Here is a 72,089-nt window from a genome sequence, read left to right as displayed (position 1 = left end):
AATTCATACACTATTGTTAACCCGTCATACATAGGTAGATTTCTCACCTCGGTTGTCACGTAGTGCAGTGATCTTACAATCATGTTGCAATTGGGCATGGTTACCTCATGTAATTGATTCTGCCATCGTTCTATTTCTTCATCTGAATCCAAAGTGCAGGAGCTTTCGCGCTCCCATGAAATCCTACCATCTGTTGTTGGATTCACCCAATCCTACTCTTGAGTGGTTATCCTGTAGATACAGTCGAGATCGTCATCACTATCATCGTCGTGCATCGGTTCTATGTAGTGTGCTCCTTCCACAGGGTCTAAAGGTACCTAATCCAAAAATGGATCTTGTATAAACGTCTAGGTCTAAAAGACTTCATGCAAGAGCTAAAAGGTGCCAAATGGCACAAATCCTTTGTAAATCAGAGGAAAATTAAAATCGCAGGCTGCTCTCAGAAATAGTTTCATTGCAGATATATTCTCATTCTGAATCCAATGCAACTTGAATGGGTGAAAACGGACTTAAGATGGGAAAACTATCATAAAATGAAGTTGCCCTTTTTCAGAGGAAAAAGAAGCAAAATCCCTTGAATAATGGGTCTAAAAACCCTCTAAGTCCTCCTAATCTCCCAAAAGGGAAAGACCACCAAAAAAGGAGAAGTTATGGACAAATCGGATTACACTATCGGGCCATAAAAACCTGAAGAAAACCTTTAAAATGAGGCAATCAGAGGCTTTAATAATGGTTGCATAGGGGCTGTCAGATCTGGTTGATCAACAGTCCAGATCCGATCGGCATATCACATCGGCGGTGATAGGTGGATCGACGATCGCAATCGGCAAAGGCAGTTGGGGGACAGTCGGAGGCATAGGGCGATGGACTGGGGTGATGCAATACCGCGATCACTGATATCGACGAACACCGTGGAGTGGGATCGATACGTTATGTATTATATATGCGATGCAATATTACGGACCCGAAAGGGTTCTGAAATGCCTCTATATAGTATTTCAAGTCCGACAAGAGGGTTTTTTTTCATGTTTTATATGTTTGAATATTTTAATGTATTGCGAAATACAAAGGGTCAAGCCAATTGCGATATGCAATAGCGATTCCAAGGTGGACCCAATAGGAATATAAAGCAGGTTTATAAAACTTTGAAGTCTGGAACTATGTGTTATGCTGATTTTTCCATGTTTTGTAGTGTTCTCTATGTAAAAGATAGAATGACTGTTTTTAAGGGATTTCAAGCGCCAATTCCCTCATCCATTATAGAACAGGTTGCCACCTACCCAAAGGGTGCTACGCAATGATTATTGAACACTCAGAAGAGGGATTCGAGCGGACCCAAAGCCGGAAGACAGAGAGCTCGAAAGGGAAAACCAACAGACAGTGTGTTTTGGCTTTTAAGAAATGAATGCCAAAGAAAGAGGGATACTGAGTTGTTGAATGGTGGCCAAGTTGTTGTTGAGTTGTTGAATGGTGGCCAAGTTACTATTGGGTTGTTGAACGGTGGCCAAGTTGTTGCTGAGTTGTTGAACGGTGTCCAAGTTTCTACTGAGTTATTGTTGGTGGCCAAGTTATTTTTTGTTGATGAATGTTGAAAGTAATAGCAGTAGAGAAGAAAAAAGCAACTGAGGGAGCCTTTGGGGTCACTTAAAGTTCAAGTGAAAAGCCAGAGAGCGTGAAGGTTGTAGAAGGCAGAAAGAAGCCAGAGCAGGAGAGCCAAAGAGCCAAGAGCCTGAGCCAAAGAGCTAAGAGTCAGACCCAAGAGCCAGAACTAGAGCATCAAGAGCTAGAGTGAGAGCCAAGAGCTAGAATCAAGAGTGAAAGAGCCAGAGCTAAGATCCAAGAGCCAAAAGCAAGAGCTTCAAGATCCAAATGGGATAAAATGGTATCTAAACCCACTGTTTTTTTACAAAACAGTAGGATTTGAGTCAAAGACTTGTAAAAGACTTACACCATAATCCTAGAGAGCCAAGTCAAATTGACAAGAGCTCACGGAGATGTAGCCTAAGAGTTGTGGGTGAACTATAAATTAATTTGTTGTCTTATGTGTCTGTTGTTAATGCTACTTTATTTACTATTATATGCATTTATATATTAGTTTAAGCACATTCACATATCAGTACAAACATCAGATTTTAAATCAAATAATCAGTTGACAACAAACACAATCATACACCCATATTTTCAAGCAGTTCTCAATTCCGCATTGGTTAATCATAAAAGACTTGGGAAAATGCACGCTTTGGAAGTGGGATAGGTTCTTGTAAGCTAGACAAGAAGCCTAAGAGCCCCTTCAAAGAAGGATTATATCAGAATGCTTGATTGACAGAGCAAAGACTGCTTGTCTGAAAGGTGTTTGAACAACAAGAGGCTGATTGTATGCTTGTTTGTACACTGACTATTTTCTGAGTTTGCAGAAGGAAGAAGAGCTGAAGGCATTCTTCTATCCCAAGGACCTCAAGGCAATCCAAAGCAAAAGAGGTTTGTTGCAAGAGGTTGCTTAAATAATCTCTTTATTTATCTTGTTGAAGTTTTTTTGTTCATTGGCATAATGACAACTTCTACAAGTGGGTCCTCAAATTATGCATTCTTCACAAGATTCCTTAATGAAGACATGAAGCAATAATTCTCCACCATGATGGATATGGTGTGAGAAATGTATGAGGATGGAAGGAAGAGCAGTATGCTTAGAAAGCAGCTGAATTCCATGAAGGAATAGAAGCAGTTGCTTGCTGACAAATTGCAGGAAATGGAGAGGCAACTTCATATTGCAAATATGAACTTGAAAAGGATGCATGAGTTGGAAACACAGCTCTTTGTTTCCCAAGAAGCCTTAGTCAAGTACCAGCTTGAAGAAGAGGTAAGCCATTATTGTTTGTCTTCAAATTCCTCTGAGAATGCTCATATTGGTTCTTTTGAAAAGCATACTAAAGGCATAGGTTCCAAGCTAATGTCCAAGATGGGCTATGAAGGAAAGGGCTTAGGAAAGCATGCATAGCGTATTGTTGAACCAATAATGGTTGAGGAAAGGCCTAAATATTTTGGTCTTGGCTATGGACAGTATTATGGAGAGAATTCCAAAGCTACCATGAAAGCCATTGAAACAGTCCCAAGAAGGAGTTTCATTTCTTGTCCTCTCCCTCAGAAGTGTGAAGGTTGTATCCAAGAGGAATACAATAGCTTGAAACATCAATTGTAAGATGCAGGTGTTCAGAAGCACACACTTGAACCAGAGAGTTGGAGAGACTCTAACGGCCTTGAAGAGTTTGATGGTGTTCCAAAGGGAGCCACTTCTTCATTTGCTTCACCTCCTCGTGAAGGCAATAAAGGTGAAAGAGGCAGGTATAAATCTGGTTCTAAACACATTCCTTTTGATTTTGTAAAGCGTGATGAATTTCCACATATGTATGGGATAAGATTTTCATGTTCCTTTTGTGGTTTGGATAACCATGATGTTTCTAGATGTTGGAAGAAAATGGCTGCATATAGGAAGCAGAAGAAGGAAAAGAAGCAAGAAGACAAAGGTCCATTGGGCAAGGCAAATCATGCTATCAAGAGGAAGCACATGTAGCGCACTTACTGCCATAAGCAAGGACATCTTGCTGCAAAGTGTTGGACACTAAATCCAACAATTCTTCCACCAAAGCTGAAGAAAGTGGAAAGAGAAGATGGCAGAAATGGAAGTGAAGATTCCATGAATGATGTGTCTCCAAATGATTCACATGATGATGCTGATGTGCAGGCAAAGGTAGTACCTTTGAAAGGGATTGGTAAGGAATAGTTAGAGTTCTTGTCCAATTAAGATTGCATGTCTATTGATGCATCTACATTATATTTCATTTCAGCTTCGAAATTACAATGTGCTTAAGTGAAAGTTGAGGGATGAAATGCATGCATTGCATGTGATGCCATGTTGACTTGGAAGAAGCTAACTTGGTCTCCAAATGGAGATAATGATGAAATGTTTCATCTTTTGAAAAAGAGTCATGATGGTCTTTTTCTACATGATTGACTTGAAGGGTCCTTTTTTAAAAGGCATGTTTTGTGGGCTTGTATCTAGTTCATCATTTGCATGAAAATGTAAGACATGGAGGTTTTCACAAGATGTGAAAATATGTTTCTTTTGTTGAAGCAGGAGTTAGCCCATCTAGTTGTTGTCTGTATGCCTATTTTTGTTAATAGTTGTTGTTGGCAGCTTGTCAAACAGGTACAAATGAAAGTTTTGTGTAGCGGATGCACTTCACATTTGTTGAGCCACCTTGGATCAATGATCAAGGCAAAGAAGCTCAAACTACCTTCTATGACCATTTCAGTAGAAGTTCTATAGGAAGACAAGGAGGAATATAGTTCTTCTCAAGAAGACCAGCCCATCCAAAGGAGGGAATTGGTCAGAAACTTTGGTTCAGAGGCACTACGAAAAGGAAAGTGTAGGAAGGCTAAAAGAAGGGGCCGGGTCACTCTCATTTACTGTTCAGATTAGTATATCAGTATTTTGGAGATCAAAAGTTATTTTAGTGGGAAGGTGTGATCCAAAAATGGATCCTGGATAAACCTCTAAGTCTAAAAGACTTCATGCAAGAGGTAAAAGGTGCCAAATGGCACAAATCCTTTCTAAATCAGAAGAAAATGAAAATCACAGGCTGCTCTCAGAAATAGTCTCACTACAAAGATCTTCTCATTCTGAATCCAACACAACATGAATGGGTGAAAATGGAGTTAAGATGGGAAAATGGACTTAAGCTGCCCTTTTTCAAAGGAAGAAGAGGCAAAATCCCTTGAAGAATTTGTCTAAAAACCCTCTAAGTCCTCCAAATCTCCCAAAAGGGAAAGACCAACAAGAAAGGAGAAGTTATGGACAAATTAGTTCCTTAAAAACCTGAAGAAAACCTTTAAAATGAGGCAATTGAAGGCTTTAACAATGGTTGCACAGGGGTTGTCGGATCTGGCCAATCAACAGTTCATATCCAATTGGCATATCGCATCGGTGATGACAGGTGGATCAGCGATCGCAATCGGTGAAGGCAGTCGGGGGACAGTCAGAGGCATAGTGTGGTGGATCAGACTGATGCGATACCACGATCACTGATATTAGCAAATCGTGATCGGCGAACACAGTGGGGCGGGGCTGATATGTTATTTATTATATAGGCAATGCGATTATGGGCCCGAAAGGGTTCCAAAATACATCTATATAATATTTCAAGTCTGACAAGCGGGTTTTTCTTCATGTTTTATATGTATTTTCGCATATTTTAATGTATTACAAAATACAAAGGAGCAGGCCAATTGCGATATGTGATAACGATTCCCAAGTGAACTCGATAGGGATATAAAGCGGGATTATAAAACTTTGAAGTCTAGAACTGTGTGTTCTGCACATTTTTCCATGTTTTGTAGTGTTCTCTATGTAAAACATAGAACGACTATTTTTAAGGGATTTCAAGTGCCAATGCCCTCCTCCATTACGGAACAGGTGGCCACCTACCCAAAGGGCGTTATGCAATGATTATTGAATGCTTAGAAGAGGGGTTCGAGTGGACCTAAAGTTGGAAGATAGAGAGCCCGAAAGGGAAAACCAACAGGCAGCACGTTTTGGCTTTTAAGCCATGAATACCAAAGAAAGAGGCCTGCTAAGTTGTTGAACAATGGCCAAGTTGTTGCTGAGTTGTTGAATGGTGGTTAAGTTGCTGCTGGGTTGTTGAACAATGGCCAAGTTGCTACTGAGTTGTTGAATGGTGGCCAAGTTTCTGCTGAGTTATTTTTGGTGGCCAAGTTGTTGTTTGTTGTTGAATGCTAAAAGTAATAGCAGCAGAGAAGTGAAAAGTAGCTGAGGGAGCCTTTGGGGTCACTTGAAGTTCAAGTGAAAATCCAGAGAGCATGAAGGTTGCAGAAGGCAGAAATAGGCTAGAGCAAGAGAGCCAAAGAGCGAAGAGCCCAAGCCAAAGATCTAAGAGTTAGTGCCAAGAGCCAGAACCAGAGCCAAAGAGCTAGAGTCAGAGCTAAGAGCCAGAACCAAGAGCCAAAGAGCCAAAGCCAAGAGCCAAGAGCCAAAAGCAAGAGCTTCAAGAGCCAGAAGGGATAAAATGGTATTTGAACCCATTATTTTTGTATAGAATAGCAGGAGTTGAGTCAAAGACTTGTAAAAGACTTACACCATAATCCCAGAGAGCCAATTCAAATTGACAAGAGCTCACAAAGACGTAGCCCAAGAGTTGTGGGTGAACTTCAAATTAATTTGTTGTCTTATGTGTCTTTTTTTACTGCTACTTTATTTACTGTTATATGCATTTATATATCAGTTTAAGCACATTCACATATTAGTACAAAAAATAGATTTTAAAGAAAATAATCAGTTGACAACAAAGACAAGCATACACCATACATTTCTTAATTCTACATCGATTAATCATAAAAGACTTGGGAAAATGCAAGCTTTGGAAGTGGGAAAGGTTCTTGTAAGCTTGACAAGAAGCCTAAGAGCCCCATTTTCAGATCAGTACCACTATGCAGAGTGACTTTTTCTCAAAAATAATTTTGTGTTTCTTTAGATTTATTACTTCATTCATATCAGTGGCCCAATCTATTCCCAGTAGCGTGGGATAGGGATTTCTGCCATCGACAATCTTTATTACTTCGAAATATGCTAGTGCACTTGCACCTTTGATGTCTATTGTTATCCCCTGCAATCTTCCCATCATTAGGATCTTCTGTTGCTTTGCCATTCACAATCGAATAGGATACCATTGTAATGCGGGTCTTCCCATGTGTTCCCATGTTTGCTTTGGCAGTACATTCGCATCTGATCCAAGATCCATAATTACTTGATCCATTTCATACTCTTTGATTTGTGCAGTCAATCTAATTTCCTTCCTATTCGCAATTCATTCTTTCTACGTTTCCAGACTACGCGCGGTTCTCCTAACCTAGCACACCTAGCGATAAGTTCCTGCAATCCTTTTATAGCCTTACTGTCATGAAATAGTTTCATGCATGTCTCTAGAAAGGTAGTGAGCATTGAAGAATCCATCCCTGGTTCTAGTTGATCCTTACTACCTAAAGTGGAGGCCTCTGTGAAGCTCTTCTTAGCTTCCATGAATGTCTCCTTCGCACGCCCCAAATCAAATTCAGGTTCCTTTGTAGGAGTCTTGCAAACCCACACACTTTGTTCTGGCTGCTTACCTTTATCATCTCCTGTTGTGCTACCACTTTGAAGAACGATGTTTACATTTGGGTCCTCTTCGCGCAGCTCAGACCTCATCATTTGTAGGTTCTGAGTCAGGGGAGGCTAGAGTACTCCTTTATCATGCAACCTTGCTATCAATGTAGAGCAGTCCTCCATCTTATGATCAAATTAGGTACAATATAAACATGATGCTCTCATTAGATTTGTACAATCATGGGCATAATGCCCTAGCCCTCCGCAATTGTAACAAATCAGTTGTTTGCTACCCCTTCCTGGTCCCATTCCACCTCGACCTCGTCCACGCCCTGAAATCCAACGCGCTCCATCCCTACATTTGGATCGAGGGCTCGTGTTTTAGTATATACTCTATAGGCAGGAGTCCAATCTATCATGAACTCGTAACTTCTGTAGGTGCACTCATCATGGCCTACCAAGGATGTTAGTGTATATTTCTGAATAGGTGATAGTTATCTATAGTGTGTTTTCCTCCTATCTAACAAATCACACACCATAATGCAGGTGTCGCGCTCACTCCTACTTATGCCTTTGGTCTTAATGGTATCAGCCCTCCTGCTGCCAAGTAGTTCGTGAAGACTAGACAATGGTCTTTGTCATGCCCCTGGCCTTTGCATTTTATGCACCATACCTCCTCATGCACCTCTGGCCGAGTTATCTTGTCCTGTTTTAAACTCTGCATTTCCAGACACAAATTTTGCAGTTGCATGTAGATTTTTAGACTCCCAGACCAGGATCTTATATTTGGGTCTCGTGCAATCTCATTGCAATCTCTAAAGCTTCGGCCTGGGTGGATCGCTTTTGTTGTGACAACGTTGTCCTTAAATGCGGTGTTAGTGACGCTACAAACCATGTGTGATGTTTTCCATTCGTTAAGGTCATGTTGGCTTCATGAATCATACTCTTCAGTCTCTAGTCCAGATCCCATGGGGTCTTGCCTGGAAGCATCGCGATTTCCTTAAACCCGATAACCAATTATGTCTCTGATTTTGGCCTACTAAATTCCCTGTTCAGCGAGGCCTAGATATTAGCGATCCCTACGGTTGGATGGTCATTAGAATTCTTAATGTACCATGTTAGTGTGCGATCCTACAACGCGCTTACTAGCGTTGCCTTCTTTATATTGTCATCCACGACTCCTTGTGCTTCCCATACAACCTTTACTACGAACCAAAATTGGTCCGAGTCTTCGTTTCCTACTCCTTTGAATACCGATAATTTTATCGCGCTTGCCATATTGAACTATGGTGGTGGTGGAGGTGGTGTGGGCAGAGATGGGGGTGATGATGGTGAAACCAGTGGTGGTGTAGGTTAGGGTGGTATGCGCGGAATTCGCTACCTTATCAGACTAATCTCACTTCTCAGAGAAACTTTCGCGAGCTCTTCCTCACTTTCCCACCGCGACGAAATCAAGGGACTATTTTCTACCTCTGCGCTACGTTTGTTCTATAGGTCCTCCCACTTCGCATAGTCCAAAACATCAATTTATTCACATAACCCGCCTTTCACACAATAGCATTTTAATCCAAGTGTTCAACGATTTAATGTACTTACCTCGTGGTCATTTGAGGAAGCATCGTTCCACGTCGTTGTAGCTGATGGTCGTATCTACCGTGAACTCGGTGATAAACCCTCCTATAATTCGATCGAGCCAATGGTCCACAACGCGCGTGATCTTATCTTCCGATGCTTCTAGTCTGTGCACCAATTCTGGAGTCCACACAATCGGTTTGTCGAGCCTACACCTTCCCTGACTGTCTGCTAGCTTTGTGATCCACTCGTACAACTCAGAGGGGAAGGATGCAAAGAAAATTTCATGGATTTCCGTATATAAGTAGCGCTCCAACCACTGTTCCTTTGATACTTGTGGATTCCTGTTTTCCTGTGCCACGAACTTGTGAATCTTTCTGTCCAACCACCCTTCAATTTCTTTCTTTGTTGGATTCCAGTGACATGACATCAAACATCCCTTATGCAGATCCCAGTCCCAGCAACAGAACCATTTGTTGGCTTGTTGGGCCCTGACCCAGGTTCAGAGGTGATTTAGCCAAAAAAATCCTGGTGCTACTGGACCTTTCAGAAATAGTCCACGGAGCGTGGACTAAGGTCTCACCTGAAGTAGTACGGGAGGGTGCTAGAACCAAGATTCAGCACCCTAGAGATGTTTGATGGTTTCAAGTGGTCTGCGGTTTGACCCTGCACGTATGTCGCTATGCGCACTTACCTATACCTCGCAGCCTGAAATGCTGCCTTTGCACAGCCCTACTCGGGGATCGAACAATGTTATTAACCAAGTCCTTACTAGTAGCCCGATATTAGTTGATTATCTTAGCTTATTTGTACACTTTTAGTTATACTTAACAATATTCATAATTCATACAAGTGCGTGCAATAAATAAACAATATAATTGCAATTGTTAGGTCCCTATACTACTACTGTAAACCCTTCTTGTTATTAGTTCAACCCCTTATTATATTTTTGTTCCCATGTAGTCCGCATATTGTTATTATTATATGCCCCATAGAAGCCCACTATTGTTATTATTGTGCAGTTACATTATTATTGTTATGTTGGCTATGATTGTATTATGACCCCTTAGACTCCTATATATAGAAAGGAGGTCTTTTCATTTGTATCATCCAAGAATTGTTCATTTCTGTAACGTAAAGGAGGTTTCCCCCTAAAAGAGGCTAAATTCTAAGGCGTTGATCTATCTTTTCTATCTTTTTGTGAGCTAGTTTCATAACATTTGGTATAAGAGCTTTGGATTCTAGGGTTTCGCTACTCCAAACAGGTCATCCTGGTATTTTCGCCAAAACTTTTTCTTTGTGACGTATCAAAAGCAAACAAAAAAACCCATTTGAGATGAAATCACGATAAACCATGGGTCCAAATTTCAAATATTGTCTCACTATATTTTCAGAGATATGATCTGAGGACGTTAGCATTTTTGCAAGCTCCAGAATTTCATCTAAAATAGGTCATCGTGGAATTTTTGCTATAAAGTTTTCACTACGAAGTTTCAGAAGTTAAAACAAAAACCTATTTGAGAGGAAATTCGTTTGAACCTTGGATCCTAATTTCAGATCTTATCTAGCTATATTTTTGGAGATATGATCTGAGGAATATAGGGTTTTTGCAAACTCCCGAATTAAAGCCTAAATAGATGACCTTGGGAAAATCATCATAACTTTCTCTCTGAGCATCAAATTGAAATTTCATAAGAAGTTATAGAAAAAGGATGGACTCTATTTTGTTTGCATATGAATTTTAGAACCTAAGGTTGAAACAGTAACACGTGGCGCATCGTACAAATTCACTCTACTAAACTAGTCTATAATTAGCTCATCGCGGGAGATTGGGAATAAATATTTCTTCAGGAATCCAATTGTGATCAGACTTGCAGAGTTAGAAAGAGGACCCAGAGAGCTATTACATACTAAAATTTTAGAACTTAAAGATCCGAAAGTACAGAGTTACATTCATTTCAAGATCAAGCTCCTAAAATCAAGAAAAAGCGAGATGAGGAAGTTTGATGGCAAGGATCCAGTAAATTGGATACTACAGATGGAGAAATATTTTGATCCACATGGTGTACCACTGTTACAAAAGTTACATATTAAATCTAATTATTTATAATTGAATAAATTTTTATGGTATAAAGGGCTTTGTTCTCGTAAACAACTTGTCACATGGTCAATTTTCACGGAGGAAATGATAGCTCATTATGAGGATACAAAGAGAAAGACCTTCTTTAGCCAGTTGATAAATCTCAAACAAAAGGGTTCAATGGCAGAGCACAATGAGGACTTCCAAAAATTGAATATAAGGGTAAATGATATTCCAGAGAAGAAAATGGTTGATGTCTTCATAGGGACTTTAAAGGATAACATTCAACACGAGGTTCATCTTTGGGAACCTGATTCATTGGAGAAGGCATTCAGGTTGGCAAGAAAAGTTGAAAGTGAAATTATGGAAACAAGGAATCCCACCACTCATGACTATAATTATGGAAGTGTTTTTTCTCCTAGCCTTCCACAACCTACAAGGTTTACACCACAACAATTGGAAGAAAAAAGAGAAAAAGCACTTTGTTACAATTGTGATAACAAATACATTAAAGGTCATAAGTGTGCTTAGAATAAATTATTTTACATTGATTGTGAAGAGGAGGAAGAAAAGGATCAAGAAACATCAAAAGAAGAGGATATGCACTATGAACCAACCCTAGAGAAAGAAAAAGTGAATCCGACCATATCTTGTAAAGAATTGGCAAGAATTACCACTCCTCAAACTCTCAAGATAGAAGGACATATCATGAAGAAAAAGGTTCAACAAATGAAAGATCACATCAAGAAAGAAGAAATGAATCCACCCATATCTTGTAATGCATTGGCCGGAGTTACTACTCCTCAAACTATCAAGATAGAAGGAAATATCAAGAAGAAAAATGTTCAAGAAGTGAAAGATCACATTGAGCATCAAGAAATGAATCCGACCATATCTTGTAATGCATTGGAAGAAATTACCACTCCTTAAACTCTCAAGATAGAAGGACATATCAAGAAGAAAAAGATTGAAGTAGAGAAATATCACATCGAGCATCAACAACAAGTTCTCCAACTTTCAAAGGATAACGCCACTTTGTTGTAGAATCGAATGAAACAACAGGCAGATCAACATCGCAATGAAAGAAGTTTTTATGTAGGCGATTGGGTCTTTTTACGGCTATATCTCAAGAAATCTATTTATGAGAAGGAAATGTTGGCAATACTACATGAAATTAAGAAATGGCAACCTTACCTAATGGGAAGACACTTCAAGGTAAAAATGGATCATGATATTCTTAAATACTTTTTAGAACAAAGATTATCTTTAAAAGAACAAAAAAATGGTCACAAATATGTTGGGTTATGACTTTGAAATCATCAACAAAAAGGGGAAGCATGATGTTGTTGCAAATCCACTCTCAAGAAAGGATGAGGATGTGGAAGAATTATTTTGTGTTATTTCTATTATGCAACCAAATTCGATAAACAAAGCAAGTGATGAATGGAAGAATGTCGAAGCAGGGTGGGAACTCTTTCAAAAGTTGCAGAAGATCCCAATTCAGACAATATTGCCAGAACTTGACGAGGAAGTAAAATTCATATTGGAACCTGGAGTAGTCACAGAAACAAGAACCCAACCACTACGAAATCAATCAATTTCAGAGTATCTCAGAAAGTGGAAGAACTTACCCGCTGAAGATTCCACATGGGAGTACAAGAATTTTGTTCAGAAGCATCTAGAACTACTCAAGCGTTGAGGATAACACTTTTTGAAGCAGAGGGTCATGTTAGGTCCCTATACTACTAGTGTAAACCCTTATTGTTATTAGTGCAACCCCTTATTATAATGTTATTCCCATGTAGTCCCCATATTTTTATTATTATGCCCCACAGAAACCCACTATTGTTTTTATTGTGCAGTTACATTATTATTGTTATGTTGGCTCTAATTGTATTATGACCCCTTAGACTCCTATATATAGAAAGGAGGTCTTTTCATTTGTATCATCCAAGAATTGTTCATTGTGTAATGTAAAGGAGGTTGCCCACTCGAAGAGGCTGAATTCTAAGGTGTTGATCTATCTCTTCTATCTTTTTGTGAGTTGGTTTCATAACAATATTTGAGATCAAACATGTAATAACTCAGAACATATGCACAGAATTTGTAACAAAACCTTTCTTTATTAATCTTTTCTCCAGTTACAGACTCAACTCTACCCTACACACTTAGCTGCTGGGGTCCACGCACTCAGCTACAGAGTCTACTAGGCCTCTGCGCACTCAGCTGCAGAGCCTGTTCCTACTACTATGACCCAAGACACACTTAGACTCTTCTTCTATGCTTCACTATCTTATTCTATCCATTCTATTATATCATGGTATGTTCTCTTTACAACTTAGAGCCTCACTCTTATTTATACAATCCCATGGTCCGCGGACCATGGTTAGGCCAACACTACATTCAAACTTAAGGCAGATAGCCCTATGACTCTAACATAAATTCCGCGCTTGCAATTCGCAGAGCTTTACAATAATATCACTCAAAACTTGGGCTTTGAGCCCCAAAACATGTTTTGGGGGGATTCCATGCCGAACATAGACAAGTTGAGCACTAGTTGGCTCTGACATCTGCTGATATGGTTGGGTGAATGCACAAGATGTGCTTTGTCTAGAATAAATGTTGCTGACCGGAGGGGCGTAAGATTTAGAGGAAGTGGTGCCCCCCTACAGATAGCCATAACTCTGCTGAGTATATGGTGAAGGATGTGAAATATCTCCAATCATACCATCGGTGGTGTGAGATGCCCCCAGTGCATTAGCACTGCCAGGATGGGGGAGGTTTGGTATAATGGTTAGACATAACTGGATTGAGCATAAATCAAGTCATATCTTAGAGCAATAAGGATAGCCTCTTCCTTTGTCTAAGGAAAATGAGATGAAACTTCTTTGGCACTATGCACTAAAAGAGTCCTAAGAAACCAATCGAGTTATGTTGGCTTAGGGGGTCCTAACCCAGGTTCAAAGTTAGTTGCACCAACCGAAAAAACCCTACATTGCTGGCCCTTTCGGTAACAACCTGCGTAGCACTGGCTGCAGTCTCACCCAAAATAGTATTGGGGGATGCAAGAACCACGTTTCCACATTCAGAGATTAGTGTGATGTCTTCCAGTGCCTTAGAGTTACCTTCATGTAGATCGATAAACTTTCTAGGGCACATTACTATCACTAATTTAAAACTACCTTCAAACCTTCATGACGGCCCACGATCAGTCCTTGCGGACCTTAAGCAATCGATTTACCTACTTTCGCACATCAACATCCAACCTTATATTGGATTTCACGTAGATATACTTAATCTATTAGAAAACATAATAGAAATGGCCTATAACTTCATGGAAGTGGCTAAGCATTCATTTCATACATTATTAAGACAGATTTAGTAAATTCACGTAGCATTCAATCATTATTTCATAAAACACATGATTAACCAGCGGAATATAACATAAACATATTTCATTGGAATACACAGTAATTCTTCAAAAATTCTTCTTTATTGATCTTCAGTTCACTGCTTATAGACTCTTCTACCTTGCACACATAGTTGTAGGGGACCGCGCACTCAGCTATAGAGCCTTCCCTTCCCTACCTAAGTGCAGGAAGAAAAGCCTTCCTGCCTTAGCCCTTTCCCAAGACAATAAACCTCTTTAATGTACCCAATCTTCTATCAAAACTTACCTCTAAGACTTGGTAAGACTCAACCACTTATAGACTTTTCAATACAATTCCATGGTCTGCGAACCATGGGTGAGTCTCAAAACTGACTCAAAACTTTATACAAAATAGGGGGCTAAGCCCCTTTGACTCTTATTCATCTACACCCTCTGCATCCACATATTGTGAAGACTTTAAATATTTTACAAAATTATTTACAAAAATGACTAAGTTTAATTCATTTCTATCCCTAAGGGCCCCATCCCAATAGGCCCCAAACACAGAGATCGTGACTTGCACTCGAGTCACTGAGTTGGCTGTTCCACTTTCTGGTGGAGTTCTTTCAATGCCTTTCTCAGTGCCTAAAGCTCCATGGTACTATGTTCTGCTGCTTGTTATACCTCCTAGATCAGTTTCTCTGTGGTTGGCCCCTCGACTACAAGTTGCGTAGTCCTCTCTGTCAGTTGCATTGCCTTCATTTTTTCATGAATTCTCTATGAAAACTGGTAGGCTTCCTCTATCCAAGACTCAAGCCAGTATTTGTGCAAGGACTTCTCTTTCTGCTACTCTTGGATCTGCATCAATTTTTTCTTGCCTTCCTGCAAGTGCATGAAGCGTTGGACTGGCACCAATGTCCACGCGGTCGTGTTGATCTCATCATAATCCAGTTGTGCTTCCCTGATTTCTATGTTCAGCTACTACAACATAGGATCCTCCTACAATGTATCCTAGAGGTCCATTGCCTAAATGAAGAGATGGTCATAACCTTGAACTGTGACCTCTAACTGAGCCATGGATTCTTTTATCGTCGTACCTCTTTTTTCCCAAACCTCTAGTGGTGTGGTCGAATGCAAATTCAACTGCAACTCAGCTATTTGAATCCAAAGATCAAAAGTAAATTTATCAACCTTTTTGTTTGACGTGCAGACTACAACAGCTAATTTTGTCACTTTAGCTGAAGCCTTTGCATCGTCGGGTATATTTAGCTCAAGTACAGACTTCTAGGCCTACTCAATACTGTGACGCGGTTCTGGCATTGTGTCCACAACTCCTCCTATTCATTCAATGCCTAAGTTTTATCTATGAAAATTTGTTCATTGTGGACTAAAAAGTCATTGACGACAGTGAGCGCGCGCTACTCTCTAATTTTCAACTCATTAGAGACTCCATGGTGCATCTCATGAAGGGTCTGAAGCGGAAGTGTAGCAAGGTTCAACCCCATATCCTTCATTGTGCTAATCACAGTGCGATCCTCATCTGATTCAACACAGACTGACCCCTCTCGCAAAGGAAGGACTCAAAGATCCAAATTTTTTTCAATCTCTGTGACTGCGTTACATCCCTGCGTCATGCTCGCTTGCACACCGCTCTCCTTTTTGAAATCCACCTAAATCCTTTTCGCCCAGATCTTCAACTCATACAGAACCTTCTGGATGCTTCCTAGCATCTGCATGTATTGTTGCTCAAATCATTGGAGCACCTCTATTGTTGTGTGTCGTATCTTCTAGCCGATCACATCAAGATTGCCTTCTGTCAACACCATGGGATCTAGATGTGTCTTCCTATTAGACTTATCTTTCTTTCATTGGCCACCTGTCTGTTCCTGTCTACATTTCTTCATAATGAACAGAGTACTCTTCTCCTCACCGCCTCCTCCTCCCTACTCTGAAAGTTCTTTTTTGTCAGTGCAGTGCGTAGTAGACTTCTTGCTCTCCTGAGCATCCTTCTCTTCTCTCTTTGCCTGCTCTTTAGAAGTTTTCTCCTCCTCTAGACAAACCTTCTTTGTAGCTCCCTTAGCATCTTCCTTCTTCTTCCTTTTTTCTGTTAGTGCGCGTGCAGCCTTTTGAGCGGCATCCTTCCTTTTTTGCGCAAAAAATATTTCTATGCCTATGCTTGTTCCTACATCTAATTTCATAGGCACACACCATTCAAGAGGCAAAAGCCCCACAACTTCCTGTATATCTATGTCCATCACCATATAAGACAATTGGTGGAATTTCTTCTCAGGGTCTTTACACACTTTGATCGAGACCCTATGGAAATTGGATTTAAATTCCGCATAGGCCGATAATTATGCAAACAAGGTTGGAGACAATCATGGCTCCTGTAACCACCATCTGAAGGTACATATCCATCAAAACCCAAAAGATATTTGTTTCCTTAATACGCTCTAGATATTTTGTGTCCCACAACGAGGCAAATCGCTTTGCCTCAGGCAATTCTTCTTTGTGTGGAGGAAATTGGCTGTCCTCCGACAAATTCCAAGCAACCAGAATGATCGATAACATCATCCAAGCATAATGAAATGGCCTACTCTCCTCCTAGGCCTCTCAGCAGTTCGCAAGAAAATCCTCATAGAGATACTTGGCCCAGTTGTATTGTACACCCTTCACACACTGAGCTAGAACTTCATCTGTGCAACATTTTCTCATTAACTTGCTAGCTAGAATCTAAGCATCCAATTGTACTGTCAAGTGTGAGATGGATGTGATAGAGTATCCTCGTGACTTTTTGATCAAACCAAATTCTTTCTTCATCCTATTTACCAACTCTTTTTCTCTGGTTTTTTCTCCAAACTCTTTGGCAGGGTTTGCCCATTTGTACAACAACCTTGTTATCTAGTGGATCAAGATGTCTGTGATGGGGATAGGCTCACCTATCCATAGGCACCCATTATGAACTAGCTTGAGGAGCTGGCACACACATATCATGTTGATGCTGGAGTGGTGATAATGCGACACTAATAGTAGATTGAGCAACCCTGACTATGAACCCACTTCATGTGCTCCAACATTGTAACCCCCATGTCATCATAGTAAATAGTTTGCATATACTTGTGAGGTGCCAAGTGCGGAAACTTTGCATGGTCCGTGAGGTCCCAATCCTCCATATTAAGCAATGGAATGCACCCTAGCCGAGGACCTTCTAATGCGACCTGCTCAAGGAGCAAAGCTGTCTAAATAAAAAATTTCTTTCAAACAGGATCCTTCGTTACTTTAGTTTTTCCCTTCTATGGAGGGATACACTCAAGCAGCCTCGTCATAGGCTCCACCCCCTTGGCATTGACATCCTCGATACCCTGGAATTCTTCCTCTTCTAGAGCCACTAATTGCTTCGGTTATTTATCCTTTTTCTGCTTCAGCTGTGGCTCTATATGCTTCCTCGGTGATATTCACACCCACATTGGCTTCTTTTGTTTTTCTTCTGTGGCTAGTTGCTTTTCTTTCATAATGGGATGCTTTTCTTTTTTCACCATTTGTTTCGGCCTAGGTGACCTCGATGCCATGGGCACAGTAGGCATCGTCTCCATACTAGATTCTTTGGGACTTGGCATGTCAGATACAACTTCTTTTGAACTGAGGGCTTTGGCAGTGTTAGTGGCAGTCATCCTCTCAATAAATAACTCTTGGGATACTGCAGAAAAGTTTGCAAAGGAGGGGCGTCACAAAATTTTTCCTAGAATGCTCGACTCATATGCGTCCAACAAAAAAATGCTCTAGAAAGTCTTAGAGTGCAAAGTGTTCTCTACTGGACCAACATGTCTAATTTATAGGAGGATTTGAATTCAAATCCGACCGTTCCCCCCAAATTCTGATAATAAATGTTTCTTTGGCGGCAGATATTTAAATATTTTTTCCTTAATTGCCTCCTCCCTGCTCCTCTTAACTAGTTTCTGGTTATCCCATCATGAATAGTAACTCCAATGGTCATTTTCCTATTAGGCTACGTGGTACCTTTCCCTCTTGTGCAATATCCTAAGTGCAACTTCATCTAGTGCATCCTCGTCAATCTTCACGGAGTCTGCTCACTACCTTGTCCTTCAAACTGTGCAGTGTGGTTTATAGTCCCACGCTCCCTTGCAACTACCTGGAGCACTAAGATTGTCCTTGTTCCATATAGTTATTGCGCAGGATCCCTCGTATATAGCTTCAACCTACTTCCATTCTCTTTTTCTGGGAAGGGCTCCCCATTCATCTTCACAAGCTGAACTGCGTCACCATTCGTAATTTCCTTGACAATATATGGTCCTCACCAATGCATCTCAAATTTACCAAGAAATTTAGTGAACTTACTATCATATAACAACACAAGATCATTTACCTTGAATGTATGAAGCTTCATATGATGATCGTGCAAGGATTTTTCGCATTTCTTCTGTACTTTTTGGTGGAATCCTACCAAAAATCGATCCTCCTCTAGCTCTATGAGCTGCACAAGGGGTTGTTCTAGGGCCTCATGATTTTCCATATCTGTTAAAGCTGCTATGCATAGACTAGGCACAATGTATTCCATAGGCATTACTACTTTGACCCCGTAGACTAATCTGAATGGCGTTTTCCCTGTCAACCTTTTATAGGTTTTCCTATAGGCCCATAGCACCGCAAGTATGCGCACATCCAAATCATTATGCTGCACATTACAGATATTTTTCAGTGCACTCTCCAAAAAAAAAAAAAAAATTTCGACCATCCCATTTGCCTGTGGGTAATATAGTGTACTCTTTTGATGGCAGACCTGGAATTCTTTTGTCATCGTGCTAATCGTTTCATTCAAAAAGTGCGTACCCCTGTCACTCATCAAAACCTTTGAGCATCCAAACCTCATTAAGACATGTTCAAACATGAATTTTTCTTCCATATCCCCTGTACACTCCTTTATTGGATGTGCTTCAACCCATCTGGTCAAATATTCTGTCACAGTGATAATGTAGCTCGTGCCCATTTTCTTCCGCGGTGGCTGAATTGGTCCAATAAATCAATTTCCCACTTCTCAAATTCTTGGAAAGATACCTGAGGATGTAGTGGTAGCTCATCCCTTCGTGATGGTTTTCCAATCCTTTGACATGCATCGCACACCTTATAGTATGCTTTGGAATCCTTGTGCAATGTTGGGCACCATAAACCTACGCGCAAAGTCTTCTGTGCGATTTCTTTTTCTGCATAATGGCCTTCGATAGCTCCCCCATGAGCTTCAGTGAGAATACTATCACGCTCAAAGTCTGACACATATCTTTGTAATATTTCATCTGTATGCATTTTGTACAAATGTCCCACAATGATCAAAAAATCAGTTGCACACACTACTAATTCTTTCATTTGTTGATTTGTATATCCTTTCGGCGCCATCCCTGTAGTTAAGAAGTGAATAGTATCAACAAAATGGTTATCAGCTACATGTACCGCAAAGAGTTATACATTGAGCATCCCTTCCTCCAAATTACTGGGTTCGTCACCTATTTCAATTCATGACAGATGGTTAGATCTAGCATTCAACCTCCCTGGCTTCATAATGACTTCAATGTCATACTCCTAAAATAGTAACAACCATGTGTAAATATTTCCCCCCAGCACACACTTTTAAACCAGGGATTTTAAGGAAAAATGATCTGTATACATCTTGAAGTGTCCTCCTAACAAATAATTCCTAAATTTGTGTAGCGCGTAGACCATGGCCAACCCTTCACGCTCAGTGGTTGAATAATTTTTCTCAGCCTATGATAACTTCCTACTCGCAAAGGCTATGTGATGGTCTAGTTTGCCTTCACCTGCCTGTGTGATTACTACACCCATCACAATGCAAGAAGCATCCACATGTACATGAAACTCCTTTTTCCAATCAGGAAATACCAAGATCAGTGCACTTACCCTATTTTCTTTCAACACATCTAAGTTGCACTGACATTCATCATCCAAACAGAATTTCACATCCTTCTTTAGCATTTTCTCCAAGGGCACAGTAATTTGAGCATAAGATTTGTTGAATTTTCTATAGTATCCCTTGTGTCCCAGCATCATGTGTAGCTGCTTGACATTCCTAGGGGCCTCCAAGTTTACAATCACCACAATCTTTGCAGGGTCAACCATCAATCCTTGTTTGCACACAACATGACCGAGCAAGATCCCAAAAGGAACACAAAAGATACATTATTTCAAATTTAGTGCTATTTGGCATCTTCGACATGTATCCAACATAAGGTGTACACTTGCTACATGGTGCTTCACCAAGCCAAACACCATCCAGTCATTAAAGTACACTTCCAGGAACTTATGCGTGAAATCTTTGAACGTTGCTATGACTACGTGGGAAAATATTGCAGGTGCATTCTTCAATCCAAATGGCATAATGATGTACTAAAAGCAACCCCACTCTGTCGCGAAGGTGGTTTTGCTTCTATCCTCTCGGGCAATTAATTTGATGATACCCAAAAAACCTATCAGTAAAGGAATAGGCCTCCTTCCCTCTGACATTGTCTAACACTTCATCTGTAAATGATTTCGGAAATGGATCGTGAACACAGCCATCATTAAGTTTCCGTAAATCTACACAAATCCTTATTTCAACCTTTTTCTTCTTCTCTTGGACCACCATCGGTCTCACCCAATCAGACTCTTCAACAGGTTTTATAATACCTACCTCCAACATTTTATCCAGCTCTTAGCGAACCTTTTCCTTATGCTTAGGGTTAAGGCGATAAGGCCTTTTTTTGACAGGCTTTTCTTCTAGCTTTAGTGTGATCTTCATAACACCCAAATCACCAAGTATTCTCTTTAAATCCAAGAACTTAGTGGGGAATAGATCCTAGTATTCGTGAATTAATTCAACAACTTTTTCTACTATAGCATCATCCCAATAGTCTCCAATATTTAGGATCTTTGGTTCTTCTTCAGTGCCAATGTTTACTTGCTTTGTTTTCAAAGGTGCAGAGATGTCTGGGTTCTCTATTTGTGGACCTTATACTTCGCGATGCCCTTCTATCTTCAAAATATGGATATTCCTCGGGTCTTCTTGCTCTTCTTCAGTGCTCACATTATAACATTCCAATGCGTGGCACAACTGGGTGCCCTAATCTAGTTGGGTCCAGTCCATAGATTCCTTTAGTTTTCTAAAGATAACTGCTTTAATCTCTTGAAGTGCTTCATTTATGCTTGCAAAGCCATCTTCAAAGCTAAAATTCAATAAGAAACCTTCCTTCAATACGTCCCATTCTGCAGTGCCATGGCAGAGCTCTGTTTCAAGGTACCAGTTCATGGGGATTGTATCCAAGGTATAACAAAATATATGTACCCACTCTAGCTGTGGTTATTTCTCGCATACCTTAGTCCATTTTTCTAGGTGATCATGCAGATCATCCTTCCCATTATACTTCTTAGTCATTTTGATATTAGCATGCCCAAACCGTAGCTTCATTATTTGCCTGTAATCTCGCCATCTAGCAAAAGTATCCTTATGCATACCCAACCATCATGTAGGCGTATCATAGCACCAACGCCAATGCTTGAAAGCAGTGGTCCTCATAGAATTCATGCTCAAATTCATCTAAAACCATATCTATGTCATTCAACCCATCATAATAAGGTAACTTTCTTACCTCCAATGAAACACAATGCAGTGACTTCATCATTATATTGCAGCGCAATGTAGAAACTTCATGTAAGTGATTCTGCCAATGCTCTAATTCCTCATTTGAATCAAAAGTGCATGAACTCTCTTGGTCCCATGAAATCCATCCATCTGCCAATGGATTGATCCAATCCTAATCTCACGTTGTTATCTTGTAGATTTGATCCAGCTCATCGTCACTTTCCACATAATCAAGTATAGTGCACCCCTTCTGCAGGATCTAGTGGCACTATAACGCTAAGTGAATTTATTTCAAACAACATTATCCTCTTCTTTAGATTAATGACCCCATTCATATCAATAGCCCAGTCGATTCCCAGGAGCGCAGAGTAGGGATTACTGTCATCCATAAGTTCTATAACTTCAAAGTCCTCTACTCCACTCACACCATCAACATTAACCATTACTCCATATAAGTGTCCCATGGGGATGATTTTCTACTAATTCACCATCCTGAGCTGAATCAGAGACCACTGCAATGCAGGTCTTCCCATCCTTTCCCATGTTTGTTTTGGTAGAACATTCACATCAGACCACATATCCAAAATGACATGGTCCATTTCATAATCACCTATCTGTGCTATTAACCGCATCTCTCGCCCTGTGCATGACTTATGCATACCAATGTTTCTAACCGCACACTGCTCCGATGTTAGGTCCCTATAATACTAGCAATTCCCCCATTACTATTGTCGTTCTATCCCTTATTATTATTGTTGTTCCCCATAGAATCCCTCTATTGTTATTTTTGTGCCTTTATATTATTATTGTTAGGTCAGCTTGGTTATATTGTGACCCCTTAGACTCCTATATATATAAAGGAGGTTTTGTCATTTGAATCATCTAAGAATTGTTGATTTTTGTAATGTAAAGGAGGTTTCCCCCTCAAAGAGGCTTATTTCTAAGGCATTGATCTATCTTTTCTATCTTTTTGTGAGCTGGTTTCATAACATTTGGTATCAGAGCTTTGGATTCTAGGGTTTTGCTGCTCTAAACAGGTCATCGTGGCATTTTCACTATAACTTGTTTTCTGTCACATTTCAAAAGCTACAAAAAAAATAATTTGATTTGAAATCATTCTAAACTTCGGGTCTAAATTTTAGAGCTTGTCTCACTATATTTGCGGAGATATGATATGAGGAAGTTAGGGTTTTGGGAGACTCCCGAATTACGTTCCAAATAGGTGACCTGGGGAAAATAGTCATAACTTTTGTTTTGAGCACCAGATTGAAATTTCGTAAGAAATTTCAGAATGTGAATGGCCTGTATCTTTTTGTGTATCAGTTTCAGGTACTAAGGTCAAAACAGTGACACATGGCACATCATACAATTTCGCTCTACTGAACTATTCTATAATCAGGTCACCGTGGGAGATTTGGCATAACTCTTCCTTGGAGAATCTAATCCTGATCAGAATTGTAGGGCTAGAAAGAGGACTCAAAGGGCTACCGCAAGATGCAATTTCAGATATTCAAGATGCGCAGTTACAGAGATACAACAAATTCAATATCGAGCTCTTACAAAGTGAAAAAAAAGGTGTGTAGTTTTTTTAATTTTGCATAAGATTGGTTTGAAAAATTAGTTTGAAGGAATTCAAAGGTAATAGTGAAGAATTATTAGCATTAATTAATGCCCCAGAGAAAGAAAATGGAAACACCTAGTAAGTAACCTAAAAGCTCTAGCATGACTGGTGAAGAAGAGGAAGAAATGCAACATGATATATCAAAATTGCAAGACCAAGTACAACAAATTTCACTCTCACTAAAGGTAAATGAAGCCAAGATGAATGGTGTGGAAGATAAGATGAATGGCATGGAAGCTAATATGAATGGAAAGGATGCTAAGATGGAAGCTAAGATGAATGGCATGGATGCTAAGATGAATGGCATGGACGATAATATGGAAGAATTGAAGATAAATTTGAATAAGTTGCTACAAGAAATGGTCACTAGTGGTGAAAGGGTAGTAAAGAAAACTCATGATGAGAACAAAATAAATGTTAATCATGATTTCATAGACTCTAATGTTGGATTGAAGACCCAACATGTTCCAAAAATCGATATGAGGAAGTTTGATGGCAAGGATCCTGGAACATGGATACTACAAATGGAGCAATTTTTCGATCTCCATAATGTGCAAAACACACAAAAGGTATGTATTGAAACTTTATATTTGGAACCAAATCAGTTTGTATGGTATCGATGGCTTTTCTCTTGTAAACAAATTATCACTTGGGAAATTTTTATGAAAGAAATGATAGCACATTATAAGGATACAAAAAGCAACAACTTTTTTAGCCAATTGATAAATCTCAAACAAAAGGGTTCAATGATGGAGCACATTGAGGACTTCCAAAAATTGAAAATAAGGGTAAAAGATATTTCAAAGGAGCATAGAATTGATGTGTTCATAGGGAATTTAAAGGATAATATCCAACATGAGGTTAAGCTTTGGGAACCTGATTCATTGGAGAAGGCATTCAGATTAGCAAGAAAAATGGAAAGAAAAATTATGGCAACCACGAAGCCTACCACTAACAACTATAAAGATGGAAGTGTTGTTTCCCCTAGCCTTCCACAACCTACAAGGTTGACACCACAAAAATTGGAAGAAAAAAGGAGCAAAAGGTCTTTGTTACAATTGTGATATCAAATACACTAAAGGTCATAAGTGTGCTGAGAAGAAATTATTCTACATAGATTGTGAAGAGGAGGAAGAAAAGGAATAAGAAATGTCAAAAGAAGAGGATATACTCCAAGAACATGTTATGCTCCTATACCAATAGGTGTCATATTTCATGATTGACTGATGAAATGCCAAATATGCTCATCCTTTCCATGCTGCAAAGGTTCCATAATTTCAAAATTAAAAAATTTAAAAATGAAAAGAGGGTATGCCCTAAAAGAAAGATCAAAGGGCAAAAAGAATGAATTGGTCAAAAAAAAAGAAAATGAACCCCAAAGGAAAGACCAAGAAAGTGTGCTAGCCCAAAATGCCACTACTATCCTATTTTTCAAAGAAGTTCAATATGTGCAATCAGTGACTTCTATCACACTTGATGGGTGGCCAAACAGCTCAATCTTGGCCAGTCCCTGTTTAAATCTCTTTTTTTAGAACTAGAGAATGAGATCTGTCCAAACAGTTCAAGCTTGGCAGATAAGTAGTTAGGTAGAGAAGCAGAGGTGCTCAATAGCTAAATCTGAGCCCTTGGAAGAAATAAGAGCAGACTTAGATAGGAGGGCAGTTAAAAGAAAAAAGAAAAGAATAGAATAAGGGTTTGCTAATTCAAATGCACCCAAGGAAAAGGAAGAAAAAATGTTAGGTGTGAATAGGTTGGGTAGGAAGTTTTGATGTTGCAGAAGCAGGTTGTTGAGAAATTTCATCTCTTAAAGGTGATTCATCTCATGGATATCATAAGTGCCATTGCAAGGTGGCTACAAAACAGATGGAGCATGACTAATTTCCCTCCTCATTCCTCCAAAAAATATTTACTAACCTCCCCTCAAGGACATTGAGATCTGCTCAGTGTTTCTAGTTCACTTCATTTCATGAGAAAGACTAAGTGAGACTCTGTTTCTACTTAGGATATCAAAGCCACATTTCTTGCGTAAAAATATTTTTCTTCCATTATGCTAAGTATCTAAAATTCATGACCTCAATCCTTTGTTAATTTCCCTAAACCTAAATTTCACTTTTCAAACTTAGAGTTTGAATTAAACCTATATTAACATGCTAACACTAATATGTAGCTCCTACATAATGTTTTCCCCACCCCTATTATATAAATACATAAAAACCCCAACAAAAAGTTTAATATCCCGCCCCGAGCTTATCTATAGCCATATATTAATATTTTAAGGGGGTCCAAGGTTTATCCGAAACCTTATGGACAACCCTCCCCGCGCGCGCATACAAGCATTGGATTTCATTTAACATTCGGTTAAATGAATAACCAACCCGACCAAACCCAAAGTTTAAATACATTGCAAAACCCCGCAAAACCTTACAAAACATTGAATTATATGGCAGGTCCCCACACCATACTCCTCCACCAACTCCGTCCACTCTCGACCGTCCGATCCGGGCTTTCCCATCGGACAACCCATATCAATATCGGAACCCCTCCGATGATGAAAATTAGCACCCGGGAAAATGGTGGTTTTGCCATCGTACAAGAACCACGTGGCGTCTGCTCGGTGCTATCGCGACCCCTCTGCCAAAAACAACCTTTTTCCAAAAGCGGTGCGGGATAATACCATTTACCGCCCCCGCTTCCCACAGCTGACATTTTCACCCATGTCATCACCCACGTCGTCTACCACCTCACCTCCGTATCATCTGTTGTGTCATCTGCCACATCACCGCCAAGTCATCTTCTATATCCCGCTACACAACAAAGATTACGTCATGCTGACGTCACCTGACCGAAGCGCGCCAAAACCCGCCAAAATCAAATTTTTGTCAAAAAGGCGTAAAATGTCGTTTTTCGTTCATTTCTATTTGTTTCTCTTGTGCGACCTCTGCATGTTGTTTCACGTCCAAAGCAGCATTTTGACTACACAGTCCGCCACCCAACTAAATTGAGTCCACAGCTCGGCCCCTCAGCTCGGTCCGCCACCTGCATTTCACACAGGGCGCCCATTAAAACAGGTATTTACCCAAATTTTTCTCCCAAACCCCGTTTTTTCTAGTTTTCTCTGTAAATTCACCAAAAACACCCAAATTTGAATTAGAAACACTAAGATGCATTCAAACCCGCGCACTTCAACCTTTATTTTTACCCATTTTACCGAGAAATCCCTCAAATTCCATCCCCACTGCAAAATTCGCCCACTAAACTAAATTCAAATCGGTCTCGGCCTGCAAATTCTCTGAGAAAAATCCCAGAAGCTATCATTTTATCTACTGTTGCTACATAAAACCAAAATTTCAAATTGAAAAGTCATAGAAGATTGAATAATGGAGGCTACAATGGCCCTGAATGTTGCCCCTCTCAATGCACCACACAAAGAATTGGAATGGTTGCCCCTTGTTGACAGAGATTTCCAGATTAATGACTTAATTGGTTACAAGCCTCACCTGCAAGATTTTTGTGAAATCAGGAATAGATATCGCAACAATATTGATGTCTATCAAATTTGGGAGTTGAACATGCCCATGTACTACCTCCCCTCAGAAAATGTGCTCCCTGATATCATCCACTTATGATGTGCCAATTATGAGCCCACTCAAAGAGCAGTTATGGCTCCATCTGGGACTGTCTTATTTTATATTACCCCTAAATCCATAAATGAGATGCTAAACTTTAAGCCAACTCAGCCTCTGGCCCCTCTCTCCATGGGATTATTGCTTGACCAAGGTGCCAAACTGCCCAGTTCAGAGATAACCAGAATAGCTCAATTATTCATGAAGCCAAATTGCCAGCCCCAACAACCTCCTCCTTATCTGCATTCTTGGTTCAATGAAGCAGGAAGATTCATTGTAGACATGATTTCCTACATCCTGGGATTTAAAGCCAGTGAGTATGTTGATGAAACTACCTTAGTTCTGTTGTCCATGTTTACTCCAGGACAGCCCCCTGCTGTCAAATATGATTATGCCACCTTCATAGCTAATAAGATCCATGAGCAATTCATGAGCCTAGACAGAGAGAGAGTGCTTAAATACACCTCATATATATATCATCTGCTGCTGTGCAATCAACCAGATAGTTTTCAAATTCCCCTTAGGAAATTGGATCTCAAAGGTGAGCGAAGGTCTGTAATTTTCTGGACCTTAGTCTTCCAAGGTGTCAGTGACTCCCCTTATACTTATTGTGAATTCATTGACCTGTTCATACACCCAGTCTCTTCTTTATTGATGGCAACTCCTCCTCCCAGACTCTCTGGCGAAATGTATAAAGTTTTACATCTCTCAAAGGGCTACAGTATAGGTGATTAGTACTTTTACTAGAATCACATTGAGATCAGGATATATGGCTGTGAGCTGTGCCCCTATAAACTGCCTAAATATGTGCCTATGAGACTTATTTCCCTAGAATACTTCAGGCAATTTACTAGCTTAGATTTGATTCATTTTTATGCTGCCAAGAAAAAGGCATAGCTCAAAATAAGAAATCAATTGGAACAATTTGTCTTCAATAAAAGGGAAGCTTGGGAGGAGGCTGACAAGATTTTAGAGGAGCAACTTAAGTTGACACAAAGATTTTATTGGGCACCTTATGACTCTGATCATTTCATAAGTTATAGAAAAGTGAAAAATAAGCTAACAGCATATGTTCACCACAAGATCCCTGAAATTCAACAGTATGCTAACCAACAAGAATGGGTAGAAGGCACATTAGTTGAAGAAATTACTGAGGAAGAGAAATTGGAAAAAGCCATGAAAGAGCTTGAAAAAACGCTTGACCTAGACTGTTTTGGACAGGTATCCTTCAAGCTGCCTCAACACACAGGAGGTGATGCATCTTTTGTCGGGACTTCTCAGCAACCCACACAAAAGGCCAGTACAGGGTTAGCAAAGGGCAAAGAGGTAACAGGTTCAGAGCAGGACATAATGACAGACTAACCAGCTACATCAAAGGAACAAGGCCAAGGGCAGGTTCCTCCAGCTCAAACAAAAGCACCAGAAATCCCTGTACTACAAACTCCCCTAAATGATGAGAGAGGCAAGAAAAGGGACAGGCAAGAAGACACACCGATCAATGGTTATGAAGAGAAACTAGGGGAGAAAAGGCAGAGATTGAACCCCCTATCAGAGGAGGAATTTATTCAGGAGACCACAGAGAGCCTAAGGGAAGAAAGAGTAGTCAGCCAGGATACATCTCCGGTCACAAAAACATCGGCCAGTTCACACAGGCAAGAGATTAGAAGACAACATAGTGTGGAATTCTCCTCTGCCGGGCCACAAAGCAGGCAAGGCTCTGACATTAAGAAGACATTTACTGAAATAAAAGAAAAGAATGACCCAATAAGAATTCAACTTTATAATCACTTGCTGAAGATGGCACCCACAAACCAACAAATGCTAATGTCGGCATATGACATTCAAGAAGGAAAGATGATCCTGAGTCACTTCAAGCCCAAAATTCAGCAACCACAATCAGCTGCTAATTACATCAAGACCAATTTGGAAGTGTTAGCTAAAGACATCCAACCAATGGACCAGATTGAATTGCATAAGCAAACCGGAGAGATGGTATACTCCACATTGGAAAATAAGGCATTGTTGGCCCACAAATTGCAGAATTCTTTAAATAATACCTCTGCCCAATTGGAGTTGGAAAAAGCTTCCTCTTTAGCCAAGGATAATAGAATCAAGTCCTTGGAAGAGATTATCATAGAGCTGGGACATGATCCCAAGGATGCCAAAGGCATCAAAGCATTAATAAAAAAGAAGGAAGAAGACATTGCATCTCTTAGGAAGCAGCTCAAGCTGCCCATTACCATGCATCACCAAACTACAGAGATTGTTGAACAAAAATCACGGGAAGATACGATGGACCTGCTAATGAAAATGAATGAGAGATTGGTAGAAATAGAGAAGGCATTGGAGAAAGCACTACAAGGAAAGCAGGGAGTATCGACCTCCTAGCCATCTCAAATAGCTCCAACAGTTACAACTGCTCCTCCTACAATTACAACAATAGTCCCTCATACTGTCCCGGCATCATCAGCAGTAGGTACTTCAACAACAACAGCAAGCAGCAGCACTACCATGAGCACTGAGGAATTAATAAATTCTATGGAATATCTAAGACTCAAAGTATCAAAACTAAAAGATGCCAAAGAGAAATTGGCAAAATTAGAAGTGAGTTATGATAAATCCCAGAGGACTGTGGCAGAAAAGACAAGAGAGGTAAAAGCATTAGAGAATAAAGTAAAGGCAATGGAAAAAGACCTCTCCTTAGACAAGCCTCTGGGAGAAATCAGGGGCATTTTGTGGGCCAACATTGGCCAATCCATCACTGATATACAGACATAAATATAGATAATTCACGAGTAGATTGACTTGGTGACAGTAGCTCAAGAAGAAATTCAAAGGGCCAGGGATTCATTGGGACACATGCCCGAATAGGCCAATAGGCTAATATAGTTTTTGAACACCCACACCAAGGAACAACTGGCAGCACTGGATATCAGGGATAGGACAAGCACCATCCTAACAATTAAAAGAGTTCTGACTATGAGGAACTTCATACAAAATCTGGAGAGGAAGTGCCAGGACATGCAAATGGAAATAAATGCTTTCAGACAAAAGTTTACAGCTTTGGAGGAAAAGGATCTGCCCAGTTTATTAACCAATGACTATAGACTGATGACACATGAAGACTATGTACACAGGTGGAATACATATGTGGATAATCAAGTCACAGCATCATCAAGTTCTGCAGGAGAGAAGGCACTCCCATCTAGACAGAGCCTGTATGACAATTTAGAAAATCTATTTTTTATTGAACATGAAGTAAGACATCTTTTCACAGTCCATCCCACTTTGTTCAGGTACACGGATGTTGATGAAACTCTAATAAAAAAGCGCAGACACCAATTACCAGATGACCAATGGTGGAAAATTATGCTGGAAATTTTGTAGGTAGATTTCAAAGTTTTGTTTATTTTTCCCATAACACAACAAATATCATAAAGTGAAGAAAGAGAACAGATAAAAAAATCGCGTTGGGAAATGGTCTATTAAAGCGCAATTAAAGCACCCAAGAAAGCAACTCCAGTAGCGTGGAATGTCAGTAAAGTGTCCATTGGCCGACTCACTGAGCAAATAATCAATGCATCTCACCAACTGAGTGGCCAGCATAGCATCTCTTACTTCTACATTCATTTCTCTCTATTTTCAAGATCATTTACTTCTCCTGTAGAGTAGGTGAAATAAGTTATTGCAAGATATTATCTCTTTGAGATATTTTGTAAACATTTTTGTACAAATACCTCCCCGAGCTAAGTATTAGGGGTTGGTGATATCATTCTGGAACTGCGTTGTAAATCTGAGAACTCATCTGAATAAAAGGTTGTTGGAATGTTTTGCTGCTAAACTCTCTGGTTGTGGAATTGATGGCAGAAGACCATGTTGCAGAATTGTCGAATTATTTCATGGATCAATAAGTCTTTTTAACTCATGTTTTACTGTTTCTGTGTTTTACATATCATTTATATATCATATTCTAAATTACAGAGGAAAAAGAATAAATCGGAACTTACTTAACTGTACTCTGTGTTCAATCCCTGATATTTTTAAATGTTTTCTTCTGAATCAGCATAAGCAGGAATTCTTAGCTGCTCCTGTTTCCCTGGTTCTTTACACCTTGAATATAACTAAGGAATTCTTAACTGCTCCCTGGTAATATTCATCCACTTTCCCTCTGTTAGCATGATGAAGGATTCTTAGTTGCCCTTCACCCCCTGACTCCATTAACCCAATGGACTGAACTCCTCATATTTTCACCCCTGTTCTATTGAATGTCACCATCCAAAAATCAAACAAACCCCTGCACTTCATAACTAGCCTAACATACAACAAAACAAAGCTAAATCATAAAGAGAGAGCCCTCTCTGGATGCTGTGGAGCGATAAAAAGGTGTCTTTTTAACTCCTAATTACCTTCACATTAATTATCAACCCAAGGACGACTTTTTATTTCAAGAGTGTACTCAGTCTGAGGTGGCTATTTACTCAAGAGTAATGTTTTGTAGTATAGTGCTTAAAATGCAAAAGTAAATGAAAGCTGGAAACAAAATCTAATTGGAATAGAAAGAAACTGAAATGTTCTAAACTAAATCATTCACTCAAACAACCATCAATTGAGGATACAGTAGCAATAACTCATTCCTCTAGAGATTGATGCAATTGAAATCAAACCGGAACAAGACAATCAATCTGGGAACGAGGAAGCAGTAACCAATGTTCTCTACAATTGACAGTCCTGCTTTAAAGCAATTAAAAGGAAATAGAAATTTGGGAAGTGGTCTTTGTCATGCCCCTGACCTTTACATTTCAGGCACCATATTTCTTCGTGTGCCTTTGGTCGAACTTTACTATCTTGCTTCAAACTTTGTATTTCTAGGAAAATATTTTGCAACTGTGCATGGATCTGCTGAACCCCCAGATTCGGATCTTGCATCAGTGTTTCATGCAGTCTTATTGCAATCTCCAAGGCCTCTGCCTAAGTCATAATCTTATGTTGTGAAAGTGCAACTCTTAGGTGAGGTAGGAGCAAAGACATGAACAATTCGTAGTGCTGTCCATCTGTTAAGTTTATATTAGCTTCATGGATTTTACACTTCACTCTCTGATCTAATTCCCAAGGCATATCACCTGGTTTCATCGTGATTTCCTTGAACCCCACAATTTACTTTGCCTCGGATTTAGGCCTACTAAACTCTTTATTCAGCGTGGTCTGGATCTTTGCCAACCCAGTGTTTCGGTTATTGTTGGACTTAGCGCACAGTCCTGTAAAGCACTAATCAATGTTTCCTTCTTTATGTGATCATCTGTGATGCCCTGAGATTCCCATATATCTTTTACGACGAACCAGAACTGGTTTGGGTCCTCATTTTCCAAGCCCTTAAATGAAGGCACCTTCACTGAATTCGCCATATTGAATTGTGGTGGAGGTGGGGGTAGTGTGGGCGAAGTTGCAGGTGACGGTGGTGAAGTTTGAGGTGGTGTAGGTGGAGGTGGAAGTTGCGGGAATACCTATTTTATTAACTAAACTACACTTCACGGAGAAGCCTACACTACTCCCTCTTCATCACTCAATGGAGCTGAAATCAGTGGGTTGTATTCAAGACCTCTTCTTCCTTCATTCCTGTAAGTATTTCCACTTCACGTAGCTCTGAACATCAAGGTAGTTGCAGAACCTATTTTTGGCACAATAACATCTTAATCCAAGTATTTAGAAACTACAAGTACTTACCTCACGGACCCTTGAAAAAGTTCCACTCCACCTCATTGTAACTAACTGAGGTATCGACCATGAATTCTGTCACAAACCCCCCTATGATATGATCGAACCAATGATTGACAACGCGGACGATCTTATCCTCAGAGGCTTCCATTCTGTGTACTAACTCCGGGGTCTAGACAATAAGACTGTCAAGCCTCCACCTTCCTTGGCTATCCGCTAGCTTCGTAATCCACTCGTATAACTCAACTGGAAAGGAACATAAAAAGATCTTGTGGATTTCTATATATAGGTACTTGTCTAGCCACTATTCCTTTGTGAGTTGTGGATTCCCAATCTCTTGCGCCATGAATTCGTGGATCTTCCTATCCAACTAGTCTTTGACCTCTTTCTTAGTTGGATTCGAGTCATATGACATCACACATCTCTCATGTAAATTCCATCCCCGGCAATAGAACCATTTGTTGGCTTTGTGGGGCCTAACCCAGGTTCAGCATTAGTTATCCAAACAAATCCCTACACTACTGGCCCTTTTGGCATCATCCCAGAGAGCGTGGACTGAAGTCTCACTTGAAGCAGTATGGGGGGATGTTGGAACCAAGTTTCCGCACCCTAAGATGGTCATGATGTCAGTTTATACCCTTAGTCCCTACTTTCATGCAGGTTGTGATGTCGGTTTATACCCTCAGCTCCTACGATTAACCTTCGCGCAACCTTAATCTGTGGTCCAGGTACTTTTGCGCAGTTATGACAATGTATTGTATAGGTTCCCAAGTTATCTTAAGTGCTTACTCATCTTACTAATTGCTCACAGTTAGCACTGTGTAAATTGATATCCTTACTTGCATTCAATTAACCAATACAATCTCATATATTCGTGCATTACATAAACATTGTAAATTAAACCCAAAATGCAGTATAATTAGATGCATTAACAAGAACTAAATACACAGTAATTGCAGAATACTTCTCTTTATTGATATCTTTCAGTTTAATACAGACTTTATCCGCCCTGTGCACAGAGCTGCAGGGGTTCGAGCACACAGTTGTGGACTTCCACCTTAGGCCTCTACACACTCAGCTACAGAGCCTCTACCTACGCTAAGACCCAAAACACTAAGACTTCTCTATCAAAACTCCAATGCTTCGCTTCTTCCCTTCTTCTCTCCTTACAACTTACTTACTTAGCTCCTTTTTATAGCCAACTTGACACTTTACAAAATAAGGGCCAACAACCCTTTATGAATCTTGACACCTTCATGCTCCATGACCACAAAGTGTAGAAAATTTACAACTTTATTACAAAATTATCCCAAAACATGGGATTTTAACCCCAAAACTGCTCTTGGGAGAACATGTTCCCAACATAGGCCCATCAACCTTTTTATTGCAATATTTATCAGGTAAGAGAGATTCTCTGCCTGTCAATGGGCAGATCCTGAAGAAATATTTTTCATAGAAGATAACCTCTTCTATCCCTTGTATACTATTTCTTTTACTTTTTAGAAAAATAAAAGTTGAGTAGCATTTACTTTTGGCCTTTACAATAATAATCTCTTTTATATTTTGACTTTTCGCTTGTATAAATAGAGGTTGTTGAGAAGATGATTTTTACATTTGAAACATGGGCTAAGTTCTGTTACTCTGGAATTTGCTTGTTCTGTACCAAAATTACTTGTCCTTTGCAAAACCTCAACTTTGTAAAGAAACCTTTGCTCTACCATCAATCAAGAAAGGTATATATAAAAAACAAGGCCTCCCTACAGAAAATCATCTTTAACTCTATAGTTTTCATCCAGAAACCCTCAAGGAGTCAATGATTCTCCCCATCTAGTAATATTTCACTTTTTAGAGTGTAATTCTAAAATATGATTAAACTTAAAGGATAAGAGATCTCATCAAGAGCCGACTTCCCATGAACATAGGGAAATAACAAGCTGACATTACCAATACTGCATATCAAAACAGGGCAATGGCTTGAGATTGTATCAATCGAAAGACAAGGGGTCTCATTAAGAGCCAACTTGTTCAGTTAAGTTACAACCAGTGGGTGGCATTGCCAATTTTGGCCACCAAACCAAGACAATGGCCTTTAAGAAGGAAAATGAAATTTTTAAGAAAAGAGAATTGTTTAGAAAAGAATGAAAAAGAAAGTAAGTACATGAATATGAACTTATCTTTAAAATTTGCAATCTTATCTAGATGCGATACTGAATCATTGTTGGTTAAAAGGTAACCCTATCGTGGCTATGTATGCTTGCTAGTAGCAGAGGCTCTACCTATGACCACTGAGTACATCTAAAAGTTGATTTGTGAGAGTCCCCTGTTTTTATTTTTAAAACCAAGTAATGATTGATGTAGACAAAGAAATTTTCATATTGAAGAGGATAATCAAACAGATAATAGTTAGGTAGATTTTTCTTTTTCTTTTTTACTTAGAGAAATGTTACTTATGTTATATTTCATTTATTTTTATTTTCTGAACTACCTTTATTTTGTAAGTTTTTAGAAATTTAAAAAAAAAATCTGAGATAACTGGTTCTTCCAACGAATCGCCAATTGTTGTGCTATGAAGACACCCCCCCTACCCCCTAATTAATTAATATGATATCTAATATTCTATTAACAAATAGGGACCCTTGATAAAATCCTTCAAAAAACAAATTTATCATTTAGACACTTTCTTTTACATTTTTGGAATAAAGCAAGATATTAGGTCAAAAACCTTTGAAAGCTAGCAATACTCGCCTTTTTGCATACCGCTAGACCAAGTGTGTCAAAAGCCTTATTAACAAGTAAAACTCATGAAATTTAATCTAAAGGAATCACCTCTCTTAACCTAGATATCATTAGGCTTTTTCATTAAAAACTAGGTCCTAAGGCATTTCCTATTAAAATAAAGCCTGTATTGCATATCGTCATTCAAAAAGGGAGCACCCTCACAAAGTATGTTGAACATGAGAAATTTGATAATGTGATGTGACGTTCAACCTTATCACATCGCGTTGAAAACACTTAAGAAAGGTCTGAAACCTTACAAACTGCACGATGTTGCGAAACGCAATAAAAGTCTGGCCCCGATTGAAGCCCATGTCATAAAATAGCACTTAAGTCCGCCACACAAATAAAAAACACTTTATAAGGTAAAAATCCATAAAACAAGCTATGCTTTAAACAATAAAGAACATATCGCATCTCGCATCCCATAGGAACCTAAGGAACTTTAAGAAAGCGCACAATCAATATGCGATAGTGAAATTTGCGATATTACATCACAATTACAAAATCGGCATTCTTGCAACTAAAACTCGCCACCTTAAAAGTTTTCTTTCCCGTCTTACGATGAAAAACATTAATGAGAAATAAAGGTAGCTATAAGGAACCATTAGCGGGTATTTACCATGGGTTAATGGAATTTATGTTTGAAAAGCAGCTCGATGTGATACGATACCTTTTCATCTGTGTTTAATTAAAACTCCTTTCTTGTCACCTTTTCAAGGTTATCTGTATCATTCATTCTCATTTTCATTATTTCTTGTGTCTATCCGATAGCTTCCGCTTTGCTCCATTTCAGGAAAAATCCGTCGAAAGAGTCGTTAAGAGCAATGGAAAAGAGGGGAAAGCCAACTGCGTCTAAAAAGTCAGAATGATCCATCGTTTCTCTGGTACTAACTATAGTAGAGATGGAGGAGCTTCAACATGGGAGGCCATGTATGATTTTTCAAAGAGGAAAAACCCAAGCCACTAGTAGTAAATGCCATAGCAGATGCTCATGATTCCTCTGACACCTCCTACTTCGAGACAACACACCTGTTCCTACACCGCATAGCTGCAAGACCGAAGATAATCCCGAACACGGATATGGTCAAGTGGATAATTGATGAGGTGGACATCTTAGATAGAGAGTTTAAAAATCACAGGCAAGAGGTTATGGGATCTTTTTCAGCAGACAGCCTACGGCTTATGTACCACTTACCAAAGCCACAGAAGCTCTACAATAAATAGTTCCTCAAGCAGTTTGCTAAGGAGAATGAAGACCTGACAAACATCACACGAGCCTGGATTGTAGGCAAAGGCAAGCTCAAACGAGATAAGACGGGTATGTATTCTACGGCATCTATCTCTCCCCCTTATAGTTTTGCAGCAGTCATGTTGTATAGATTGTTCGGTAAACCCTATAGCACCAAATTTTCCCTGGAATGGTTAATAGATGTAGCTGTGAATGCAACAATAATGAATTTGGCTCAAATTTTGTCTAATAATTTGGAAAAATCCATTATGGAATATAGGAGAAAAATAAGTCCCTCTATAAGGGTTTATCCCCCATTTTTCATGAGTGCCTTTGTAATGGACGCAATATATTTTAGTTCTAAATTTCCTATTATGGGATGGAAGTGGACTGTGCGAGACCCACTTCCTATCCATGTGTACCATAAGATTTTGAGTCTCAGTTTCACCCCAATTTTTATAAGATTTGTCAAGGAGTTATGCTACCCATCCATAAACAAGTCTACAACACAACCGCCCCTAGGTTTTCAAAAGACGCTGAAGTGGATATATTACCTGTAGCCATATGATTTGGGGAGGAGAAATTTACCCATATCAAAGTATTTGGGAGCATTGCTTCATCGCATGTCTTCCCATACTATGTCCCCGACATGTTAATGGCCATGGAGATATCCTACTAAACAGCAGGGGAAGGTGGGTTGAGAAAAGGATTGAAAGAGAAGAAGAAGGCCATTTGGCCTACATTTCCATTGCAATGTAGTGCATTTGCACTACATGACTTTGGACATGCCTACAAAGAGGCATAGATTATAAAATCTCTGAAATTAGCTACATTCCCAGGAAGGCAATATGACCCAAATGGCACTGCTAAGGACTTCACTACTATGGTGAAAGTGAAACCATCCACCCATGAGGAGGATGCCTTCGATGACCTCTTCCTACAAAAAGAAACATTTTCAGAAGTGACACATATGGCATCACTACTTTTTACCCCAGATGATGTTAAATATTTCCATGTATATGGAAAAAGGAGATTATTGAAGGTCCCATTCGACCTACTACAGAATGAACCAATAAGGGAGCCAACTCCCAGTGTAAGCTTGGAGGACAACTCCAAAGAGAATTCCGCAGAAGAGACCCAGGAGATATCTACTCATGATTTAGAGCAGCAGTCTCAAAATGGGGGAGGCATTAAAAATAAAGAGTCTAAAAATGACACAGCTGGAATTACAGACGAAACAACCGAGAAAATGTCGGCAAAGAAACAAGCAAAAGTTCACTCTACTTCCAGTCAGTCAGCAAAAACCCCAGTTATTGATTTGGAAAAGGAATGGGAACATTTCAACAAGAAGATTCACACAGATGAACAAATATCTAAGATACAGACTCCACAGCACAAGTCAACTCAAGAAATAATAGTGGAGAAAATTGTAGGCACTCAGGATGTTGAGCTCATTCCTGCCACCCCCTCTTCACAAATTATTTTGAGAACTGAGGAAATTCCTCCATTATATGTATTTTATAGTCCTACCCATGAAGTTGTCATAAAGAGACAAAGGAAGAAAATAAAGCTAGGCGTTGTAGCTATTATGACTCCTGACAATGGACCAATGGAAATTGTATGGAAGGACTCGCCCATGGACCCATCTGAAAATCTCACAAAATTGTCACAATTTGCAGGAGCCTATGTTACGACAACTATTGACAAAATGACAGAGGTCCAAATGTTGCTTAAAGAAGAGGAACAAAATATTATGTTGTTAGAACAACAATTAACTCAGGAGAAATCTAATCAACAAGCAGAGTTACAAGTAGCCCAACTCCAATACGAATTTGAATATATGCGAATACAACATTACACTAGCCTAGTAGAAAAAGATGCAGGAATGCAAGCTATAACTGAGAAGTATAAATACAATCCGCAAATCAATGAGTTCATAAAGGCAGCACTCAATCTTAATTCCCAATTAATGTAGCAAAAGGAAGTTCTATGCCAAGAAATCTCGCAAATAAGTCCTTATTACGAGATCAGTGATAAGCTAACAAGCCAAGTTGTCGACATGAGACTTGAGTATGAAAAAATCCATAAAAATATTTCTGACTTTATCACTTGGCAAGAATTAGAAAATGGGAGAAACGTTGATCTTCCAAAGCTGGAGGAATTGCATAAAAGCATCTTGTTCACAGATTGGGATTCTCGGCTCAAGAAAGCAGAAAGGGTAACGGTGGTTGCAACAGAATAAAAAAACAACATAATAGATGTGATTCATGAAAATCTGCATGTTTCCAACCTGGTTACAAAATCCATACCAAGATTTCTTCCAAATGTCAAATAGGTAGAGCAACAGTGGAGGCAGGCAACGAAGGAAAAGGAGGAGGTGATCGGATGGATGAGAAAGCTAAACTCGGAAGCATACTGGCAGTTCTTAGTAAAACCATATAGCCAATGGAAGAGCTTGAGATGCTTAACAACCTCCACATAAAAAATGGTGCCAACACTGATAGACACTATATTTGTTGGGCAATTAAAATCAATGATCATCCAACCCGACGTAGCTCAGGTCTATGACAGATATTTGCGATCTCAAAGATCGAATTCAAAGGAGTTATTCACTTAGTTTTTATTTTTATTTTCACATAATCTGAGGGAGGTCGTTTAAACCTCCTCAGATATTTTTGTAATAATCTATTTTAGAACCTATAGTTTAGTATTTAAACCCCTCTCATGCATATAGAGAGGAGTCCATAAATTTTATCATAAACATTCTTCGAAACATTTCACTTATGTACTTTTGAGGAGGTTTTCATGGAATGAATGGAACATGATCTATTTTATCTTAAATATCTACCATGCTCTACTGAAAATGCACTTTTGTACTCTTAGAATGTGTTGGATTGATTGAAATTAGGTCAATATTGTTGAAGCACATGAGCTGGACTTGTCATATATGGTACTTTTATCTTATGATCTTGTTTTATTTATGTATCCAACAATAATTCTTCTTTTAATTATTTTATGTGTGAAAGTATGAATTACAGTTTAGCATTATTACTCTCTTGTATGATGTTGGCTTTGACTTTATTCTGAATACATGAATGATTTTATATGCGATATATCTTTCACAATCGTTTTGTTTAAGTATTTATCCAAAACTATTACTATTAAATGATTTCACTTCTTATTGTAGTTGAATGATCTTTATTACCAATTTCTATAGGACATTATTGTAGATCACATACTTTATTCAATTCACAGGTATATTTATAGTTAAATATTGTTTAAACTAGGATATATGCATGTGTTTAGTAGTTTAGATTAGATTACACTTAGCTCAATCATTCCCCCATTACATCATATATCACCCCACCAACACCATCAAAATATCTTCTAGGAAATTGGTCCCATTATCCCCAATTAGAGACACTACACCAAACAAAAAAGGAGTTGCTAACCAAGGTCCATACCAGGTGGTTTTCCCCCCATGTTGTAGCAATGATTTTTGAGGCTTCAACACGATGCAAGACAATGAATCGATTGATGAATTTTATAATAGATATACATCTCTTTGTTTTAGTTTTCCCCTCAAAGATCCCCTTTCGCAAAAGAATTTATTACAATGTTTCCAGTTCCTTGTTTATTCTTCCAGTAATTCTAGAATATCACACACAGAAGAACATGATGTTATTGATTTATTTATTAATCCTGTTGAACATTCTAATAAATCTCAATCAATTTTGACAGGATCCATTACACCCTAAGAACTGAATTATGAACAATGTGATGATATTCCTTTGAAAGCAAACTCAATTCTAACAGAATATGTACCTTTAATCCACACTGAACAACATATCCATGATGATGCAAATCATATGGATGTGCATAATATGATATACTTTGGAGTTCATTATTTCTTATATCCGTACCTTTTCACAAATCAAAGTATAAACCACAATGATATCATAGATATTTCTGATGTAAACCTCCCTTCAACATATTTCATTTTCTTTGAGGGACATATTTCTTGTGAGAAAGATTCTTTATCCATCCTTGATGATTTTAAATCACCTTTATCTCCTCTTGTTCAATCTTTTTAATCAGATCAATTACATCAATTTGAGGAAGGGAGGCCATTTTTGACAAATCTTTTGATGATGATATTATTGAAATACCTTCGCCACAAAGAGATCCTGATTTAAATATATCAATAGATTCATTTTATACTATTTCATTGTATCGTATAGATAAACACAACATTGTATCTTATGATCATCAAGTTTCCAAGGATTGTCATATTCATAATCCTATGAAAACATGTCTCGACGAAATCCCTTGTCTTCCTAGTGTTAGGTCTTCTAGTTCTCCTTGTCATTTTGATAACAATACATTAGATAATTATGTATATACTACTGACACCTTTCAACATGCTACAACATCTAAAGGTATACCATCTGAACTAAGCTTGTCGGTTTCTTCTCCTTGGAATGATCTTCAAGATGTATCAAGTATTCACCCTTCTATGATCCTTCTGAAAAAATTTTAGACTAATTGTTTCAATTGAAGGTTGATATACATAATTTCTTTTCTTATAACTTCTTAAGGTTACATCTACATAGTTGTGTTTTTGTTTCTTACAATTTTGTTTTACTATGCTTACTAATGCATGTCATATCTCTGATTGCAGGAAAAAACTGATGTGATGGCTACAGTAGAAATATGCATACACTTGAGCAGCTTTACTCATGAGAATCTGTATATAGTGTATATAATAGGAATGAAATTAGTTTAGCTTGGTCTAGAATAACTTTCTTTTTAAAAGAAGTTATATTTTTCTTATTACACAATCATAATGGAATTAGTTTCTTGCTTTTGTTGGTTATCAAAACACACATGTCAGCCTTATCATTACTTGTTTATAAACTTGTAATCTTATGAGGAATTTACAATATCAATCAATTAGGAAAGAATACTCATCTCGGTTAAAATTCATGAACATAAATTCCTTAGGGTTTTTCAATAAGAAGCCAAATTTATTAATATCCCACAAGACAAATACAATTTGATTATGACATAATCATTATTTCAAATCAACATTTTATGTTAAACTCTTATTTCATCTTGTATTGTGAATTCTAAATGCATTTGGCTCATAATTTTGCTTTATCATTTTTGGTTGACTCTTTACTCTTGTCACACATTTTGATTACTTTTGTGTGCTAGTCTGGTGTTGCTTGATTTCATATCCTCATTTTCTTTTGGGTGGATGTTTCTCTTTTCCAAGTGATAAAAGTTCAACCTTTCGAAGAAAGAAACAACTTGAGCTTAACTCAATGAATCCCACCCATCCCGCCACTTGAAACTTCACAAGTTAGGTCCACATATTTGTGTCTTGGTTGTTTCAGTTATAATATAGGTGGCATGCTAATATTTTATATCTCGTCTATATTGATAGTTGAGAATCTTTAAAACTTGTAGATTGGTTGAAGGATGTAAATCAATTTTATCATGTCCATCTAATTTTGATTCATTCATCATTAACAGTTAAAGGTTTCTTCAATACTCTTTGTCAATATTTCCTTTTTCCAGAATCGTCATGTTTAAATATAGAAAGATAAATAAATAAGGAAAATAATAAGATGAAAATCAAATTAAAAGACATGATGTGTAGTGGTTTTTTACAAAAGTTTGTACATCACCCCAATCTCTTCACTCAATTGCAAATTATATACTAAAAGGAATTCTCTACATTGAATATCAAAAGGGTGGTAAAAGAGAGTTGTGGGAAGTGTATGTAAACTCGTCGAGGCTATGGAAACTAGCTGGTAGTGGGTAAATGAATACATTATGCTAAGGAAACTTCTTCAGGGCTATGGACTAATCTGAAAATCACTTGTGAGTGATCTCAGTTAATTATTTAATGAAGGTATTACAGACTCATGTGCTGGTGTGTCTATGCTATCTTAGGAAACATATCGATAAGATTGCAAAATACATAGACACTGGAAAACAGTAAGAGAAACACCATAAGAAAATACAGAACAAAACAAAATTTAATAAGGAGTTCACCCAATCACCCTAGGCTACGTCTTCGATCCAGCTTTCAGTGATGCCCTTCTTTTATTGTGTCTTTAATCAGAGTCATTACAATGAGGAGCTCAATTCGAGTCTCTTGAAACAAATGATGCTTAGTAGGGTGGTTCTTGGATTTCCCAAGCCACTAGAGTGCACTGACTCCCCCTTACCAATTCTCGACCTCAACTAGTCTTAATGGGATGAGTCCAATTTCGTACTCAGATCCTTACAGATATCCTTTGAGGGATTGCTTGAACCTCTCAAGCCTGGTTCTGTCTGCTCGATGCTGCCTTAGCTCTGCTGGTCAGCTCGGCTCTCTGTTCTCTGCTTCTATCTCACTGTCTCCTTCTACACTATCTTTCTTTCCTCCCTTCTCTTTTTTCTCTATCTCTTCATGGCTTAAAGCCAATCGGTATCATGACTGTTTGCTTCCTCTTCTATCTCTTCGGATCACCTGTTGTTGTCCACTTGGAATCTCCTGCCTCTACATCATCGCCACTATGTAATGTTCCACAAGGAGTTGGCCACTTGTCCCTTCACGAACTGAGCACCAACTCTTCCTCAAACAGTTTGGTTTTTCGGTTACCTTGTGAGATGATTTATCTGCCAGCTCAGCGGTCAAATCAGACTTCAACCCTTTATTTGCCTCAGCTTATTCTTCCGCCAAATCTGGTTTCCCATCGAGTGCGATCTCCGTTGTTAGATCCGAGGCCTCCAGATCCTACGGTTATCACTCTTATCATGCAATTGACTTGCTCGAACTTTAGCCCGCGATGAGAGCGGTTTTCTCTCTCATTTGCCAGACACGCGTCATTCATTGTATGGAATCGCTAGGTCTCCTAACAATTCTGCTTACCACCTGAAATGCCTCCAATATTCCATCGATTTTGGAGCGCGGGACCTGCCTTTCAGTTTAGCACTTTTCCCACGGTTTTCAAGTTTCCCTTGTGACTGAGCGCTCGGGGCTATTCCATTTCGAGGGGTTTTTCCCTGCGAAAATGGCCTCTGTTTTCTGATCTGAGCTTCCTAACTACTAGTTTTGTGCCACTGTGCGGTCTCCATGGGCCTCGGTCAGCGTGCTTTGACCGAGGTCCTCGTCGTTCCATGCTGGCTACAAATTGCCACTGTCCAAAGGTCCTTCTTGATAGCTCTTTGTTCACAAGTTTTTGAAGTTTTTCATGATTTGATATAGTCATAGAACTCTGATAATTTTTCATGGATCCAATTCAAATCATGGCCTTCGCATTGAGAATGCTTTTGGACCACCAAAATTTGGTTTTCAAGCATCGACTAAGTGAGGGTACAATTGTCTCACTTGTCCAATCTCTATCCATTTTGCACTGCTCGGATTTGAACCCTTGAGCCCAACTCTGAGGTACTCAACATCTCCCCTACATGTCATTATCACCTTCCTATCTAGAACTATGTCTTCCTGCAACTCATTAAGATATTTATGTAGCAAGTCATCTATAGAAGGAAATTGACGCTCTTCTTCGGGATCTTCAATTAACGAGGGTTAAAATAATCTCAAGCAATCTACATTCATGACTGAGTAGATGTGCATGTAACCTGGTAAATCAAGGCGAAAATCATTCTCACCAATTATCTCAAGTATCTTGAAAGGTCCATACCTGATAGGATTTAGCTTTTTACCTTCACCTTGCATTCTGTCCTTGCTGATATACAGCCAGACTTGGTCACCAACTTGAAAACTATGCTCCATCCAATGCTTGTCATGCCTTGCCTTGTATTTGGATTGGATCTTTTCCAGCTGTTCCTGTACTGCCTGGTGAATCTCTTGGATTTGTTCAATGAACCTAGTTTCCCTGTCCACATCGTTGTGTCCCTCAATTGTGGCATCTTTACCAAAGACAAAATCCAAAGGAGACCATGGTGTGAAACCAAAACAAGTATCAAAAGGAGATCTATGTGTAGAAGAATGTTTGGCTCGATTGTAAGCATGTTGCACATAACACAATTGTTCATCCTAAAGCTTAGGATGCTTACTGCAATATCCTCTGAGCAACTGGATCACTGTCCTATTAACTACTTCTTTCTGGCCATCAGTTTCTGGATGGAAATCTGTGCTTTTCTTCAGTTTGGTGTCCATCAGTTCCCACAGACTAGACCAAAAATTTCCCACAAATTGGGTGTCTCTATTAGATATAATGGAAGTGGGTAATCCAAAATGAACCCATACATGTTGAAAGAAAAGTTTGCAGTTTGTTCAGTTGTAATCTGTTTATTACAAGATATCAAAATACACATTTTGTTGAACCTATCCACAACAACATATAGATAATCATGACCTTTCCTATATTTAGGCAATCCTCCAACAAAGTCCATGGAAACACTTTCCCAAGATGAGAAGGAACTAGTAACGGAGTGTACACGCCTAGTTTTCTATTACTGGGCTTTCTTTTAGCACACATAGTACACCCTCTTACATATCTAGAAACTATCTCATTCATTCTTGGCCAATAACAAATCTTTGCAGTTGTGCAACTGTTTTACTTACCCCAAAGTGACGTGATATTAGAGAAGTGTGTGCTTCTCAAATTATCTTTACTGTTTTAGTTTTTGGAATGCATAACTTCCCACAATGATATAGGAGTCGGTCCTTTACATGATAATCCAATTCTTCTACTTGTTTTCCCTGACTTAAAGTTGCATATACATCTTTGAAGTCTATATCTTGAGCATATTGTTCAATGTAGCTCTCATGTAACACAAAATTATGCTTAAGTATAGTAGATGCATTTATAATGGGTCTAGACAACATATCTACAACTTTATTGTGTATGCCCTTTTATATCTAATGACTAAATGAAACTGTTGTAGAAAATGCATCCATCCATAGTGTCTTGATTGTTGCAACTTAGTTGGGAGTGTAGATATTGAAGTGGTTTATGATCAATATGTATTACTGTATCTTTGCCCATTAAGTAATGTTTCCACTTTTTAACACTTTGTACTAGTGCATACAATTCTTTATCATATGTAGGATAGTTAACTTCTTCAGAATTAAATGTCTCAAAATGATAACATATGGGTTTATCGTGCTGTGTCAACACTGCTCCCATGGCATAGTCACTGGCATCCATTTGGATCTCAAATGGTCTTTGAAGATCAGGTAGTGCCAGCACTGGTGCTGTACTAATCTTTTCTTTTAAGGTGTCGAAGGCTTTCTGCTATTTTCCTCCCCACTGAAACACCTTGTTCAATCCTGTTAAAGCATATAAGGGAGGTGCAATTGAGGAAAAGTTAGAAATAAACTTTCTCCAATATTGTGTTGCTCCTAAGAAGCTCCTAACTTCTGTAGCATATTTGGGTTTAGGCTAGTTCACAATGACTGCCACCTTAGAGGGATCTATCTTCAATTCACCAGCCCTACTATATGTCCCAAATAATTCAAAGATTTTTTGCCAAATTCAAATTTTGAGAGTTTAACATAAAGTTTTTCTCTTTTCAAAACCTCTAGTGTCTGCTTAATATGCTTTAAATGTTCTTCCCATGTTTTGCTAAATATCAGAATATCATCCAGATATACAATAACAAAATCATCAATAAAAGGTCTAAGTACATCATTCATTATTCTCATGAAATTAGCAAGAGCATTATTTAAGCCAAAAGGCATAACCAGCCACTCATACAATCCCTACTTTGTTTTGAAAGAAGTCTTCCATGCATCTTGTTCTGCAACTCTGAACTGACGATATCCACTATGCAAGTCTAACTTGGAAAAATAAACAACTTCTTTCAATTGATCTAAAAGATCATCTATGCGAGGAAGGGGATAATGATTTTTGATTGTTATCTTATTCGGTGCTCTGTAATCAATGCACATTCTCCACGAGCCATATTTCTTTCTCACCAAAATGATTGGTGACCCACATGGTGATGTGCTAGGTCTGATGAACCCCTTCTCGAGCAACTCCTGCACCTGCTTCTTGATTTCTGCATTCTCTAAAGTGGACAACCTGTACATTCCAATGTTAGGCAATGGAGCATCTTGTTAAAAATTAATTTCATGCACTATTTCCTTTTTGGGTGGCAGACCTTTAGGTTCTTGAAACAAGATATCATACTCTGGAACAATCTTTTCTAAATCATCTTTTCATTTAGCATTACAACCCTCAAATACATTGGTTTTATCAGGTTTCGTTTCCTTTACAACCATCAGTTAAAATTGTTTGCATGAATTTATCATTCGTTTCATTTGCCCTAAGTTTATGAGAGTATAATTATTCTTGAGCTTATGAACTCTTACAAAGTATTCGATTCCATTTTTAACAAGTAGATACTTGTTCTCATCTCTATAGAAAATAGCTTTTCTATCATACAAGTAAGGACTTCCTAAAACAATTCCACATATATCCAAAGGAATTATGTCTAACTCAACCTCATCTACAAATGCTGACCCAAAATAAAACTTGAGTTTGCATTGTGTAGTCACTTGTAGTTGCGCTTTATCATTTAACCATCCTAATGGGTATGGTTTCTTGTGAGGTGTAGTTGGTAATCCCAACTTCTTTACAATTGCTTCAGAAATTAAATTTACTTGTGAGCCACTATCAAACAAAGTATCAATATTTTGATGTTTGGAAATAACTTGAATATGGAAAAGCTCATGTCTTTTTCTCTCATTTTCTTCATCAATAGTAGATTGTGCAGAATTACTAGTAGATGCTTCAAAATTCTTACCCTTTATAACTGTGGCTGCAATGGTTGTTTCATCTCCTTAGTCTGACCCCAAATCTTTCTGAATAGCTGCAGCAGTCTTCTTCTTCTTTCCCTCAAAATTCTTAGGTCTTAGCTCTGGATGTAGAATTTAATGGTGCTCATCATCATGCCCATCTTTCTTACAATGAGTACATGAGGATTTTCTTTTCTATGTAGTGTTGGCCTTCCTTGATTTCCATTTATGTTTTCTTTTCTCCTTATTCTTGCTTGCAGTGGGTTGGGATGATCCCCCAACTTTTGGACTTCCATTCTTTCCTCTAGCTTCTAGATGAGTAGCTTGAACAGATACCTCATCTATACTAGTGGGATTAAACATGAGGATAGTGTGCCTCATGTAGCTGTGTAGACCACCAATGTACTTCAATAGAGTCTTAGGTGAGTCTAATGAGATTCCTAGAATCAATGCTCTCTTCCTAAATTCTTGGGTGTATCCTTGTACACTTTTCCCTTTCAACTGTCGAAGAGTTTGCCAGCTCATCATGGCTTGCTGCATGTAGGCCAATGGATAGAACTGCTTTTTTATTGCAAAAACAAATTCACTCCAGACAAAAATAGTCTTACCATGTCTCTTCATGTCAGCTTGGGTCCTGCCTTCCCACCAAACCAAGGCAATGCCTCCAAGGCGTAGGCTTGCCAGCTGAATCTTGCTCTTGTCTAAATCAATACTCTGCACTCTGAAATAAATGTTAATTTGTCTAATCCAATTGTCCAGCTTTTCTGCATTCAAATCTCCATCATATATTGGTAAGAAAAATTTAACATCTAGTTTAATTAAAGATGCAGGGCTATTAGGAGGTGTGAGAAAGATTTCTTCTTTCCCTTTGCCTTTTGAGTGGTCATGGAGGAAAGACTCTTCTTCTCCTTTATCTTGTTTGGAGCCTAATGAATCTTCATCCTTATATTTTCTAAAGTCCTTATACATTTCCTCTACCATGGACCTTATGGCTAGGAAACTATCTATGAATTGAGGGTCTGGCCCCATAGAACCTTCCTCTCACATTGTCTTTGTTGGGCCTCAGTTTTGATCTTATTTTGCTTTGAGAAACTTACATAACCACCTATTTATCCCTCATTTTCACTCCATCCATTTCATTTTAATGAATATTTGATGTCTAATCAGGTATTTATCTTTAATTTGTCAATTTCTAAAGTTTTTATAAAAGTTTGATTTTAAGTGCAATTTTGGCAATTTCAGAAATTCCCGTAATCACTTCATGGTTGACATGGATGCAGGCCACTTCAGCACGAATGGGATGCATGAATCGAAAGCTTGGGAACTAGGACCAAGCTACCTATGCTTGGTTTCAGCAGAAAGAGCTTTATTATGCCTATTTGGAGCTAGTCAATCATGACTAGTCATCCAGAAATCCCATCTAAATAGGGTAGTTTTGAGATTCCATGATATTAGTCATATTTCTTGGGATTGGAGGAGTGGATTCGACTTGGATAGGTGGCTTAGAGTAGATAAGATTGTTAGAGTAAATATAGATCAGTTGGTTTCATGAAACTCCTTATTTAAGAGCCACACTTTGATGGCTCAACACACTTGACTTATGATACTTTTATGCTGTAATATTTTTGGTTTGAAGACATAATTTGAAGACTTGTGTTACTCTCATTTTTGCTGCTCAATACATGGATGTGTGACTGATATAAAGCTTCTGATATCATCTTCAAAAGTGTGCAAGGCAAGGGTGGAGGGCCCCCACTCCAAGCTAAGTACACTTCCAAGTTAACTAGTTTTATTTCATAGCAAATCTGGTTGATGATAGCTTTAGTTTTTCAAAGTCTTATTTCAGATTTCCTTATGGTTATTCATAGTGATTGATTTCATTTTTTAATGGTTTATTCATCATCTAATTGAGTTGGAAAACAAGTGTTCAAGTTGGGCATTCCCTCTATGAAATGGTGAATTAGAATTAGTCTCTTTGTTTACATGCAAATAGTTTGTTTCCATTTAGATTTATATCTTGAGATGAATGAGTTATGATGGAAAACTTTAAGTGTCTCTTAAGTTAAAAGCCTCTTTCATGTATAATTTATGCATCTTGAGTTTTTGGTTACAATCTCTAATTCATTAAGTAATAACTGAGGTGGAAGTGGACTTCTTGAGTTCAAGAACCCTTTCAATTTTTTCTCTTTTGAGCTGATTGAATTAGAGTTATTAGATTTATTCTCTTTCGCTTTTAATCATTTATCTTTCAAGATTTGGTTATATTAGATCTTCACAAATAGTGAATTTGCCTCAAAGAATAAACAACCCGGATTGATAGTAAATAATTGTGTTAGTTTAGGAACATAAATTAGCTCAACATTTTGGCGCCGTTGCCGGGGAGGCAAATATCGGCATAGTCAATAGAGAGATAAAATCCAAAATAAACAAAAACATTAGTTACATTTCATTTCTTTAATTATGTTTCTTTATGCCTAGAGTTAGAGATCCTCAAGGTAGATTTATCAAAAACCCCCCACAAATAGAAATAGGATCATCACATACGCCTGTTACTGGTAATCCAATCATTGAAGAACTGATTGAAAAACAAAGAAGTGGCCAAAGATTAACTTTGATTGAAAGGCAAACTTTGTCAGCTTGGGAAGCAAAGCAAAAATTCTCCACTTCCGGAAAACCAAAAGAGAAAGGAAAACAACTTGTTTTTCCATCCATTGATCCTCCTATCTTTCCACAACTTGAACCTCCACCTGAAATTGAAACAAATCAAACAATGGCAGAAGGACATGGATCCGTTCATCTTAATGATGAAGAACAAAGAGCTGAAAATGAAAGACAAGAAAGAGAATGGAGGAGGAAGAGAGAAGAAGACAGGAAACATGAAAATGATAGGAAGTTAGAAAATGACAGGAAAAGACAAGAAGATGGACTTGACCAAGAATCAACTTTTGGTTTCCCAATAATAGATACAAGTGCAATACTAGGAGAAGAAGTAAAAATGAAAAACATTCCACCTTCTGTGTTGCCGAACTTCTATGGAATGTCTACAGAAGATCCAGATTCATTCATGTTTGAATTCTATATCTTATGTAGAACATATGGCTATACTGATGATGTCCATAAGCTTCGTCCTTTTCCTGCAACATTAAAAGCAGCAGCTTTAAAATGGTTTATGGGGTTAGGAGAACAAACAATAGCCTCCTGGGATGATATGCGAACTGTCTTCCTTAAGAAATATCAGCCTTATTGTAGATCTAGAGATTCAAAGGAAGATGTGTTTAGAATGACACAGCAAGAAGATGAAAATCTAGAAGAATATTTAGAATGGTTTGCATATAATCTTCAGAAGTCTAAACAACATTCCCTAAATCAAGAAACTGTTCGCACAATATTCCTCAAAGGTATAAGAGATGAATACCTTGACATTTTAAATGTAATGGGTAAAGGAGATATTTCAAATCTTCCATTTGATGAAATTGTCGAGTTATGTCAGAAATATTCTAGAGGAAGATCAAAAACCGGAAGAAGGGAAGTAAGTTCTAAAGCAGCAAAGTCAGCTGCAGGAGGGATAACCAGGGCTGAAATAGGAAGTCTATTGGAAAATTTCAAAACAGATCTTTTGAGTACATTAGGGACAAAAGTAGATGTGCTAAAGGCAAACAAGAAAAAGGAAGAACAAGAGCAAGCCTTAGCAATATTTTGTTCAAAATGTAAGAAGAAACATCCTTTGAGAGACTGTCCTTTAGATAGCATTCAAGTGTGTGGTCTTTGTACAGGCAATCATTCCACTGAAAATTGTGTAACATTGAAAGATTTACAAACTAATTCAATGGAAGAAATGCAAGGAGCAGAAGGTTTTTATTACGTTGCACCAAGAAGACCATGGCCACCTAGAATGCCTCAACCAAATCAGCAACAAATCCCTCAGCAAAATTATGCTTATCCATCTTATAATCCTTGGGCCCCTCCTATGCCATGGCAAGCTTGGCCTCCACAACAATATCCACAACAACCTGCACAAGGTTGGAGAGGATATGGTTATGGAAACCAACAACCACAACAGTCTCAACAATATCAACAACATTACCAGCAACAATACCAACAGCCATTTCCATATCCTCCATCCATGCCATTTCCGCAACAAAATTCTGCATATCCATTCCAACAGCAGAATCCACCACCATTATTCACACAACAACAACAGTTACAGTTACCTTCAAATCAACCCAGACCAACGCAATTACCAGCCCAACCGGTTGCCAATCCAAATAACAAAGTGGACAAATCAGCATACATTGTAGAAGAAGCAGCATATTTTCCAACTTATTCTATTCTTCCTTTGAATGATGTCCATCTAAGGTCTGGAAAAGTGCTTAAAAAGGATTCTCCTCCAATTGTAGAAGAACCAACTGAACAAGGAGAATCATCTGAAACATCACAAACAAAGATACAAAATCAGAAAGGAACAAATGTTACAACACAAACACCACCTTATCCTGAAAGGTTGGTAGAACAACAAAATCAAAATCAGATAACCCTTCCTGAATTTGATATCTTAGATGAGTTAAAAAATGCATATGTTAAGATTCCTTTGTTAAAAGCCATTAAAGAAATACCAATATATGCAAAAACAATAAAGGAATTGTGCATTCGAAAAGAAAGGAAGAAAAAGGATCCTACAACAGTCCAAGTCATTGGTAAATTAGCAAGTCTCATGTCTACTCAACCCTTAGTAGAAAAATCTATTGATCCTGGTATCCCAATGGTTACCATATCAATAAATAATTTCTCTGTACCAAACACATTAATAGACTTGGGAGCAGCTATAAACGTAATGACAATGGAGACAATGAAAACTTTGCAATTAAACAACATTAGATCAACTTCAACAGTCTTGGAATTAGCAGATAGATCTAAAGTTGTTCCTGAAGGAATGTTAGAAGATATCATAGTCTCCTTGGACTCATGGGAATATCCTGTTGACTTCCTGATTCTGCAACCAAAGACAAACTTGGGAGGACATCCTTTAATTTTAGGCAGACCATGGTTAGCCACTGCTGATGCCTTCATAGGATGCAGATCTGGAAGCATGATAATTTCACATGGAGATGAAAAGAAACATATCACTCTTTATTCACCTGCACAATCCACTTCTTTAGAATCAATACTTGAAACTCAAGAAAAACAGCAAACAAAAGCAGTTTTAAGTATAAATCAATTCTTTGATTTTAGAGAAGAAGAAGAGAATGAAGATTTGATGGATCTTTTTATCTCAGAGCCAAGTATTTCAGAGCAGCTTAGAAAAGCCCAATATGAAGCTGCAAATGAACTTCTGAATCAATGTTTTCAGGAAACATGTACTATTCAAACATTGCAAAACTCTTTGGTAGACATCTTTCCTGTAAACACAATCAACAACCCAACCATTAAAACAATTGAGGTGCATCCTGGAAAACATTTAAATATTGGAACCCAGCTGCAATCACAACAAGAACAAGAGGTAATTGAATTACTACAGAAATACTCAAAAGCATTTGCCTGGGATTATACTGATATGCAAGGAATTCATCCTAATACATGTATCCACCACATCTACACAGATGATAAACTTAAACCTGTTAGACAACCTCAAAGACGAATGAATCCTATGATAAAAGAAATAGTGAAAGAAGAATTGCAAAAACTGTTAAATGTTGGATTCATCTATCCTATTTCAGATAGTCAATGGGTTTCTCCACTGGTTGTTGTACCAAAGAAAAATGGAAAGTGGAGGGTATGTGTAGACTATAGAGAACTAAACAAAGCTACATTAAAAGATCATTTTCCTCTACCATTCATTGATTAGGTGTTAGACTCCTTAGCTGGAAAGAAATACTTCTCTTTCTTGGATGGGTTTAGCGGATACAACCAGATTAGAATAGCAACAGAAGACCAAGACAAAACTACATTTACTTGCCCATGGGGAACCTATGCATATAATGTTTTGCCATTTGGTTTATGCAATGCACCTGCAACTTTTCAAAGAGCAGTGCTTGCGATATTTGCTGATCTAGTCCATGAATGTGTAGAAGTTTATATGGATGACTTCATAGTGTATGGAAACACATATGATGATTGTCTGAACAATCTTGAGAAAGTCCTGAAGAGATGTATCGAAACAAATCTGTCATTAAGTAACGAAAAATGCTACATGATGTTGACAGAGGGTATAGTTCTGGGACACCATATTTCCGCTTCTGGAATTAAGGTGGATCCAACTAAAATTCAAGTCCTAGTTAACCTGATGCCACCTACAACACAAAAGGAGGTCAGAATTTTCTTGGGCTATGCGGGCTATTACAGACGATTCATAGAAAACTTTAGCAAAATAGCTCAACCCCTGTTTAAATTATTAGCACGAGATGTTGAATTCCAATGGACCAATAGCTGTCAGAATGCTTTTCAAATTTTAAAAGATAAGCTGTCAGTAGCACCCATACTTAGAGGACCAAACTGGTCTTTTCCATTTCATATTTCCACTGACGCATCAGATACAGCAATAGGTGCCTCTTTGGGACAGAAAGAAAATTTGTTCAACTATGCAATATGCTTTATCAGTAAAAATTTGACACCTGCAGAAACAAACTATACAGTCACTGAAAAGGAAATGTTAGCCGTCATACATGCAGTAAACAAATTCAGACATTACATAACAGGATATCAAGTTTTTGTTCACACAGATCACTCAGCAATAAAATACTTGATGAACAAACCCATCACTAATGGACGAATTACAAGATGGCTCCTGTTATTGCAAGAATTTAACATTACAATCCAAGACCGGCCAGGCAAAGAAAACCAGGTGGCTGACTTCTTGTCCCGCATACAATCACCTGAAGACCCAAATCCAGTTATAGACAACTTCCCTGATGAACATATGTTTGCCATAGTAGTTAAAACACCTTGGTTTGCAGATATTGCCAATTATTTGTCATCTGGAAAATTTCCAACTCAATTCACTAGCAAGCAAAGAAAGAAAATTGTTAGAGAAAGTTCTAGGTATAGCTGGGTGAATGGTGATTTGTTTTATACTGGTTCAGATCTAATGATTAGAAAGTGTGTGCGTGAAGATGAAATACTAGATATTCTCAGGGCATGTCATGACGAACCATGTGGTGGTCATTTTGCAGACAAACGAACAGCATATAAAGTGTTGTAATTGGGCTACTACTGGCCATCTATCTTCAAAGATTCTAAGGCATATGTCAAGCAATGTGACAGTTGCCAAAGAATAGGGAGACCAATCATATCAGATGAGATGCCGCTCAAGCCACAAGTACTCATTGAGCCATTTGAACAATGGGCACTTGACTTTGTTGGACCCATTAATCCACCGTCAAATGGAAAAAGATACATTCTAGTATGCACGGATTATGTAACAAAATGGGCAGAAGCCAAAGCAGTGAGCAGAGCAACAGAAGACACAGTGGTCACCTTCCTCTTTGAAGAAATTTTTGTGAGATATGGAGTACCTAGACAAATTGTAACAGATCAAGGAACACAGTTTACATCAAAGTTAGTACGGGATCTGACAGAGAAATACAAGATTAAACACAGGAAGTCTACTCCATATCACCCTCAAGCAAATGGTCAGGTAGAATCCACAAATAAGGTCTTAGAAAACATCATGACTAAGACAGTGCAGTTGAACAGGAAAGATTGGTCTGAAAAGTTAAAGGATGCACTATGGGCTTACAGAATCACATGGAAAAACACAACTGGTTTTAGTCCATATCAGTTGGTCTATGGGAAAGAAGCCTTATTGCCTATCGAGTTCCAGATACAAACATATAGACTAGCAGCTGAATTGGGCGTGGACCTGACTGAAGCACAACAACAAAGGATCATGGAACTGAATCAATTAGATGAGCATCGTCAACAAGCTATAGAACATACAACATTGGTGCAACAGCAAAGAATGAAGTGGCATGACAGATATATCAAAACAAAGACATTTCACAAGGGAGACTGGGCCTTATTATTTGACTCCAAATTCAAGGATTTCAAAGCAAAGTTTACAACACACTGGCTAGGGCCATATGAAATCGAGGAGATCTTTGATAATGGAGCAGTGAAGATAAAGACCATTGACCAGGACCCCACCTCATTTGTTGTAAATGGTCATAGGCTGAAAGTTTATCATCAGCCTATTAGTAAAGAGACATTCATGAAACAACTGGTTGAAGAAATAGGACTAGAAATTATGGCTCAGCCATCTTCCAGTTTGCAAAATGAATAGAAATAAAAACAAAAAATAAAAATAAATAAAAAAGGAAAAAAATATATGAAAAAAAAAAAAACAAAACATAAAAAATAAATGGTTTGCTGGTGAAAACCAGGCAACTGGTACCAAGCAAACTTGAATTCATAGGGGAAAACCAGGGAAACCTGGACTCTATGAATTCTATATTCTTGTTTTACTATTCTCACACAATTTCAATGCAGGACCTTTCCACAATTGACTTGAGGACAAGTCAAACATTCAACAAGGGAGAGTCTTGTAGCAAGCTTTTAGCTGCCACAAGTAAGGGATTGTGTTGTCCACTTTGGACCTGAAGCAAATTTGTTGCAGCAGAACCAGAAGGGACCTGAGCTGAAACATTATTACAGAAGGGACCTGAAGCAAACTTGTTGCAGCAGAACCAGATCAGAGCCGACACAATATACCAGAAGCATTGCAGAGGGACCTGAGATGAAATAGTATTGCAGTGGGACCTGAAGCAAACTAGTTGCAACAGATCAAATCATTCCAGAAGCATTGCAGAGGGACCTGAAAGGAAAACATTATTCAAAGGGACCTGAACAATTCAAGAAATGGAGTATAGTGAACAAGGAGCAGTAATAAAAGTCTACTTTTCATCTATCCAAAACATTTTGGATTCCATTCCACCTGTATAGACAGCATTCAACATTCCACCTGTACAAACAACATTCAAGGGAGTATATTCATAGTCATTTTGTGCTTGAAATTCAAATTTTTTTTAGAAACTTCTAGTTTTGATCTAATTGAAGTTAGTATCTGCAAATATTCATCAATATTCATTCCCAATATATACCCCACATTCCCTATACATATTCCATTTCATTCACATACATTTCCTATACATCTTTTATAACCCTAGGTATTTTCCTTAAACGCAAAAAGATCAAGCTAGGAAAACTCTTTTCACCTGCACATAAACTCAGAGCATTAGAATGATTATAATTTTAAACATGACCCCAAGGGTCATTTTAAAATTATAAAGCTATGTTATAAAAGGAATGTGCTATATAAGTGAAAGGTATTGAACATATATCATAAGTAATATGAGCGCTAAAGTTATTTTTCAAATGCGCATATAACATGGAGGTATAAGGAATAGACATAAACCAAAAGCGCATATCCAAAAGCATATAACATAGTAATGAAGGGCCGCGGGTTATGATAATAGAGTTCATGGGTTACAAAGGAATGATATAAGGAGAAGGTCGTAAGCACTAGTGGGAGAATGGTATTCAAACAAAAATCATTGCAACCAACGATCATCACACCGTAAGCAGAGAATGGTTATACGATAAGTATAATCACAACACAATTGCAATGAGTCAAAACGGTAAACACCATACAGCACACAGGTATGATTGCACACGGTGTCATTATCTATTGGTTGAAATTTTATGCAGGGATCGTGCGTACAAAACCTCGACTTGGCCAATCCTTATGACTATCGGGCGACTGGTCAATGGGACGGCCATGTCAGCCACGAAATTCAAAACAACTCAATGAATATACAAGGGTCTGTACAGCCAAAACGGTCATGAACTGACCGAGCCATTGCACCCATTAAAACAACAATCCCACCATTGTTTCCTCATTGCCATAGCTCAAAACAAATCACGTTTGAAGTCACAGCATAGTAAAAGGGAGAAAGAAGTGTATTGAGGTGATTTTAAAGACGAATTCTGAGTTGAATGAGTGGAGAAAGCCGAGTTTTGGGATCAAGCAAGGTAAGACTGGAGTTTATTTCGCTCGGCGACTGTGGATATGTATGCTTCCTCGCCATTAAACTGATAGATTTTCTGCTTTGCCACCAGTTTGACTGACCGAGGAAAAAGGGATTTGAAGTGCTCAGTTACATTCCACGCGCCCAGTAAACAGTCAGGTAACACTACAAAACCGGGATAACTCCAAGTTCGCAGCACTTATGGATAAATTAACGGATTTTCATGCGTAGTCAACAGGCAGCATTTAAATTCTAAAACATTGCATGCATAACATGATAGTCATTTTGAGTTAAATATGGAATATGAAACCGTAAACCCGGAGAGTTAGTTTGAAGTAGGAGAAGCAGGAAGCGTTAAAGGCTATTTATGTACGCACTGCTTGTTTACTGTTGTTTCATATTCCTTTTTGTTGCGTGCAATTCGTTATGCATTGTTGCATGTGTCATTGGCTGCCAACAGAGGAACGCATTATTATATGCCAACAGAGGGACGCATTGTTATTGTTGATTGCATTGTTGCATGTGTTATTGGCTACCAACAGAGAAACGCATTGGTATATGCCGAGAGGGGTGGATTGTCAAACAGAGGAATGATGTAGATTGCGCATATTTCAAATACATTCATGCCTTTACTGCGTGCCTGTGTATTGAGATTTTAATTTATTTGTGCCATTTACATTAAAGCAGAAGATTGAATGCGTAGGGATTGTTGCAAACATGCTGTGTTGATTGAATGCCAACAATTTGCATTGCTCTGTGCCTTGAGGCCGAGAGCCTTTTTCAAAATTTTGAAGCCAGGGATTGAGAATTGTACTCTGCGTTTTTTTTTTTTAAATTTTGACATTTGTTTATAAGCAGTGAGCATAATGAGGCTGAGCGCATGTGATTAGTCCTCTAGGCTTATAACTCTATCAATTGAATCAATGTGCAGCATTTGCTATATAACACAGTCAATTTTCTTGAGAATTTGTTGAGAGGCCGAGAGCAATTTTCTATATTAAACAGTTAAATTTCTTGGAATTTGTTGAGAGGCCGAGAGCATTTGCTATATTACATAGTCATTTTTGTGAGAAATGATAAAATGGGATTAGGCAGAGAATGTTTTGAGGATTTGTTATGAGGCCGAGAGCCAAATTTTTCAAGTTTTTGTTTAAATACACAGTAACTCATGTTATTTTTAGCTAAGTAAACATGGTTATTGCTGCATGTGTATTTAATTTTCACAAAAACAAACAGAGAACAGTGTATTGATAGAAGATATTCAGGTGTTGGTTGCCTTAAACAGGGACTTGAAACAGAGTTTGTGCAGAGGAAAGACAGCAGAGGTTAAAGAAGATAGAGTCAAACAGATTAAAGTTGAGTTAGAAGGGGAAGGTAAGCCTCGTTGCTTCTACAATTTCATTTAAAAACAATAGTCATAATTTTTGTTAAAATGAAGTTAGTAATAGCAGAGGATTATATTGATTGGTTCACAGAAATCATGACAAACCGGGTAGAACCAAGATTTCAAATAGAAAGCTGGGGAAAAGAAACTGTAGAAAAATTGTATCAGTCAGGGATGATAGGATTTCTACAGAAGTTTAATGGCCATTCTGAGCAGATAACTAAAGATTTAATCAATAATTTCAGCCAAGACCAAACTCAAGTAGGAGAAATCAGTGTCCCCGTAACTCAAGAGTACTTATCCAAAGCCTTAGAGTTGCCAATGATAGGGGAAAAGTATCATAAAGGTTTACACTTCAAGGAGAAAGCATGGACTTTCTTCCTCGAAAAGAACCGAAAAGGGACATTTGATAGAACTAAAGGGATACCCAGGGAATGGTTTAATGAACCATGGGGGGAACTAGTCTTGGTTATTCAAAAATTCTTGACTTGTGATCGTGGATATAGCATTGCTCATTTATATCATGTTAGATTACTACAGCATATCAAAGGGGATGATAGAATTAACTTACCATATTTCCTATACAAAAGTCTTGTGAAAATGATTGAGACAGTGAAACAAGAGCATAAGCCAAGGGCAGCACAGATATATCATCAGGGGCTAATCAAAATCTTAGTGGAACACCAGGTGAAATCAAAGGGCCTAGAATGGAAAGAATTCATGCATAAAAATCATTTTACTGAACAGCTTATTGATATACAAGACAAAGTAGAGCAGGAAAACAGAAGCATGATGAATTCTCCCCTATATCCAAGAACAAGAGCTAGAAATATGGCCATGCATGAGATTGAAACATATGTTATGTCTGTTCATAGGAATAGGAATTCTATTGATTTTGAAAAAGAAGTAGAAGCATATTTTCCTAGAAAACCAGAAGAACAGGATATAGCACAAGAACCCCTTGAAAGGGATTCCATATATAATAATGATGCAGGAGAATCATTAATGAAAACCACCCAGGATTTTGAAAAGGAAATTAATTTGGCCAAAATCCAAGACTTAACTGATCAGATAGAAATAAGCAAAATTGTGGAAAGGCAATTAAAATCAGAGAATAAGGCACAGAAAAAGGACAATGCAAAGCTAATGAAAACAAATGAAAAATTACAAGAAGAAATAAGTAGGTTGAAAAGGAGAAATGAATTGCTTTCCAAACAGGCATTCAAATGGTTGAAAGACAAAAACATGTGGCAAGCTAAATATGAAAAACAAAAGGTTAAGGCAGCAATGTTGAAGGCAAAGAAGGAATCAGAATTTGATTGTTTGAGCAGGGAAACAGCAACAGGCACAGCATCCACTTCAGAGGGCAGAAGGTCCAAGAGAAGCAAGCAAGCATGGGGACATGCTTGATCATAAGCATGGGAGAGATGTTGGGCCTCAGTTTTGATCTTATTTTGCTTTGAGAAACTTACCTAACCACCTATTTATCCCTCATTTTCACTCCATCCATTTCATTTTAATGAATATTTGATGTCTAATCAGGTATTTAACTTTAATTTGTCAATTTCTAAAGTTTTTATAAAAGTTTGATTTTAAGTGCAATTTTGGCAATTTCAGAAATTCCCGTAATCACTTCATGGTTGACATGGATGCAAGCCACTTCAGCACGAATGGGATGCATGAATCGAAAGCTTGGGAACTAGGACCAAGCTACCTATGCTTGGTTTCAGCAGAAAGAGCTTTATTATGCCTATTTGGAGCTAGTCAATCATGACTAGTCATCCAGAAATCCCATCTAAATAGGGTAGTTTTGAGATTCCATGATATTAGTCATATTTCTTGGGATTGGAGGAGTGGATTCGACTTGGATAGGTGGCTTAGAGTAGATAAGATTGTTAGAGTAAATATAGATCAGTTGGTTTCATGAAACTCCTTATTTAAGAGCCACACTTTGATGGCTCAACACACTTGACTTATGATACTTTTATGCTGTAATATTTTTGGTTTGAAGACATAATTTGAAGACTTGTGTTACTCTCATTTTTGCTGCTCAATACATGGATGTGTGATTGATATAAAGCTTCTGATATCATCTTCAAAAGTGTGCAAGGCAAGGGTGGAGGGCCCCCACTCCAAGCTAAGTACACTTCCAAGTTAACTAGTTTTATTTCATTGCAAATCTGGTTGATGATAGCTTTAGTTTTTCAAAGTCTTATTTCAGATTTCCTTATGGTTATTCATAGTGATTGATTTCATTTTTTAATGGTTTATTCATCATCTAATTGAGTTGGAAAACAAGTGTTCAAGTTGGGCATTCCCTCTATGAAATGGTGAATTAGAATTAGTCTATTTGTTTACATGCAAATAGTTTGTTTCCATTTAGATTTATATCTTGAGATGAATGAGTTATGATGGAAAACTTTAAGTGTCTCTTAAGTTAAGAGCCTCTTTCATGTATAATTTATGCATCTTGAGTTTTTGGTTACAATCTCTAATTCATTAAGTAATAACTGAGGTGGAAGTGGACTTCTTGAGTTCAAGAACCCTTTCAATGTTTTCTCTTTTGAGCTGATTGAATTAGAGTTATTAGATTTATTCTCTTTAGCTTTTAATCATTTATCTTTCAAGATTTGGTTATATTAGATCTTCACAAATAGTGAATTTGCCTCAAAGAATAAACAACCCGGATTGATAGTAAATAATTGTGTTAGTTTAGGAACATAAATTAGCTCAACAGTCTTCTGAGGATAGACTCTCCCAATTTCAAGATTAGTTTCGACCAACTCTCCTTCTCCTAATTTGAGCTTTGATCTAGTTAGTATTCAACAGCTAAATCCAGCACAAGCTTGTCTAACCTTAACAGCCTAGGGCTTTGATACCATTTTATCTGAAAATCACTTGTGAGTGATCTCAGTTAATTAATTAATGAAGGTATTACAAACTTGTGTGTTGTTGTGTGTCTATGTTATCTTAGGCAACGGATCGATAAGATTGCAAAATACACAGACACTAGAAAACAGTAAGAGAAACACAGTAACAAAATACAAAACACAACAAAATTTAATAAGGAGTTCACCCAATCCTCCTAGGCTACATCTCTAGTCCAGCTTTCAGTGGTGGCCTTCTTTTATTGTGTCTTTAAGCAGAGTTTTTACAATGAGGAGCTCAATTCGAGTCTCTTGAAACAGATAATGCTTAGTAGGGTGGTTCTTGGATTTCCCAAGCCACTAGAGTGCACAGACTCTCCCTTACCAATTCTCGACCTCAACTAGTCTTAATGGGATCAGTCCAATTTGGTACTCAAATTCCGACAAATATCCTTTAAGGGATTGCTTGAACCTCTCATGCCTGGTTCTATCTACTTGATGCTGCCTTAGCTCTGCTGGTCAGCTCGGCTCTCTATTCTCTGCTTCTATCTCACTATCTCCTTTTGCACTATCTTCCTTTCCTCCCTTCTCTTTTTTCTTTGTCTATTCATGGCTTAAATCCAATCGGTCTCATGACTGTTCGCTTCCTCTTTCATCTCTTCGGATCACCTGCTGTTGTCCGCTTGGAATCCCCTACCTCTGCATCATCGCCACTACGTAACGTTCCACAGGGAGGTGGCCACTTGTCCCTTCATGAACTGAGCGTCATCTCTTCCTCAAACGGTTTGGTTTTTTGGTTACCTTGTGAAATGATTCATCTGCCAGATCAGCGGTCAAATTGGACTTCAACCCTTTATTTGCCTCAGCTTATTCTTCCGCTGAATCTGGTTTCCCATCAGACGCAATCTCCGCCGTTAGCTCGTGATGAGATTGTTTTTCTCTCTCATCCGCCAGACACCTGTCATTCACTGTATGGCATCGCTATGTCTCCTGACAATTCAGCTTACCGCCCAAAATGTCTTCGATATTTCGCTGGTTTTGGAGCGCGGGACCCGCCTTTTAGTTTAGCACTTTTCCCATAGTTTTCGGGTTTCACTTATGACTGAGTGCTCGGAGCTATTCCATTTCGAGGGGTTTTGCCTAGCGATGCCATGCATCAGAAATGGCCTTTATTTTCTGATCTGAGCTTCCTAACTGCTAGTTTTGCACCACTGCACGGTCTCCATGGGCCTCGGTTAGCATGCTTTGACCGAAGTCCTCATCGTTTCATGCTGGCTATAAACTGCCACTGTCCATAGGTCCTTCCTGATAGCTCTTTGTTCATAAGTCTTTTAAGTTTGTCATGATTTGTTACATTCATAGAACTTTGATAGTTTTTCATGGATCCAATTCAGATCATGGACGCTCGCTCACAGCGAAGCGATGTTGGGTTAAGGAAGTTAAAGATTAACAAAGCATCCATTTGATTGGTATTAGAGGTTGCTAAGTAGTCAATTCTTTATCATTCTCTTCACATAGCTTTGGTTCTATTTTATTCTAGATGAAGATAGATTGTAAAGTATTTTTGAATATCTATTTTCCTATCATTTAATTATCATAATTTATTTTGACACAAAAAATTTTAAGTTACAATTTTCTCTTATTTACAAGTTACCCATTACCCTCTTCATTTTTATGTAAACAAAATGAACTGGTTCTCCCAGGCTCTTGCCATTTGTTATAGCTGCAACAACCCCCATTTTGGCTTGGATGTTTCTTTTACAATAAATGGAGACGTCTTTATGACCCATTTTGGCTCTGGTTTTGGCCTCTTGTTGTAGCAGCTACAACCACCCTCCAATATTTTACCTTTGCTTCATTTTGGAGCCTCCCTACCAACCATCCTTAGCATCATGTTTTTCACTTAGTAAGTACATAGGCTTCAACTACATTTCAATGGCCTGCCAACCTGTACATGCCAACCCGTTTGCCCCCCACCCATAGGCTAGCATTCTAGACTTAGGAAAATCTCTGACTAAGATGTCCCCTCTAAAAATTGCACAATTATAGAGGGGAACCAGCCTTCCCTCCAAAAATTGTGCAATCCTAGTGGGCTACATGTTGGGCTTCATAGTTGCGCAATCCATCTAGGAAGCCCTCCCTCAAGAAATTGTGTAATCCAGCCTGACACTGGGCTTCAGCCCATAAATTGCGCAATTCTAGGAGGCAATGACCTGCTGACCCCATAAATTGTGTAATTCCTGAGGGACAACCAACCTTGCTTAGCCCAAAAACTGCACAAATCCCTTTCCCATGCTTGTAGACTACTCCATGTGCCTTAAGGTCAACCGATCCCCTCCGGGAATGAGAAATCTTGATATGCATGCATGGGCTTATTTTCCCAAAATAGTAAAAAGAAACATCAAAAAAAGAATCCCTATATTTTAGGGATCTATTTTTAGTAGTTGTAGGTTACATGCAAAGATCATTTTAGAAACTTCCCTCCAAGTGTTGCTTTTTCCTAGATTTGTGGCATGCGTGACATAAGCCTCAAACCTACTTATTTGACACTACAAAGCTCATTCCTCACATCGATGTTGGAGCTTTGACATGCCACATTGCATCTAGGAGTCTTCGGTACATTGAGCTCAGCTTTCTTTGGGTAAGTCTGCTTTTCATGTCATTTGTTGCTTTTCTATCTCTTTTTGTATTTCACTTTGTATGACTATTGTTTGCTTGATTTTGTTGAACTATTGCTGTCGTTTTAATGCATGTTATCTTGTAGAAGCATTGTTTTAGGTTTTTCATTGCATCTCACTATCGTTGCATGCATGAAACTATCTTTGCACTGACGATTGTTGATGCAGTGACTCGTCTCACACACATGCTTGCTTTCCTATTTTCTGAATCTTGCATTCATTGTTTGCTTGCATGATCATTCACTTTTGCTTACACCTAGTCTTGCCATGCATTCAAACCTTTTCATGTTTTCAGTTGCCCATCGTCGGGTCTGGGATGCCTTGGCCTAGACCTTGCCTTGCCAAGACATCAATGCGCATTTCTGGAAGTGAAGGCTCTCTCTTCCCTCCAGACACTACGCAAATCGGGCTAGCACCAACCTCCAGGATTTCAATGCGTAATTCTGGGAGGTAGTGCCTTGCTGGCCCCAAAAACTACCCAATGCATTTTGCTAGGTTTTCATGTCATTGCTGAATGAAACTGCGTAGTTTCAGTCTTTAGCAGGCCAAGTTGGACTATGTATTGCGCAGCTCTAGCAGTCAATAAACCTCTCGATAGCTCAACCTGTGTCTTATGCAGTTTTGGTATTCAATCTCCGAGCCTCCTGGTAAAAATTGCGTAATCTTCCTAGTCAATCACTCGGGTATGTTGCATGACAGTCCTCAAATTTGTTTTGGTTTTAAACTCACAGATATCTTTCCATGAGTGTTTCTATCTCTCTAGGCATAGCAGGTTTTTGTCTGTCTCTCAGCAGTACAGGTACAATGGCCTCCAAGAGAGTAGGGTCAAAGGACACCATTGGAAGTGAAACTGGAGATGCAGGTTAACAAATGTCTATGAGCTTTCCCATTTACGAAGACACCAAGTTGTTCATAGATATAGACATCAAGATGAAATGGCAGAACATCAATGATACATTCTCAGGCACATTTGAGGAAGATCTGGAAGACCATAGGGTCTATGTCAACATCCATAAGTTTGGCTTGTACCAGATTGCATGTAGGTATCCCGCATTTCCATGAGAAGACATGATCCACTAGATTGTCTTGAACACTAATCCTAAGATGATGAAATTGAGTAGTGTCAATGGGATAGAGATTTCTATCTTCAGGGAGAAGGATTTTCAGTAGATGTATCACTTTCCATGGCTAGTGATCAGAATGGAGAAACCCTTCAGGAAACCAAATAGTAGCACAAACTCCAGTGATAACTTGAAGAGCTAGGTGAAAGTACCAGCTAACTTCAGGACAACACCAAGCCTAGTTTACAATACAAATATACTGTGGAAGGCATATTAGTACTTGGTCATCTTTTCATGTTGCTTGTACTACCAAGATAGCACAGAGACCTTCCCACAGAAATGGGTGATTTCATTGGACCAAATGGCTGGCGAAGGAAGGCCATGCAACTGGTCCGACATGTTGGCTCTCAAGTTGAAGGAATAGGTGACACAAGCTAGGCATCCTCCCAAAGTTCTGAATACATACTGGATGCAATCTATGCCCGTCAATAGTTCCCAGGTTTAAGTTTGGCTTGGACACCTCAGAAACCTCTATGCACACTTATTGTAGATTTTTCTCTGAATGCAGCGTTCGTGGAGTTATCACACAGTTGTCAGACCACTAAATTTTCACCCCAGTGTACAAAATGATATTTGAACAGGATCCACCTTGCATGTAGGAGGAAGTGATGGAGGAATTGATCGACATAGCAGATTGGTATGCCTCACCTGTTGGCACCTTCATACAGATGTATAACACAGAGAAGCCTCCACATGTTTTCCTGAAGTTTTCCATGGACAAGCTTGTCATGCAAGAAGTGTCGAATCACATCTTGACAGGGTTGTCATCTAGACTGCACAGGAAGAATAAGGCACCTTGGCCCACTCTTCCTTTGTGGATCGGGTTGTACAAGATATGGAATCTCAAGCATGTTGAGGCCAAAATAGAGGAGTTTAAGAGATTCACATTCAACACCATAAGTTTCAATCCATATGACCTGCATTTCTTGGTAAAGAACCATTGTGCGAGAGTGCAATTTCCTTGGATCCACGGGGTGTGTCTTTGGCAAAGGAATACCCATGGAGATATTGTTATCACATCTCCAGCCTCAATGAATTGGTTGGCATAGCTGTAGAGTGGTTAGCAAAGTAGAGGGAAGAAACAGTAGAGGGTAGCGTACCTGCACATGAGAGAAGAAAGAGAAAGGTTGTTGATAACACAGAGGCAGAACAAAGCCATAAGTTCAAAGTAGATCCACTTGTGATGAAAGCAACTTTGGAGATTGAGGCTAAGAGGTGAAAACGGGATAGGATGAATGCACAAACACAAATATAGAAACTAAGGATGGAGGAATGCATAAAGGCAAAGAGAGAAACCGAGGATGGAGGAAACAGAAAAGGAGCTTCAAGAGTTGAAGAAGCAACTCCGAGAAGAACAGGAGCTGCACAGAAGAGAGAAGGAAGCACAACAAGGACAGACATAGCAAGAGGTGCAGCATGCACATATTGATGAAACTATGGGTGTACAAGTTATGGACTCATCCATGCAGCTAGCACATAGCAGACAAGGCGAGCAGTCGAAGGAGTAGTACATAACACAAGAGATTGAACAGATGTTAGAACAGATGGATACAGATAGGGTGTAGCTAGAGTCACATGAGGATATTGACCTCATGCCTCATATCCGAGAGGTCACCCCATAGGATTCACCAGATCTAAAAGCTCAGAAAGTCCGAAGTAATCAAGGAAAAACAAAGATCCTTGAAGACAACCCAGAGGTACAAATGCATAACATATCTTTCGATGAGTCGCAACACAGAGTTGTGCAGTCGCATAGAGTTCCTACTCTGGAGGTCCACATATATCTTGCACAGTTTGAAGAACGATTGATCATATCCGATGTGCGCAAGCATCCAGTAGCATTGGCCGATGCTACCAGAGCATATGTTAAAGCCACCAACTCAAGTGTTCGATTCTCGATAGTAGAGAATGAACGAATGGCTAAGGGATTACAAGCGGCCAAGCAGGGAGAAGAAAAGATTACAACATCCACTCGAGTAGAGTTGAGGAGAGTGATACTAGATGGAGTATCATCTATCGAAACAATCATGCAAATGTTGTATTCCAAATTCAGTGCCGTGCATAAGTCAGTTGTCCATCTCAATGGTTGGCAACAACGTTGTGCTAGGAGAGCACACATCTTTTCAAATCTACACACTGTTATCAATCGCATGCAAACATGGACAATGAGGGATAAAGAAGGCCTATTGCACTTTCCAAAGATGATCAAGTCAAAGGCGGTAGAGTTGAAGGCATGAATTCGGAGTCAAATCCAGAACTATGAGGAACTCCCGCAACTCATCACCAGTTCACAGGCTTCACATGCACAGGTGTTCAGAAGCATGGATGTCATTGTGTGCACACACATCATCCCATTTATTGGCACACTCACCGAGATGAATTCAAATAACCAATTCCAAATGGATTTGGACATGTACTTTGATGAGTTGATGCACGTAGCCACTAGCGTAAGCTTGGAGATTAGCGCAGACACTATGCATCAGTATGTTCATGGTCTGGCTGCACTCAAGACTATGATGCACATGTTATCAGAGGAGTTGGAAAGAGGTGCCAAATCAATGTACTCGGATGCAACGAAGGTGAGAGTTCGCTTTCAATAGGATCTCACCATTGAGCATGCTGACACCATCACAGGCTACCAAGCTTGGCATCAGTTCACCACCATCGATCACCATGAGGATGTCGAAGACTTGGTATTCCCATAGTTGTCTGAGTCTTAGTAGTGTCTTTCATGGCTTGGTCAAGCCTATTTTATCTCACATTTGTACATGTGCAGATTGTAATGTAACATCTTGTAAAAGTGGAAGAACAAGTGTTGACAGTAGAATATAAGAGCCATGTAGTAGTTGAAGAGTCATGAGGGTAGGTGAAGAGTCACAAAGGGGAATGTCAAGGGTCACCCCATCATTTTCTATTTATAGAACCTCATAACTCATTGTAGAGACTTTTTGGGGAGCCAAGCTTCCCATAGGTGTAACTTAGAGAAATCTTGGAGGGTATTGTAACGAGACTTGGCTTCTCCACAGTGCAGAGGTAGTATATCTCTTTGGAGGAGTAGGCAACAGTGACTCTAATGTTTTGTTGTCGGGACTAGTAATTGGACATGGATGTATGTATGATTGGAGCTTTCACTTTCTTAATATAACATACCCAACACGTTTCATTCATATTTTGTTATTGTATTTTAGTTATCTTGGTTACTCTAATGATACATACATACATACACATCTATATATATATATATATATATATATATATATATATATATATCTATATATATATATATATATATATATATATATATATATATATATATATATATATGTGTGTGTGTGTGTGTGTGTGTGTGTGTGTTTTCTTGTGCATGTATGTATGGACCTTTCTATATATGTATGTATGAATCTTATTGAGATGTGTTGTTGGTTTAACCATCACTTTGGATCGTTGGTTCACCTACCTTCCAGCTTGTGATGTATCTTTTCTCATGTGTTCCCTTCCAAGCCATGTGTTTCCACAGGTTTCCAAGGGGCGCACTTATTCCACTTTCTATGTGTTAGAACCCTTCATGCACCTTCCTTGGCTTGCTGCGCTAGTCACACCCTTGTTACCAACAAGGACATCTTGCTTGCCTCTGTGTGGAACCGTGGTCAAGGTGATATTGTATGACTCACTACTGGGACTCCTACACTAAATGATCTAAGGTCTAGTTGGGACTTCTTACCAGGGAGATCCTTTGACATGTTGGTGGGTCCAGCACCATCAACACATCTTTATGACATTTCATAATATATATAATGTGCATATATATATATATATATATATATATATATATATATATATATATATAGTAATGTACATTGTATATTACTATGTGTATTATTATTATTTGAATGTCATATATAAACCAACATATAACATGATTCAAAGCTATGTCATGCCGAAACTTTAAAAAATATTCAAATGCCAAAAACTTTTAAAACACAAAACATCTAAACAAAACAATTAAAAAAAAAATTATTATGATACAAAGGGGACATTCAAAATAATGAGAAGGGAGTATTATTCTCAACAAAATGTTCAATTTAATGTCAACCTCCATGATGGTTCCATGATGGTTAACTCTTCAACCCTCCACATTGGCTCGTGCTTTAAAACTGCCATCATTAGAGGAAATTTTAGCCTAAAAGTGCCCATGAAATTTTCACGTAATTTCCATGTCATAATATGTAAACCAATAAAAATCCATCAAAGCTAAAAAGATCTACATGTAAATATTTTGGAGGGAAAGGAAGAAAAGCTACTTTTTATAATTGTATTTTTGGCTTATCTCCTTACAGGTTTACTCAAATTTCAACTGTAGACACTCATTGGATGTGGAATTCAATTATGCATCCAAAAATTACCCATTAAGCATGCTTTTGAGAAGACTTACATTGTTAAAAATTGAAGATACATTAAAAAATCATGTTGAAACACGATTTTTTAATGTATCTTCAATTTTTAACAATGTGGGTCTTCTCAAAATCATGCATAATGGGTACGCATTGGATGAAAAATTTAATTTTTCATCCAACGAGTATCTACACTTGAAATTTGAGTAAACCTATATGGAGGTAAGCCAAAAATACAATTCCAAAATTAGTTTTCTTCTTTTCCCTCCAAAGTTCATAACTCTTATTTTATTATTTTAACTATTATTTTATTATTTTTGCTTAGGAGGCCACTTTTAGGAACGGGCGTAATACCTTCACGATACATGATGTTATACCTCCACATTGGCTCTATAAAACATCGGCCCTCTTCGCATTGACTATACCCAGTCGATATCTACATTATTTTTTTTCTGATTGGTTATTTGTTTTCTCATTTTATTTATTGATTTTTGATACCTTAAACGCACTTACTTCATGCTTTGTGATTCATTTTTGTAGGTGAGAATGGAAATTGGCGGGCCTAATCGATTTATTCTCTTGAGGAACAAAATTTGATCAAGAATCTCCCCATAATTAAAACAAAATTTTCATGGCATCACACCAGAATGAGATACTCGCACAGTTGAAATCATATGATTCTCTTTATCCAACGATGAGTGGTGAGGGTAGTTTCATTATAATTATTTTAACTGTTTGAAAAGATACATAAAAATAGATGGAAACAAAAGGGGAAGAGAAGGGTGGCTAGAACGCAACAACATAGGAAGGAAAGGAAAATGTAGTGCAAGAGGCAGCATTACAAGTAGCGTTAGCATGAATGTAGTGTTAGGGGTAGCATGACAGAGAAGAATGCAGCAAAGCTAGCATGTAGAAGAAGAGGTAGACTAACATAAGAAACACAGAGAATGGGGACTTGTACTAGATTTTTGATTTCATATTGACTTGATGGGGAGCGGAAGTCGTGACAAGAGAAACTTGAATGGGAATTTATGTACAGTTCACTTATTTTGAACATGTGTACATTCACATATTGACAATTTAGCTATTTAAATATTGAGGAGTTTTGCACTACTCATCGTAACAAGCTTTTTGAATATATATATATATATATATATATATATATATATATATATATATATATATATATATATATATATATATATATATATATATATATATATATACTAGTTTTGATTTTCAAATAGTATATACCAAGCTTCATGTGCAAATATTGTGGCTATATTTTCTTTAAAGATTGTAATATAAATATCATTACTCACTTGTTCCTCCATTATATATTGTGTATGTAATATGCATTATGTAGAAAATATATCATATTCATATTGTAACAATCAAACATACTATGTTTGTATTTATATGGGTTTAGGTATATAATCTTTCACAAAACAAGTTAATTTTAACCTTGTTACTGTCAATATTCATGTGAAATTTGTATAGACCTTGCCAATTTTTATAAGTTAAGCTAATTTTTTTAACTTACTTTTATGAATATGTGTAGAATTCCTGCAGAAACTCCGATAGATCTAGAATCCTAGTTAAATTAAACACAAGTAATTTGTTGATATTCAAGAGAGGAGAGAAAGAATTTGCTCCATAAAATCAATGTATTAAATTAATGAACAATAGTAATACATGAGTAACCAAATCTCTAATCCCAAAGGGAGGTGGTTATACAAAAATTGTCGAATCTAGAAAACTAGTAAAAAACTAGAAAAGGTTAAGAAAAGCTAAAGGGAGGCCTAAAATAGCAACAATGACTCACGAAAATCTATGCAAACTATCAACCACGAGGAAAGCTTGAGGAGGGGCACATTTCCCAACGAAGGCAACTTTAAAACATGCTAAAATGGTATGGGGGACCAAATCCCTTGATTTAAGGGGGAATCTTCATGTGGGGCACCAATCGTCAAATAACTGAATTGGATGAGGTGTGGTTAGGTGTGAACATGCACATACATGTCTAAATGGTTTATGAAAGTGGTTGGACCAATAATTCCATAATATTAAGCTTTTAAAGGC

This window comes from Pinus tabuliformis, chromosome 2_1 (assembly GCF_031772625.1).
Source record: "Pinus tabuliformis cultivar Carrire ecotype Pingquan chromosome 2_1, CPIR1, whole genome shotgun sequence".
NCBI lineage: Eukaryota > Viridiplantae > Streptophyta > Pinopsida > Pinales > Pinaceae > Pinus > Pinus tabuliformis.
The sequence above is the reverse complement of the archived record's forward strand: the minus strand, read 5'-3'. Positions refer to the sequence as shown.